Source organism: Rhinoderma darwinii, chromosome 4, assembly GCF_050947455.1.
Source record: "Rhinoderma darwinii isolate aRhiDar2 chromosome 4, aRhiDar2.hap1, whole genome shotgun sequence".
NCBI classification, from domain to species: Eukaryota; Metazoa; Chordata; class Amphibia; order Anura; family Rhinodermatidae; genus Rhinoderma; species Rhinoderma darwinii.
In genome coordinates, this window is record NC_134690.1 from 25171118 (window position 1) to 25232417 (window position 61300).

At 42.8% G+C, this 61300-nt stretch overlaps 1 protein-coding gene across 1 annotated transcript; it reads left to right on the plus strand.

The window, feature by feature from the left end:
• Positions 1 to 24000: 24000 nt before the first annotated feature.
• On the plus strand, positions 24001 to 60628 carry LOC142759082 (cytochrome P450 2K1-like). The gene is made up of 10 exons (XM_075860931.1): positions 24001 to 24072; positions 28832 to 29025; positions 29770 to 29932; positions 31518 to 31667; positions 36864 to 37024; positions 47603 to 47779; positions 49353 to 49494; positions 51763 to 51947; positions 55616 to 55757; positions 60410 to 60628. The coding sequence occupies exons 2-10, from the start codon at positions 28852 to 28854 to the stop codon at positions 60586 to 60588; spliced, it is 1473 nt and encodes a 490-aa protein (XP_075717046.1). The 5' UTR covers positions 24001 to 24072; positions 28832 to 28851; the 3' UTR covers positions 60589 to 60628.
• Positions 60629 to 61300: the final 672 nt, after the last annotated feature.

The following is a 61300-nucleotide window of genomic DNA, read 5'->3' on the forward strand; positions in this document are numbered from 1 at the left end:
CGGGAGTTACGCCACTGGATAGATAGATAGATAGATAGATAGATAGATAGATAGATAGATAGATAGATAGATAGATAGATAGATAGATAGATAGATAGATAGATAGGCATATACAGAGTTAGGCAGCACTGGCAGCGTGTGGGTGCAAGCTCTGAGGAACAGACCAAGTTCCAGGTACATACAAATCGAAAAAATGAGCAGCAACTCCAGAGATCAAGTGAAAAAAATGGGTACTTTATTGCCCGTGCTATCTGTTCTTAGATGTCTGTTGTGTGAGAAGTGTGTCTATCTCTACATGTTGAATCTTGTGGCGATGTTCTTTAAGTAAACGCCGTGGATAACCACGTTTTTTGAATTTGTTGATCAAAGTATCAATAGATTGTTGGGATGTCTCAGTGTCACTTACAATTCTTTTAACTCGCATGAGTTGACTAATTGGTAAACTCCTTACCATTTTTCTGGGGTGGTTGCTGTGAAATTCTAGTAAGTTGTTGCAGTCAGTGGGCTTAGTGTAGAGTTCGGTTATAAAATTCTGCCCTTCCAATGTTATCAGTACATCCAAAAATTGTATTTTGGTGTCAGAGTACACCATGGTGAATTTGACTGTCTCATCTATCTCGTTAATGTATGTGTAGAAATCTTGCAGTTCTGTCAGATCACCTGTCCAAAGTAAAAAGACATCATCAATATAGCGGCACCATGTGAGGACATGTGAAAAATGTGAGGATGTATAGATCAATGTTTCCTCGATGAAACGCATGTACATATTGGCGTAAGTTGGTGCCATATTGGACCCCATCGCTGTCCCCTGTATTTGGTAGTAAAAATTGTCACAGAAAAGAAAATAGTTATGTCTTAGAATGACATTCAATAATTGTAGCACAAATGTTTGACATTCAGAGGTGTAGTCGGAGGTTTTAAGAAAATTCTCCACTACTAAGGCGCCCTTGGTGTGATCAATGACCGTGTATAAGCTGGTAACATCAAAGGATACCAGTGTAATACAGGTATCTGGTGGTAAGGTGACATTGCGTAACTTACAAAGGAAATCGGACGTATCCCTAAAGAATGACTCTGCTTCAAGTGCGTATATTCTAAGTAATTTGTCTAAAAAGATGGCAATGTGACAAAAGATGGAATCTGAACCAGAGACAATTGGTCTGCCTGGTGGATCAGTAAGTGACTTGTGGATCTTAGGGAGTACATAAAGAACAGGGGTTCTTGGCTGGTCAATAACTAAATATTGAGCTAGATCATCATCAATGATACCACCTGTGAGTGCATCCTCAATAATGTGTTTAATTTCTCGGGAGATCTCAAATTTGGGGTCGTAGTTAATCTGTTTATAGGTGGTGTTGTCACTGAGTTGTCTATTGATTTCTTTAAGGTACATGGAAGTATCCATGACTACCACTGCCCCACCCTTATCAGCGGGCTTAATTGTAATATTTTTGTCACGAGAAAGTTCCTCTAGGGCCATCAATTCACTTTTAGTGAGATTGGGATGTGAGAATCCAAAATCACCTGGTGTAGATTTAAGTACTCCAAGGTCATGTTTGACAGCAGAGATAAAGGCGTCAATGACTGGCATATTGGTAGGGGGCATAAATGCACTACTTTTGGAAAGACTATATTTCTTTAAAAACAATTCAGTTTTATATTGTGTCTTACTTGCAGGTTGTCCAGAAAACCACCACTTCAATTTGATAGACCTGAAAAAACAAAACATATCAGTCTCTACTTTAAACCAATCAACATGCGATGAGGGACAAAAAGATAAACCTTTGTTCAAGAGAGAAAGATGACATTCAGATAATATCTTGGATGAAATGTTTACCACTATCGTCTCCTCAGGGACATCGCTCCTCTCACTGCTGAGGGTTTTGATCTGTTCATTCTGTGAGCCTGTATGCCAACGATGGCGTCTTCCCCCTCTTCTGGTGCGCTTCTGGTTGCTGTAGAAGGGCCAGGGGTTGCCCCTAAAAAAGAGGCCGATGTATCATCTGACGTGGTCCTGGCTGATGGACCCATTTTCTTCTTTCTTCTATTGTCTTTAGAGACAGTGTTGTCTCTATATTCGTCAGTGTTTTGCCAGTTGTACACCTGACCTTTCAAATAGTCATTAGAATCTCTATTCCATTTGCTCCTCTTGATCTCCTCCTGTTCGTTTTTAATCCTCGATATCGTGGATGTAAGGTTGTGTGAAAATTTATCATAGTCGTCACTTGAAATAGTGGACTTGAGAGCAGTATCAGTAACCTGTATATTAGATTCATTTTTTCACTTGATCTCTGGAGTTGCTGCTCATTTTTTCGATTTGTAGATAGATAGATAGATAGATAGATAGATAGATAGATAGATAGATAGATAGATAGATAGATAGATAGATAGATAGATAGATAGATAGATAGATAGATAGATAGATAGATAGATAGATAGATAGATAGATCCTTAGATATATACTGTAGCTATAATTCTGCAGATAGCCACAATTAAGACTGCGTTGCATTAAAGCATCTTCCAAACAATTCAGTTTACCTTGTAATAAAGACTGAACTGATTTTACCTTCTACAAAGAAAACTCAGCTTACCTCTCCTTATCAAGATAACGCAATCCTCCCTCCGCCCTGAGAACTGCTGTCACCTGTCACTGCCCTTTACCCTTCCATTTAGTTCTTCTCTTATTTAAAAACATATAATGAAAAACAACTCCTATCTATCTATCTATCTATCTATCTATCTATCTATCTATCTATCTATCTATCTATCTATCTATCATCTATCTATCTATCTATCTATCTATCTATCTATCTATCTATCTATCTATCTATCTATCTATCTATCTATCTATCTATCTATCTATCTTCAATAAATTAGGCAGCCCTCCAGCCATTTCTAAAAGTGAAGAAAAAGTGTTTATTCACCTATCAGTGTGTGACGTTTCAGCCCCAAACATGGGCCTTTCTCAAGCAATATCTAAATGTCTTCATAAGGTTTAAATAGGGAATACAATACACTTAAGTAATTATATCTAATTAATACATAGGGTAAGATTATTGTGCCATTTTCATATATATCATAACTCATATAATAAGCATTAAATAAAACAAAAAGTGAGAAGTGCAGTAAAGTGACTGTGCAATAAAATACATAATATCCAAGTATTAATACATAAAGTAACATATAATTAGTTAGTTCATCTATCCCACCCACATCTGTTGATATTAAAAAACTGACTATCCAGGATCCATGGATCGTCCATTATATTTTGTGTTAAGCGCCATATTACGGCGTCTAGATATCTAGTTTCTTGACAATATGGATCCAGATGTGAAATTCACAGTGGTGTTCTCCAGAGATAGAGTCACATCTTTGGACGTTGAAGTACGGCTTAGAGAGCAGACATTGAGCACCACTTTATTTACAAATCCAACGGATAGAAATAACGTACTCCGTTTTGACAGCAACCATCTAAAACAGATGGTGAAGTCCCTACCTTATAGTCAGTTCTTGAGGGCAAGAAGAATAGTCAGTGAGGAAGATTTTTTGGAGGAAAAAATTAAAACCATTACAAAAAAATTCAAGATAGAGGTTATCTTAATATGATCATAAATGAACATCGTAAGAGGGCGGAAGGTCTGCTACGTACTGATCTTTTAAAAGTGTCTACAATTACTAAAAAAAAAAGCAATAGGATACCATTAGTTTCAACATTTTATGATTTTACAAAAAAAGATGTATCGAGCATCATCCGCAGACATTGGATCATCCTCAGACATTGATCCATTTTGGGCGGGTGTCTGTCACAGGTACCTGAGCTAAAAAACCTCTGTTATTTTCTTATCGACGATCACACAATTTAAGAGATAGGTTGGTTAAGTCCGACTTGGGCTCCGGCAGGAAGGGGTCTCAACTCTGTCTGGCTCCCAAAAAATTGGGATGTTTTTCCTGCCTGCGGTGTGTTAAGTGTCCCTTGATGCTTAAGGTAGAGCGCTTCACACGTTTAAAAACTGATGAGACATTTACTATTAGACATTACCTAACCTGTAACTCAGATCATGGCATCTACTTGTTAGAATGCCCATGTGGTCTTTGGTATGTGGGAGAGACCACATTGGCATTAAAGGCGAGACCTCATCAGCATCGCTATACCATTCCGTCCAAACGTGTGGACTTTCCAGTTTCTAAACAAGTAACTGAGGCCAAACATAATGAGAGACAACTGCGCTTCCGTATTATTGATATGATCCCTCATTGTGACGAGGAGGTGATAGTACACGTCTCCTTAAAAGGAGAGAATTAGAATGGATACATCGTCTAAAAACTCTTAAGCCTGACGGTCTAAATGTAGATTTTAACTTAGGGGTATTGCTTAGGTTATGTGGCTAGCCCATCATCCTATGTAGAGTCAGATCTTTTCGCCATACCTCTGTATAATTAGGTTTATATGGGGTAATTGATTTTATTTAAGCCCTTTACAGAGAATAAGTTACTAATATCTATGTGTTTGTTTTTTCTATAGATCTGAAAACGCTACATGTTTGAATAATCTATGATGTTCTGCAAGACTGAACCTATGAGGGTCCAGGATTCATCTATTGTGTTGTAAAATACTTTATATATTTAGCCATTGGGCTCAATTAAAACATGTCTTGTAGATATAATAGTACGATTCTTCTTCCTTTTTTTCTTCTTTTTTGCTATAATGTATATGCAGCCATTGCAGTATGAAAGGACATATACCTGTATATAACAATTAGAGTACTGATGCTCTTTTTTGATTATTATTAATTGTCTTTTGAAAAAATGATGCAAAAAAAAAACTAATAGACATATGTGGCCAGAATAATCTGGACTTGGCTAAATGAGTATTTAAGTGCGACGTACAGTAAGCACACCCGGGTTCAGGCACTTAAGATACCTGAATCACTTCACCATGGTCTGCTGAGTGCATGTCACGGTTAGAGTAGCGTTATGGTTACCTAGGAGACCGGATTCCCATGATAGGTGACTGGTCGACTAGAGATGGGTGCCCCCTGGGTTGGACCAAGAAGCTTGTGAATTGTCCATTGGCTGGATCGCTGATGTCATTTGATAGAGTCCCTTATATATAAGAATGAAATAGGTTTTCGTCTTGCCCTTTAATATTATGGTCAGTACAGAGAGATTTACATACGTGCGTAATGGGCATGCGCAATAGTAGATGATCAACTACACAGGTACTGCCCTTGACTGCTATGGCTGCATAGGAATTCTTTACCAGTACGCATGCACGAATCAGTTTGACTTGCGAATTGTACAACTCTAGGAAGAATGGTACTAGCTCTGCACGGATATGCGCAATAGAGATATGTTTTTTAATATCAACAGATGTGAGTGGGATAGATGAACTAACTAATTATATGTTTCTTTATGTATTAATACTTGGATATTGTGTATTTTATTGCACAGTCACTTTACTGCACTTGTCACTTTTTGCTTTAAAGCTTATTATATGAGTTATGATATATATATGAAAATGGCACAATATTTTTACACTTTGTATTAATTAGATATAATTACTTAAGTGTATTGTATTCCCTATTTAATCCTTGTGAACACCTTTAGGTATTGCTTGAGAAAGGCCCATGTTTGGGGCTGAAACGTCACACACTGATAGGTGAATAAACACTTTTTTCTTCACTTTGAAAAATGGCTGGAGTGCTGCCTAATTTATTGAAGTATTTGTGAAAGGGCTAGAGGTCTGGGCCCTGAGGCTTGCACCCACATATTTGGTACTATAGTGCTGCTCTTTTTTGGAATTTTATATCTATAGGGGTGGTCAGCATGTTGATGTGTAACGCTGTAAAGACAGCGCAGGGACACAGGCAGTTCAGAGACACGGGAGTTCGGCTCCTGAGTGACTTGGCATGACGACGGCAGGGAGGCACCGTTGTCATGGAGAAACCGCACTTGCGCAGGAGGAGAAGAAATCCTGGTCGGAGGGAGAAGGGGAGGACTGGATGTGACAGAGGGAAGCGCGAAGGAGAGCGGAAGCGGGTGCGGGGAAGGAGGTGCGGTGAGCAGAGCCTGGTGGAGAGAAGGAGAGATCGGAGGAAGCAGTGTGAGGAGGAGGCTGCAGAGGAGAGCGGAAAAAGCAGTGTGTGGAGGACGCTGCAGAGTGGTAGAGATCAGTGGGGGGGAGAGTGGAGACACTGTGGGACCCAAGGAACACGTGGCACAAGAAGTAGCCAGAAGCCTGACCTCAGAGGCAGCACAGACCTGTCACCAGAAGCAGCAGGTAGTCAGATCCCAGAGGTAGCACAGGCCCACTAAGCAAGCCAGCAGTACCAATAATTCCAAGCAACCGGACCCTGGACGTGGCACAGAGGAGGAATCCAATCAGAGGAGGACAGGTACTGGACTGCCCCTTCCTTTCCCTCCCCATGGTCACCTCGTGTCAGGATAAGGAAATGGTATCATAGATCCGTTCTACAAGCCCCATTTCGCCAGAGCCTTCCACCATCCTTAGGAAAACGAATGGACTTTGAGCTGCATCCTTGGAACGCCCTAACCTGCCCGCTAGTTATTGCCTTATGCCCGTGTCCCTCATCTATGAAGATGTATGTTATCTGAAGTTAGGTGCTTTGAGAAGAATACTGGACTGTTAACTATATCAAGTATTTAGAACTAGGAACAAACAGTAGAACTAGCAGAGTGACTGAAATCAGTCTCGGACTAACAGTTGGACATTGAACATAGTTCATATGTCACCTGTAACGGTTTGGTTGCGTCCTAGGCGTGCTATGTAACATAGCCGCCGACTGAGGGTGAGAAAGGGTTTGCCGCGAAAGGTAGCGGACAGCTCCATGAGAACCCGTGGCGGTCCACGAAGGCCGGCAAGTTCACTGACTCACACGATGCAACCCATGGCTGAGAGTGTAGCTCTTACCTGGGGATATGCTGACAATAGTGGGTAGCTCCCATCGTGACTGTCGGAGGAGTGTAGGTACCAAAGTTTGATAACGTGTGGGTTAGGCGCAACATCTCTCAGGGGGACTTCCAGCGGGTTCGACGTCCCCAACCTCAGAGATACTGTCTGCTCCGCTAAGAAGAGTATTCCCTGTTTTGTTGTCTACAGTAATCAGTAGCTGTGTTATATCCATTCTTCCATCACCACGATCACACGCCAACCTACATAATTTGGCGTAGTTGATAGGATCAACAGGTGTAACAAAGGATGAAACCGTCCAGCAGCGGTGGCGCAGCCGCGCCCGCCCCAGTCGTGATACCAATGGGAGCCGTGCTGATGAACATACCTAAATTCGATGGACAGAGTGTACCCAATACAGATTGGGCAGAGAGGGTGTGTACTGCCGTCCGGTTATTCCAGATACCGTTGATACATCAAGCCGACTTAGCGCTTAATTCCCTGGAGGGGGATTCCAGAAGAGCTGTATTGGTCTTACCCGTCGAGCAGCGTGACACACTAGAGGCTATCATTAGTAGGCTAGACTTATTGTACGGGGACGTTACCTCAGCCGCCGACCTACGCAAAAAATTCTACACGCGGGTGCAAAAGAACGGAGAGTCTCTCCAACAATTTGCAGTGGGACTACAAGGCATGTGGAGTCGGTCGGGGAAGAAGGGCCCAGCAGGATGTGCTGCTCTAGCCAAGCCGGACAGGATCGTGAGTGATCAGTTCATCTCCGGCCTAGATAGTCGCACCTTGAGTAGGGCACTGAGAGATTTTGTCAGAGCCACGCCAACGGTGACCATGGGCGAAGTCCTAAAAGAGGTCCTAGAACTCTATCGGGAAGAGTCGGGAGAAGTGAATGTAGCATCACAGTGTTCAGGCCCCACGGAAGCAATGCCAAGCCGTGGGGAAGAACCGGAAGCCAGGTTGATTTTGCCCGGGATGTCCGTGAAGCAATCCGGGAGTTGAAGACGGAGGTTGCCCAGTTGAAGGTTATGGCCGATAGACCAATGCCGCAGCTGCTACTGCCTTGAGCCCCACAAGGAGGTCCTCGTGCTATTGGCGCTGTGATCAACTGGGAAATTTTGCCAGAGACTGCAGGGCGGAGCAGTTCCCCAGACGTGAACAGCCTCCATTAAACTAGGAGCTCCCGCTGCTGAGGGCCAAGCCGCGGGCAATTTACTGTCAGGCCCAAGAGGAAATGTGGAACTTTTGACGGGACGATGCACCGCTGTTGCGGCCGTCTTCGGGGGAGTAAACGTTCCCTCTCTGATGGATACGGGATCCGAGGTTACGACCATAACTTACCAGGTTCCAGAGTTTAGAGACACCCTGGATAGAACTAACGGCAGCCAATAGCCTTCCAATCCCCATTGCAATGTTTACCTGGCCACCACGGGAGTTCCCACGGGCTGGCATAGTGGTGGTCCATAACTGCGCTCGACCTCGGGTGCCTATAATCATCGACATGAACGTCTTACAAGAGATGCATGGACTGATGTTCAACGAAGTTGGGGATAGATATTGGAAGCGACTGGCATCCGATCAGAAGGTACAACAGATCTTATTTCACGTCCATCAGCTGTGTCGACGCCAAGAAAGCTGGAAATCTCTCGTGGGGAAAGTCGGGATGGTTGGCGCTCCAAGCAGGACCGGAAAACGGATGCAACCCCGCCAAGAGGTCGTTATTCCGTTGACAGTCAGGAAACACCAGAGGCTGAAAGGCCATGGTGGAACCCATATCCACTATCGATACTCCGGGCGTGTCGGTGGTGGGAGAAATGATGTGCCGAATCCCAAGGGGCATGGTCACAGTCCGTTTAATGAACCCAATGCAGAATGCCGTTGTAATATCGGCTGGCGCACTACCGGCGGGCATCGAGTTAGTCCGACCAGAGGACGTGACCGCTCCAGCCATTTCTGAGCTCACAAAGAGAAGATCGAGACAAGAAGAATGGGGTCCTACACTCGAACGAGATTTAAGTTACCGGTGTGGAAGCAGTTAGAGTTAGATGGAGTGGCTCCGACATCATACGCTGAGCAGCAGTTGAAGCTCTTGGTGCGACAGTTTGACTGGGTGTTCACACAGTACAAGGAAGACTACGGGTGCACCGCCACCAACGAGCATGAAATCTATACCGGAATCACCCCACCGATCAGGGAACGCTACCACAATATCCCACCGGCATTACATCCAGAGGTGAAAGACCTATTGCAGAAGATGTTGGAAGGTCAAGTAATCCGGGAGAGCCAAAGTCCGTGGGCGGCTCCAATCGTCCTGGTACGCAAGAAAGATGTCTCTCTCCGATTCAGCGTGGATTACCGGAAGCTGAACGCATGTACTCATCGAGATGCATATCCTTTACCCTGAGTGGAGGAGTCGTTAACCGCTATGCAGGAAGCCCGATATTACACGACTCTGGACTTAGCCAGTGGATACTGGCAGGTGCCCATGAAGGAGGACGACAAGGAAAAAACGTCATTCATCACCCCCTCCGGGCTGTTGGAATTTAACCAAATGCCGTTTGGGCTCACCAACGCTCCCAGTACATTCCAACGGTTAATGGAACATTGCATAGGGGACTTGAATTACGAATCTGTGCTGATCTACTTGGATGACATTGTGATTTTCTCCAAGACCTTTGCTGTTCACCTCAAGCACCTCCACGTTGTGCTAGAATGCCTGGGCCAATATGGTCTCAAACTAAAACCGAGTAAGTGTAAATTGGACCGGCAACAGATCAAGTACCTCGATCATCTCGTGAATGCGAAGGGGATCGCCCCGGACCCTGGCAAAGTGAAAGCGGTGAAAGAGTGGCCTGTACCCGAAAATACGACAGAAGTAAGGGCCTATATGGGATTAGTCGGATATTATCACAGATATATACAAGACTTTGCCAAGATCGCGGGCCCTTTGAATAAGCTCCTTTGTGGACAACCCACGCAGAAGAAAGGAAGTCGTAGTCGGAGTATCACTGAACAGTGGCAAGAGCCTCAACAACTGGCGTTCGAAGAGTTAAAGACTAGGCTGGTGACAACCCCTAACCTAGCTTTCGCTGACTTTAATCGACCATTTTCGTTGTATACCGATGGCAGTTTAAAAGGACTAGGAGCCGTACTGGCTCAGCAGCAAGGAGAAGTGGAATGGGTTATTGCGTATGGCAGACGCAGCCTACGACCCACGGAACGTAACCCCGCAAATTATAGCTCGTTCAGACTAGAGCTTCTAGCTATCGTGTGGGCTGTCACAGAATGCTTCGCGGAATATTTGGTTGGCAGCTAGGTGGACATCTACACCGACAACAACCTCCAGACCTACGTCAATACCGCAAAGTTAGGAGCAATAGAACAGAGGTGGGTAGCCCGGTTGGCTCAGTTCGACTATGTTATCCACTACAAACCTGGCAAGGACCACATGAATGGGGACAACCCTGTGAAACCCCTAGTGGAAAGGTGGATGAAGAACAGGAGGAATTCGAGATTCCCCCATTGCAAGTGGCCCCGACGGAGGTCAGGAGGGTCACTAAAGTGACTCAAGCAACTACCACAATGGCCAAAATGTATGACCAAACCGAATGGGCAAGACGTCAACAGTTGGACGAAGACGTCAGCATGGCCGCAAAATGGGTATTGGTAATGGGACAAGGGCCGACCCTGGCCAAGAGGAGCCAGCTGACATCGCGAGCACAGATCCTGAACCCCCAACAGGAGTGGTTGGAGCTGTGGAAGGGAGTCCTGTATCGCAGGGTGTGGGTTCCGATCGGGAACTTTGGCAGTTGGTGCCAAAAACAGACGTGAAAGCGGTATGCAGATGGATGAATGAGAAGGGTGGTCACTTTGCAGTGGACAAAATGGTCCAATTGATCTGTAACCCCTACTTTCCAGGATTGGAGGAAGTAACCAAACACGTATGCGAAGAATGAGCGACATGTGTTGTGCACAAAGCCACCAAACAGTGTGAAGAACCGATGGTCATCAAGACGGAGGAGCCGTTAGAATTGATGTCGGTCGACTTTCTGATCATACAGGAAGTCACGTCGGGTCACAAATATGCATTAGTGTGTGTGTCGACCATTTCTCCAAATTTGCTGTGGTAACAGCCACTGTATTGTGCAAACACGTTCTACGACCGTATGGGTGTCCAAGACGGTTGTTATCCGATCAAGGGCCAAGCTTCGAATCAGAACTCATCCGGGAGCTATGTACGCTACATGGGATCAAGAAATCAAGGACGACGCCTTACCACCTGCAAGGACTGTGAGAGATTTAATCGCACGCTTCTTGGCCTGCTGAGGAAACTCGGATAGGAGAAACAGGAACGATCGCCCAAGTACGTAGATGACCTAGTCTGGGCTTACAATCCCACATTGCACCGCTTGACTGGATACACCCCATATCAGCTGATGTTTGGCCGTCCTTGTCGATTGCCATTGGCGCTCCTGTGGGAGACCCTAGAATCTCACGTGGACAGGATCCCCCGCTGAGTGGTTGCAAGAACACCAGAAGCGTTTGAACAACGTGAAAGGCGGGATGGCGAAGGTTGGCTTGGAAGAGAAGCTCCCGAACCGAGCTAGACGACATGCAGTCTTTCATCCAGGCGATCGAGTACTGTTCCGGAACCGCCGAGCGGCACAAGCGGGTAAGCTGGAACCCCAATGGGAAATAAAACCATACGTGGTGATCAAACGCATCGATCCTGAACTTCCGGTGTATGAGGTATGGCCAGAAAGAGATCGGGATCAGAGTAGAAACCTACATCGAAACCTGTTGCGACCTTGCACCTTTCCAATGCCAGACGTGACCTCATCGCCAAGACCAGAAGAAAGGAAGGACTCGTTATTGACTAGTACAGGGGAGGACTGGTGGCTAGTAATTCCCTCACATGACCCTGATTCTACTTGGGAGCCGCTGGCCACAGAAACATCAGAGCTGACCGGGCCCTTGGAGTCACCGAATTGGATCGTGGATTACGTTATCCTCAGAGATGTAGCCGCAACAGGAACCGGCTTATCTACAGGACTATGAAGTTTAGTGCAGAGGACTGCACTTCAGAACGAGGGGGGAAGTGTAGGGGTGGTCAGCATGTTGATGTGTAACGCTGTAAATAGCGCAGGGACACAGGCAGTTCCGAGACTCGGGAGTTTGGCTCCCGAGTGAGTTGGCATGACGACGGCAGGGAGACGCCGGTTGTCATGCAGAATCCGCGCATGCGCAGGAGAAGAAGAAGTCCTGATCGGAGGGAGAAGGGGAGGACGGGATGTGACGGAGGGGAGCGCGAAGGAGAGCGGAAGCGTGTGCGGGGAAGGAGGCCTGGAGAGCAGCGCGTGGTGGATGGGAGAAGGAGAGAGATCTGAGGAAGCAGTGTGAGGAGGAGGCTGCAAGGGAGAGCGGAAGAAGCAGTGTGTTGAGGAGGTTGCAGAGCGGTAGAGACCGGTGGGGTCGAGAGTAGAGACACTGTGGGACCCAAGGAACACGTAGCACAAGAAGTATCCAGAGGCAGCACAGACCCGGCACCAGAAGCAGCAGGCGGTCAGATCCCAGAGGCAGCACAGGCCCACTAAGCAAGCCAGCAGTACCAAAAGTTCCAAGCAGCCAGACCCTGGACGTCGCACAGATGAGGAATCCAATCAGAGGTGCACAGGTACTGGATTGCCCCTTCCTTTCCCTCCTCATGGTCACCTCGTGTCAGGATAAGGAAACGGGATCATAGATCTGTTCTACAAGCCTTCCACCATCCTCAGTGAAAACAAATGGACTTTGAGCTGCATCCTTGGAACGTCCTAACCTGCCCGCTAGTTATTGCCTTTTGCCCGTGTCCCTGCACTCATCTGCAAAAATGTATGTTATCTGAAGTTAGATGCTTTGAGAAGATTGCTGGACTGTTAACTATATCAAGTATTTGGAACTAGGACAGTAGAACTAGCAGAGTGTCAGAAATCTGTCTGGGACTAACAATTGGACATTGAACATAGTGCATCTGTCACCTGTAATGGTTTGGTTGCGTCCTAGGCGTGCTGTGTAACCTAGCCACCGTCTGAGGGCAAGAGGGAGGGTTTGCAACGAAAGGTAGCGGACAGCTCCGCGAGATACCATGGCAGTGCCAGAAGGCCGGCTAGTCCACTGACTCACATGACGCAACCCAGGGCCGAGAGTGTAGCTCTTACCTGGGGGTATGCTGATAATAGTGGGTAGCTCCCATCGTGACTGTCAGAGGCGTGTAGGTACCAAAGCTTGGTAACGTGTGGGTTAGGCGCGACCTCTCTCAGGGGAATTCCAGTAGGTTTGACGTCCCCAACCTCAGAGATACTGTCTGCTCCGCTAAGAAGAGTATACCCTGTTTTGTTGTCTAGAGTAAACGTTTGAATCAGAAGCTGTGTAGTATCCATTGTTCCATCATCACGATCACACGCCCATTTACATATCTATCTATCTATCTATCTATCTATCTATCTATCTATCTATCTATCTATCTATCTATCTATCTATCTATCTATCTATCTATCTATCTATCTATCTATCTATCTATCTATCTATCTCTCAATCTATCATCTATTTATCTATCTATCATCATCTTTTTAGCTCTGGCCATAAGAGCTTATACTCTACAGGAGAGCGGTCCCTGCCTATAAGAGATTACACTCTACAGGAGAGAGGTTCCTGCCCAAAAGAGCTTACACTGTACAGGAGAGAGAACCCTGACCATAAGAGCTTACACTCTACAGGAGAGTCGTCCCTGCCCATAAGAGCTTGCACTCTACAGGAGAGAGGACCCTGACCATAAGTGCTTACACTCTACAGGAAAGTGTTCCTTGCCCATAAGAGCTTACACTCTACAGGAGAGAGGACCCTGCCCATAAGAGCTTACACTCTAGAGGAGAGAGGTCCCTGCTCATAAGAGCTTACACTCTACAGGAGAGCGGTCCCTGCCCATAAGAACTTACACTCTACAGGAGAGAGTTTCCTGCCCATAAGAGCTCACACTCTACAGGAGAAAGGTCTCTGCTTATTAGAGCTCACACTCTACAGGAGAGAGTACCCTGCCCATAAGAGCTTACACTCTACAGGAGAGCGGTCCCTGCCCATAAGAGCTCACACTCTACAGGAGAGCAGTCCCTGCCCATAAGAGCTTACACTCTACAGGAGAGAGGTCCCTGCCCATAAGAGCTTACACTCTACAGGAGAAAGGTCTCTGCTTATTAGAGCTCTGAATCTAGACGAGAAAGGTTCCTGCCCATTTCATCTTACTCATGTAATCTCTGTAAATCTTTAGCAAACTATGGAATAGCACCACGCAACCGTGAACTCATCTGGTCTAGAGGCAAATTAAAGTGGGGGAGCCTGTTTTTGTGCCGAAGATAGACCCAATATATTAAAGAGAGACGGACATACAGAGCTCTATTCTATAAATAATATTAATACACTGCTATAGAACACACAGCATCCTGCGGGCAGCACGGCATCATTTCACCATTGGAGAACAGCACCTTCTACAAACCTTGTGAAGGGGACCTACATACATTCCCATCAGCCTTCCATGGGTGGTGAGAAGCTCAAAAGTGCTGTATTGATCCATTAATCTCAAGCATATGTTGATTCTGAACATTTATTACCATTTTATTACCAACTGTCTTTGATGCAGGATATAAAACCCTAAAGAATATTAGGCCTCAAACAACAATTGCCTTCCATTGTGGTAAGTGAATGCTACTATTCTATGACAACGGAGGACACATGTAGCTTGCCATAGATCATACATTAGTCCTGTACCGAGAGGGCCCCGTGTTGTGTGATTTTATATTAATTTTACTTTGATACCCTTTTTTGTTTTATTCATGTTTTTATGTTTAAAACACAATTTTGTTAATGCTAGTATCATTATATTCATTGTTCTCGGTAATCATATTTTGCACGACATAAATAATTATATATATTTTTTATTTATTTATCTTTGTCCCATAATGCAAGGTGTCTAGAGGACCGGTACTCTTTTTTACTTTTCTTTCTTATAGTTTCTTAGGGGTATAAGAAGTAACCAGTGCACTCCACACCAAAGTAACTTAAATGTTTTTGTTGATCTGCGCACTATACTTTTTTGTACATGTAAGGGTAGCTGCTGTAGTTGAGGAGAAGATGGAGTGGAGGCATCTGTGACCCAGGCAGGTTGTGTGCTATAGGTGCAGCACGGGAGAAGTCCTAAAGACAGCATTAAAAGCAGAATCAATAAGAACGATATCATTGAGTTATAAATTACAGACAGGATTTTATTACAAGGACAAAATGCCCCTGATTATACTATTTCGCCAACTTTCTAGGTATGCTATTCCTGTAATATTCCTGGTAGTCTTTGTGGGTAATGCTCAGTTTCTCTTGCCGTCGAGGGTGATCAAGTTGTTAATGGTGACTTTTCTATTATCGCGTGTGAGTTCATATCTAATAACCTGGTCAGTCTAGAGTGGTTTAGGTATGCACTGGATAGGGATTGAATCCCATTCAATTCTATAATAAATGTATATGCAGTGAGCTCCCCCTAGTGGCACCAGAAAGATCTGCATCCTTTGTGTCACATACATATAACATGCAGATTGATGTGGACGAGATAATTGCCCGAAGTCAAGTTTTAAGTTTGAATAAACTCTTTTATTCGCAACGCGTTTCAGCGCCGGACTGGCGCTTTCATCAGGCATAGGGATACAGAAAACAAGACACAAGTTTATATAGGGCCAGTTCAGATTAAACAATTAGGTAAAAAACCGCGAAAACATATCGGAGGGTCAAAGGTCACATTGAGCGGTCTGATACATTATAAATAAACGAAAGTTTTAATACATAAGTAAAAGGGTATAATTAATAAGGGACTATACGTCCCATTGGGAGATGATAATGGAACGTAGTAAACTAAAAATAAGTGCAGTGTATAAAAGACAGTTTGTCATTCAAAGTTTTAAAACAATAGTTAAGAGTGGGTGAAAAATGATTTTATTGATTTTATTGATGCATTCATGAATGAAGGAGTAGTGTAGTATGTCAGTTGAAGTGTTTACATGTTGCCACGGAGACCAGATGTGCTACGGAAGCCGAGGTGCTCCATACCGGATGGAACGCATGGTGAACCGCATAGGGTGGAACGCATGATGAACCGCATTACGTCAGGGGTCGTGGATTTGCTCGGACAGTAACGGGACCTGAGGACGACTGTTCCAAAAAAGAAGAAAAGAAGTATAGAAGTATGGGGATCGAGGGAAGGGTGAGTGAGGATGGATTAGTAGATGTAAACTAGGGCCATGATATGGCCCATATGCTAATTTGTCACCTGTCGGTGTTTGCTTGTATAGAACACTGGGCAGTTTTTATGGAATAAGGACAGTAGTGCTGCAGTCTATGTCAATATTCAAAGACCAAAAATATTGTACATTACGCTTTTATTTATTTTAAAAGGAATAAATAAATAAACAAACAAATATGCGATGGGTGATACAAAATAAGGAAGATAATAATAATACTCGGAAAACTGTATGGAGATGAGGTGTGACGGGGTACTGCAACTAATTTATTTAATTAATTTAAGGAAGGTATATGATTTCATAAGGTGTTTCAATGATGATTTTTTAAAACAGATAGTAAATTAATTAGTCCAAAGAGGACTCTGCGATGTCATTTAAACCAAAAGGATGTAGTGTGTTCATTTTAAAGATCCAGTAGTTTTCCCTTTGTTTCAGCTTGCTAAATCTGTTTGGGACATCAACGTTAATGTGTTCTATTGGTGTGATTTTGATTTTGTTAAATTGGCAGTCATGTTTCTGGAGAAAATGTCGGGAAATGCTGTGTTTAAGGTAACCAGTGTTTACATTGAACCGATGGTTGTTAACCCTGGTTCTTAGACATTGGGTTGTTCTTCCAATATACTGCAGTTGGCACGGGCACTCTAATAGATAAATGATGTATGAGCTGCCACAGTTAAGGAAAGTTTGTATAGTGAAGGATTCTTTGGTAACTGTGGAAGTGTAGTTATATTTTTTATGGCTGATGGAATTGCAGCACAGGCAGCGTGAGTGTCCACATTTATGTGACCCTTTTATATCAGAAAGAAAATTAGTATGTGGTATAAGATGCTTCCTTACTCTGCTGGGAGCCAGAATATTTTTTAAAGTCAGGGATCGTCTGAAGGTAATATTCGGTTTGCATGATAATGTATCTTTTAGGTATGGGTCGCTTTTGAGGATGTGCCAATGTTTGGACAGAATATTCCTAATTGTTTTATTGCCTCTATTGTAAGTAGTGATGAAGTTAAGATTAGAGCTATTAGTGCTTAATTTGGAATTCTTAATAGAGGGGTTCAGACATGACACTTGAGTAAGTTCTGAAGCTTTGGATCGTGCACCTTTTATAAGGTTAGTTGGGAAACCTTTGTCTCTGAATCTTTTTTCGAGGATTGAGCATTCTTTGTTAAAATCTTTGTCAGTACTGCAATTTTTTCTGATCCTCCTGAATTGACCAAAAGGTATGTTTTTCAGCCAGGGGCGGTGGTGGGCGCTTCTGAAATCAATATAACTGTTAACGTCAACTTGTTTGAAGTGTGTTCTCGTTGTAAATTTATTATTGACGTTGTCGTAATTGATCGTGAGATCCAAAAAGTCTATAGATGTGGGGGAAAAGGTGTATGTAAATGTTAGTTCGTAATTATTTTTGTTAAGGGTTTCGATGAAGCGCATAGCTTCCTCCTCAGTGCCTTTCCAAATTAGAAACAGGTCATCGATGTAGCGTTTGTATAATAGTATGTTACTTTTATAGGGGTGTTCGCCATAGATGTATGTTTTTTCAAACGCCCCCATGTACAAGTTTGCATAGGATGGTGCAAAACGGCTTCCCATTGCACACCCTTTTATTTGATGGTAGAATTTATTGTCAAAACTGAAGATGTTGTGTTTAAGAATAAAGTCAATACAGTTTGTTAGAAAATCAACCTGGGGTTTGGAGATGGTGTTAATTAGGGAAAGAAATGAATGGGCTACTTCTATGCCCCTATTGTGCGGGATATTGCTATATAGGGTGGTTACATCTGCTGTCAAAAAACAAACTGGGGATGCTGAAGGATCAATTTTTAAATCATTAAGGTCTCTGATTAGTTGTGTAGAGTCTTTGAGATGGGATGGTAGGGTAAGAACTAGGGGTTGAAGATGAAGGTCAATGAAGTGTGAGAGGTTGCTGGTGAGGGAACCTATTCCCGAGATGATGGGACGCCCGGGGGGATCTGTAAGTGATTTGTGAATCTTAGGTAGGTGGTAAATGAAGGGCATGTTTGGAAAGGGAACAGAAAGGAACCGTTTTTCTTTTTTATTTATCAATCCTGATGAGGATGCTGACTCAATCAGATTCTGGTATTCCAGTATGTAAGTAGATAGTGGATTTGTGCTCAATTTGCTATAAAATGTAGTGTCGCTCAGAATCCTCATGGTCTCTTTGAGGTATTTTTCTTTATCCTGAACGACTATGCCCCCTCCTTTATCAGCCGGGCGAATTATGATATCTTGATTTTTTTGGAGGTCCCTCATGGCCTTCCTTTCCTGCGTACTTAAGTTGTCAGGGTAATGGGACGGTAGATCAAGAGTTCTAAACTCATTACTTACCAGGGACGTAAAAGTTTCAATCATAGGGCCTTGGTGGTGGGTTGGGTAAAAACTGGATTTAGGGTGGACTTCTACTGGAATGACCCTGGGTGAGATTGGGTTTTCAGATAATTCTATGATTGGGCTAGATGTGGGGATGAGTTTGGTCAAGGCAAAGTGTCTGGTGAGGGTAAGCTTTCTTGTGAATCTATTGAGGTCCATGAAAAGCTCAAAGTTATTGGTTGACGATGTAGGGCAGAACGAAAGGCCTTTATTCAAGAGACTGCGTTCATCACTGCTCAGAGTATGTAATGACAGATTGAATATTTTTATTTTTATTGCTGGACAAGATTCCTCTTTTTGTTCAGGGATGGATGTTGTTTTGTGTCGTTTTTTACCCCCTCTTCGTCCTCTGGGTCTGTACCTAGTTTCCTTTTGGTAGAGATTTTCTGAATTTTGGGGAAGAAACTGGTGATAGTTTGAGCTTTGGGGCTCATAATGTAAGGGATCAGTGTGTCCTTGCTCATGACAGTGGGAGTTAATGGAGGTCTGACTAGTTGGGAGGGTAATCCTAAAAAAGATGCCGCTGGATATGTAATGTCAAAAACCGAGGTAGCCAAATCAGTGCTGGGGTTATTGGACCCCTGGGTGATATTGCGCTCCTCTGTAGGACTAAAAGAATGATCGTCAGGTGAATTGGGGTTAGAAAAGAAGGGAGTGTCATGGATTGATAATTCGAGGAGAGATGGAAAATGGTTGCCATCCTCCTCGTCAATGGAGTCATTGATCAAACATGTGTGGGAAAGATCAATGGAGGTTGGGGGTACTTCCATTGGTTCAGATACGGAAGGGAGCTTAGATAGGTGTATTGCTAGCTCGGAGGATTTAAATGCGTTCATGGGTATTTTGGGACTAAAGTGACTGCACTTGAAGGGTAGGTTTGGTTGTGAAACGTGATGAAGGGTGGGAGTTGTGACTGTGTTAGCACACAGTAAGCTAGGGACCATGATTGGGGTGTTTGTTCTCAGAGGGTGTTCTTGGATCTCCAAAATATCCTCTCTTCCGTGTGCTATAGTTCTATCATATAGATTGGGTCTAGACTTGGAGCTATTCCTGAAGGACCTGCTGTGGGTTGTGACCCTATTCCGAGGAGTGGTATGAATGGATACCCATGAACGCATTTAAATCCTCCGAGCTAGCAATACACCTATCTAAGCTCCCTTCCGTATCTGAACCAATGGAAGTACCCCCAACCTCCATTGATCTTTCCCACACATGTTTGATCAATGACTCCATTGACGAGGAGGATGGCAACCATTTTCCATCTCTCCTCGAATTATCAATCCATGACACTCCCTTCTTTTCTAACCCCAATTCACCTGACGATCATTCTTTTAGTCCTACAGAGGAGCGCAATATCACCCAGGGGTCCAATAACCCCAGCACTGATTTGGCTACCTCGGTTTTTGACATTACATATCCAGCGGCATCTTTTTTAGGATTACCCTCCCAACTAGTCAGACCTCCATTAACTCCCACTGTCATGAGCAAGGACACACTGATCCCTTACATTATGAGCCCCAAAGCTCAAACTATCACCAGTTTCTTCCCCAAAATTCAGAAAATCTCTACCAAAAGGAAACTAGGTACAGACCCAGAGGACGAAGAGGGGGTAAAAAACGACACAAAACAACATCCATCCCTGAACAAAAAGAGGAATCTTGTCCAGCAATAAAAATAAAAATATTCAATCTGTCATTACATACTCTGAGCAGTGATGAACGCAGTCTCTTGAATAAAGGCCTTTCGTTCTGCCCTACATCGTCAACCAATAACTTTGAGCTTTTCATGGACCTCAATAGATTCACAAGAAAGCTTACCCTCACCAGACACTTTGCCTTGACCAAACTCATCCCCACATCTAGCCCAATCATAGAATTATCTGAAAACCCAATCTCACCGAGGGTCATTCCAGTAGAAGTCCACCCTAAATCCAGTTTTTACCCAACCCACCACCAAGGCCCTATGATTGAAACTTTTACGTCCCTGGTAAGTAATGAGTTTAGAACTCTTGATCTACCGTCCCATTACCCTGACAACTTAAGTACGCAGGAAAGGAAGGCCATGAGGGACCTCCAAAAAAATCAAGATATCATAATTCGCCCGGCTGATAAAGGAGGGGGCATAGTCGTTCAGGATAAAGAAAAATACCTCAAAGAGACCATGAGGATTCTGAGCGACACTACATTTTATAGCAAATTGAGCACAAATCCACTATCTACTTACATACTGGAATACCAGAATCTGATTGAGTCAGCATCCTCATCAGGATTGATAAATAAAAAAGAAAAACGGTTCCTTTCTGTTCCCTTTCCAAACATGCCCTTCATTTACCACCTACCTAAGATTCACAAATCACTTACAGATCCCCCCGGGCGTCCCATCATCTCGGGAATAGGTTCCCTCACCAGCAACCTCTCACACTTCATTGACCTTCATCTTCAACCCCTAGTTCTTACCCTACCATCCCATCTCAAAGACTCTACACAACTAATCAGAGACCTTAATGATTTAAAAATTGATCCTTCAGCATCCCCAGTTTGTTTTTTGACAGCAGATGTAACCACCCTATATAGCAATATCCCGCACAATAGGGGCATAGAAGTAGCCCATTCATTTCTTTCCCTAATTAACACCATCTCCAAACCCCAGGTTGATTTTCTAACAAACTGTATTGACTTTATTCTTAAACACAACATCTTCAGTTTTGACAATAAATTCTACCATCAAATAAAAGGGTGTGCAATGGGAAGCCGTTTTGCACCATCCTATGCAAACTTGTACATGGGGGCGTTTGAAAAAACATACATCTATGGCGAACACCCCTATAAAAGTAACATACTATTATACAAACGCTACATCGATGACCTGTTTCTAATTTGGAAAGGCACTGAGGAGGAAGCTATGCGCTTCATCGAAACCCTTAACAAAAATAATTACGAACTAACATTTACATACACCTTTTCCCCCACATCTATAGACTTTTTGGATCTCACGATCAATTACGACAACGTCAATAATAAATTTACAACGAGAACACACTTCAAACAAGTTGACGTTAACAGTTATATTGATTTCAGAAGCGCCCACCACCGCCCCTGGCTGAAAAACATACCTTTTGGTCAATTCAGGAGGATCAGAAAAAATTGCAGTACTGACAAAGATTTTAACAAAGAATGCTCAATCCTCGAAAAAAGATTCAGAGACAAAGGTTTCCCAACTAACCTTATAAAAGGTGCACGATCCAAAGCTTCAGAACTTACTCAAGTGTCATGTCTGAACCCCTCTATTAAGAATTCCAAATTAAGCACTAATAGCTCTAATCTTAACTTCATCACTACTTACAATAGAGGCAATAAAACAATTAGGAATATTCTGTCCAAACATTGGCACATCCTCAAAAGCGACCCATACCTAAAAGATACATTATCATGCAAACCGAATATTACCTTCAGACGATCCCTGACTTTAAAAAATATTCTGGCTCCCAGCAGAGTAAGGAAGCATCTTATACCACATACTAATTTTCTTTCTGATATAAAAGGGTCACATAAATGTGGACACTCACGCTGCCTGTGCTGCAATTCCATCAGCCATAAAAAATATAAGTACACTTCCACAGTTACCAAAGAATCCTTCACTATACAAACTTTCCTTAACTGTGGCAGCTCATACATCATTTATCTATTAGAGTGCCCGTGCCAATTGCAGTATATTGGAAGAACAACCCAATGTCTAAGAACCAGGGTTAACAACCATCGGTTTAATGTAAACACTGGTTACCTTAAACACAGCATTTCCCGACATTTTCTCCAGAAACATGACTGCCAATTTAACAAAATCAAAATCACACCAATAGAACACATTAACATTGATGTCCCAAACAGATTTAGCAAGCTGAAACAAAGGGAAAACTACTGGATCTTTAAAATGAACACACTACATCCTTTTGGTTTAAATGACATCGCAGAGTCCTCTTTGGACTAATTAATTTACTATCTGTTTTAAAAAATCATCATTGAAACACCTTATGAAATCATATACCTTCCTTAAATTAATTAAATAAATCAGTTGCAGTACCCCGTCACACCTCATCTCCATACAGTTTTCCGAGTATTATTATTATCTTCCTTATTTTGTATCACCCATCGCATATTTGTTTGTTTATTTATTTATTCCTTTTAAAATAAATAAAAGCGTAATGTACAATATTTTTGGTCTTTGAATATTGACATAGACTGCAGCACTACTGTCCTTATTCCATAAAAACTGCCCAGTGTTCTATACAAGCAAACACCGACAGGTGACAAATTAGCATATGGGCCATATCATGGCCCTAGTTTACATCTACTAATCCATCCTCACTCACCCTTCCCTCGATCCCCATACTTCTATACTTCTTTTCTTCTTTTTTGGAACAGTCGTCCTCAGGTCCCGTTACTGTCCGAGCAAATCCACGACCCCTGACGTAATGCGGTTCATCATGCGTTCCACCCTATGCGGTTCACCATGCGTTCCATCCGGTATGGAGCACCTCGGCTTCCGTAGCACATCTGGTCTCCGTGGCAACATGTAAACACTTCAACTGACATACTACACTACTCCTTCATTCATGAATGCATCAATAAAATCATTTTTCACCCACTCTTAACTATTGTTTTAAAACTTTGAATGACAAACTGTCTTTTATACACTGCACTTATTTTTAGTTTACTACGTTCCATTATCATCTCCCAATGGGACGTATAGTCCCTTATTAATTATACCCTTTTACTTATGTATTAAAACTTTCGTTTATTTATAATGTATCAGACCGCTCAATGTGACCTTTGACCCTCCGATATGTTTTCGCGGTTTTTTACCTAATTGTTTAATCTGAACTGGCCCTATATAAACTTGTGTCTTGTTTTCTGTATCCCTATGCCTGATGAAAGCGCCAGTCCGGCGCTGAAACGCGTTGCGAATAAAAGAGTTTATTCAAACTTAAAACTTGACTTCGGGCAATTATCTCGTCCACATCAATCAGCAGCGCCGATATAGATCCGCATGTTTTATTTGCACTCTCTCGTACCCAAGCGGTCACCCTGGTGACCGGCCCGGATCTGGCAGCAGCTACCCTGTGGAATCCAGTGCTGAACTCCTCCAACCTCACGGTGAGAATATATATCCCCTTCCCTATCTCACCTCCAATTTCCTTGATCCACACCTAGTGGCGCCGTGGCTTTTTTCTCCCTATTCTATATAACATGCAGGTCATTGAAACACTATTGAAACCTGTTGATATATTTTTTAGACAGTAGGCGGAACTTTTTTGAAATTTTTATAGGCTGAGGGCAAAGTGTAATTTCATGTCATAATAACTGAGATTACACACAGTCCTAGAGTTTATAAGCAGAGGGCTCACGACCGAGAAGTAAAGGCTCCTTCAGCTCTTTGTGTCGCCTCTACCTTCATGTAAAGAACCAGGTTTTTTCAAATATTTTAATTAACATAGAAATATATTCTATTATTATATTATGATATACAGATGTAGCCATCTTTATCTGGCCTTTTAATGCATTAAATACACAGTGGCAAGATTCTTTATCTTGACTTTTTCAATGGCTTTCGTTGTGTGATATCACGCTGCAGCAAGTTATCAGAATCAAGATAAAGATGGCTACATCCGTAATCCTTGACGGAGATTATAGTCACCTGCACGTTTCCTAGAGCTTCCATAGCTGAGCGGTCAGCTGGGTACATGTGTTTGGAAAAGTAGAGCTATGTTTTTTAGGTATAGCAATGATGGGTGTAGACACAATTGCCCACATTAACTAAAACTGACTCATCTTAGTAATAGTTGAAGTGATTTACGCCAAATTTATTAACCACTTAAGGACCGAACCATTTTTCCTGTTTTCGTTCTCGTTTTTCACTCCTTGCGTTCCAAGAGCCATAATTTGTTTCTTTTTCTGTCAATGGAGCGGTGTGAGGGCTTATTATTCGCGGAAGGAGTTGTAGTTTCTAATTGCACCATTTAAAGTACCATATAATGTACTGGGAAACTGAAAAAAAATTATTTGCGGGCAGAAATTGGAAAAAACTGTGATTGATACATTGTTTTTTTGTTTTTAAGGCTTTCACCGTGCCTTAAAAACGACAACTTAACTTTATTCTGCGGCTCAATACGATTACGGTGATACCAAATTTATAGAGGTTTTTTTATATTTTATTACTTTTTTAAAAACAAAAACAAAACCTTTTTGTTAAAAAAAAATTGTTTTGTTTCACCACATTGAGAGACATAACTTTTATTTTTCCATCGATTGAGCAGTGTGAGGCCTTTATTTTTTGCGGGACAAGCTGTCGTTTATATTGGTACAATTTTTTGGTACGTAAAACTTTTTGATGACTATTTATGACATTTTTTCTGCGAGCAAGGTGACCAAAAACTGCGATTTTGGCGGTTTAATTTTTTTGTTTTTTACGGCGTTCACCATGCTAGTTATATAATGGTATATTGTAATAGTTCAGACTTTTACGGACGCAGCGATATCAATTTTGTTTATATTTTACATTACTTTAGGGGAAAAATAAGAAAAATGTATTAATGTATGTAATGAATTACAGTATATCGTCATTTTCACAGGCCAGAGACACGGCTTACCAGAGTCAGACAAAAGGTAGCCCTGGGAGCCTTCATTAGGCCCCCGGGCTGCAATGACAACAAGCAGCGCCCCCTGATAGTGGTGTGGGGGCGCCGATGAGCTGTTGGTGTGGGGCGCCCCCTCTCCATAACGCTTCAGATGCTGCGATCGCGATTGACCGCAGCATTTGAGGGGTTAAACGGCCCGAAACAGCACGATCGCTGTTCCCTGCCGTTAGTCTCAGCTGTGAAGCACAACTGACACCCGCAGGGTATGGAGGGCGCTCAGCCCGTGAGCTCCCTCCATACTTCCCTATGACACTTATCACGTACATGTAAGTGATAATGCGTCAAGGGGTTAAAAGACGAATAATAATAAATTTAATTTTAATAAATTCGGTGCATTGGTCTGACAGACAAAAAGTTATATTTTTGCCTGCAATAAGCAGGGTAGATTTTTTCATTTAAAATTTAAACTGCATAATAAATGTGGCCAGTATTTTATCTATAGTTTATAAGGATTGGATATACTATACTTGAAATGAGATTTCTCGTTGTGTTGTAGTAAAGTGTTCTGTAGGGTTAGTATTAGTATTGTGCACCCTGTGCTCCATTGCTTACCCACAAAGGACAATTCATTGGAAGCCAGTATGTTTTTGAAGTATGAGAAGACATGGGAGTAACAGAAGGAAAGCTTCAAGAACACGGAGAGAACATACAAGATCTATGCTGATGTAGCCCCTCAATTTTGAGATTTCCTAGGAGCAGGGTCAGACTGGCCCACCAGACAACCAGAGGATCCTCTGGTGGGTCCAGGCTCTAACACAATAATAAGCCTCAAAGGTCCATCAGAAGACAAGCCCATTTGGAGCTCTTTGCAATTGCCACTAGGGTCTATTTCTTCTGGGATGATTCACAATTAACCTATTAGTCCTCATTGATGATATGTCCTGTGTGTACAATGATAACAACAAGGACTGTGATGAAGTAAGTGGACACGTACATGTTCTATATAGATGGAGGGTAGTCCCGTAGAATGATATCCTCTGGGGGGCTCAAAGAACCCCAGTCTGACGAGGAGTAGCTCTTTAATGGGGTTGTCCGCTTTGGTCAACCCCTTTCTGTTTAAAGAGTTCCCCAAAAATATATTGACCACTAGGGTGTTTCATTGCTAGGAACTCGGACGATTAGGCGTCATCTGTAGTAAGTGTTCAGTTATTCTGCAGTGCCACCACAGGTGAAAATGGAGTATTACATGGTATCCATTGAAACCAATGGGCCATCTGTGTGATGCTCAGAAGTGCAGGGTCTGCCACAAAGAGGACTATATATCAGCTCCGGGTAATTATTGGGGGTCCCAAATGAAGGACTCTCCTCTAGGGTAATAGTGGTAATATTTGAAAATTCTGTTTCTTAGCTAGACTACCCCTTTAACCCCTTCCTGTTATCCGCAATATATATACGGGTTGAACCCACTCCATAGAACGGGCGTGTCGGCTGTGTGGAACAGCCGACCGTCCCGTGTAACGAGCGGGAACCAGCTTGTTTAACCCCTTAGATGCTGGGGTCAAAAGCTACCACAGCTTATAAGCAGTTAGAAACGGGTTGGCCCCCTGTGACGTTGAATTGGCCCCCCGCCGCGATCACACGCTGCCAATAGTTGGCATTAGGCCCCCAGGTCTGCCATGTTTGTACCCCAGCAGGGCTTCATGGGAGACTGTCAGTATAATGGTATATTGCAATACATTAGTATATCATGCTGGTTCAAGTCCCCTAGGGGGATTAGTAAGAAAAAGTTCCTCCTTTTCCCTGAGCACAAAAAAATAAAAAAAATCGACATAACTGGTATCGCAGCGTTCATAGAAGTCTAAACTATTACAATATAACATTAATTAACCCGCACAGAGAACACCGTAAAGTAAAAATTAAAATGCCACAATCGCTACATGTTGCTCATCTCATCCCCCACAATAAATGGAATAAAAAGTGATCAAAATGTCTCATGTCCCCCAAATTAGTACCAATAGAAAAGAAAGCTCCTCGCTCAAAACAGAAGCCCTCAAACCGCTCAATCGATGAAAAAAAAGTTATGGCTCTCAGAATATGGCAATAAAACACAAATTTTATTTTTAACAATCAGTTTTTTTCCTTATAAAAGTAGTAAACATAAAAAAATATAAATTTGGTATCCCTGTAATTGTATTGACTTTCAGAATAAAGTTAACATGGCATTTTCACCACACGGTAAACACTGTGAAAATATAACTCCCCCAAAAAATGGAGGAATCCCATTCCACTCCACAAATATTTTTTTTTACAGTTTCCAAGTATATTATAAGGTACAGTAAATGGTGTCATAAAAATCTACAACTCGTCCCACAAAAAACAAGCCCTCATATAGCTATATCAACCAAAAAATAAAAAAGTAATGGCTTTTGGAAGGTGGGGAGGAAAAAACAAAGTTGAAAATCCCAAATATGGTTGCCGCAGGAAGGGGTCAATAATAATAATAATAATAATAATAATAATAATAATAATAATAATAATGATAATAATAATAATAATACTACAAATAATAATAATAATAATAATAATGATAGTAATAATGACTACTATATTATAGGTAATTGTCTTGCCCTCGGTGTTAGGCCTCATGCACACGACCGTATTTTTTCCCACCCGTAAATACTGGCGTAAATACGGGTCCGGTGTCACACGTATTCCACCCGTTTTGCACCAGTATTTACGAACCCGTGCTCGTAAATATGGGTCCGGTGTCACCCGTATTCCACCCGTATTTACAGGCACGTTTTTGGCGGCAAAATAGCGCTGCACTAATCGGCAGCCCCTTCTCTCTATCAGTGCAGGATAGAGAGAAGGGACAGCCCTTTCTGTAATAAAAGTTAAAGAAATTCTTACTTACCGGCCGTTGTCTTGGTGACGCGTCCCTCTCTTCACATCCAGCCCAACATCCCTGGATGACGCGGCAGTCCATGTGACCGCTGCAGCCTGTGATTGACCTGTGATTGGCTGCAGCGGTCACATGGCCTGAAACGTCATCCAGGACGTCGGGCCGGATGTCGAGAGGGACGCGTCACCAAGGCAACGGGCGGGAGACCGGACTGGAGGAAGCAGGAAGTTGTCGGTAAGTATGAAAGTCTTTTATTTTTATTTTTTACAGGTTTATACTGATCGGTAGTCACTGTCCAGGGTGCTGAAAGAGTTACTGCCGATCAGTTAACTCTTTCAGCTCCCTAGACAGTGACTATTTACTGACGTCGCTTAGCAACGCTGCCGTAATGACGGGTGCACACATGTAGCCACCCGTCATTACGAGAGCTCCATAGACTTCTATGGACTGTCCGTGCCGTTATTACGGCCTGAAATAGGACATGTTCTATCTTTTTCAATGGCACGGGCACCTTCCCGTGAGAAAACGGGAAGGCACCCGTCGCCAATAGAAGTCTATGAGCCCGTTATTACGGGTCGTAATTACGACCCGTAATAACGGGAGTTTTTACGGTCGTGTGCATGAGGCCTTACTGTGTGGTGTTGTAATCCTTTCCCTTTAAAATCTTTATTTTCTAGATTTTCAGAAGACGTTTGCCATGGACCCGATCACAATTCTTCTGTCTGTCTTTGTCATATTACTTGTGGTTGTTGCTTCTAAGAAATGGAATCAAGGAATTTCCAAAAACTACCCCCCAGGACCAAAACCCTTACCAATCATTGGAAATATCCTCACAATTAACATGTCAAAACCTTATAAGACATTTGTGGAGGTAATATGGAACTTCTGATCAATGTATCTCTTATACTTAGAGGAATACTTCAGGCAAAAGTGATACACTATGTTATATTTGGTGCAGGGCATAGGGGGTGGTGGGGGGGGAGCGTTACACAGGGATTCTCTCTTTGGTGTTTTTTGAATTCGGAGTCATACACCGCCCCCTCAGGTGCTACATAAGGCAAATCACTGCATGGGCATAGCAAAACTGATCTAAGCTTTCTTAATATTGAAATACAATATATTAAAATTACATTTGCAGAATCGAATTTGTTCCTTAAGTTTTAAGATAACTAAGTAGGTTTATCAACAGTCCCATTACCCAGTCCCATACCAAGTGGCAAAATGCTTAGGTAACGTGGAAGACAACCCCTCTCATGAAGACAACCCCTTTTTCAAAAGAAACGGGTCTCAATGGTCAGCTGCTATCGCCAGGGAGAAGTCACAACCAGCCAAACATTTTCCGTGCAGTGGCCGCTGAAGGGGAAATGTAGCATTACATGCCGGCCAATCAAAAAACTTACATGCCGGGTCCGACAGTTCGGAAGCCACTCTTACAGAGCAGATCTTCATTCTGACACATAGAGGCACCTCCGAGTAAGGGGCCTCCCCTATGATGTACATATTTCCTAATAAAGCATATGGAAATGGCTACTTGTCATGAGCCAACCCTGTAACAATAGTCTAAAGCCCATATAATAATTGATGACTACATTCTCATTAATTCTTCTATTCACAGTTGACTAAAAAGTACGGCACAGTCTTCAGCATCCAGATTGGCATGTCAAAAATGGTTGTCCTATGTGGTTACGATACTATTAAAGATGCTCTAATCAACCATGGGGATAAGTTTTTGGACAGGCCAAAGGCAAACGTGTTTTCTCGAACAACAAAAGATCATGGTAGGTATTTTGCCTCAATATAGAAATTGTAAATCCCACAATAGTTCTTTATTGAAGACTTTATACTTATTTAACCTTTATAGGAAAAATAGGGCAGCGTACAGGGTCGATATGAAAATGGTAATTTATTTTATTTTGGGCAATCAGGGTCTTCATAAGACACTCCCCAGATGTGCATATAAGATCGAGGTACAGAAGAGTCTGGTTTCTCATTACCATGTGTGGTATATTAGTCAACCATTTATTGCCCAATATCCCGTAGATTACAAGGAGGAATGGGATTTCTTTATGACTGGAGCTCCAAGGGAGCCTTTTTGAAATATGTGGTAAGGATGTTTTTGGGGCAATGATTGGTTCTGCAGAGGTTCTTTTTATCAGAGATAGGTAACCTGTCCGCTATGTCACCAACTCTGACACTTTCCACAGGGTCAATAACATATCTATATTTCTCCACTGGTTTACTCTTACTCTCTCTATAAACTTTGCATTATGTGTTACCATGGCAGTCAGGGGCCTGACTAAGTGGAATACTGGCAGGTAATATGATTTTGAAATACCAAGTATTCCAAAGAATTATACAAGTGTTTAAGAGATCGCAGCTTCAAGTCCTCTAGTGGAATAATAAAAAAAAAAGTTCTATAAAAAGTGTAATAAAGAAAAATGTCCAAAATAAAGAGAAAATAACATAAATATAAATGGAAAAGAGTGGGTTATTTAGTAAAAATAGTACACTATAAAAAAATATTTACTTGGTATGGCGGCAATTGTAATGGTCTGCAAAATAAGGATAACATGATATTACTACATCTTAAAAAGCTATATTGGATTCAATATTTTTCCCGATTCCCCCCCAAAAATTTAATAATAACGAATCAAGAAATTATATAGACCCAAATATGGTGCGAATAAAATCTACAAATTGTCCCGCAAAAGAAAACCCATGTACGGTTATGCCGATGGAAAAATAATAAAAATGTAATAGCTATCGGGAAAATTTGGCGACCAAATTTTTTCTTTTATATTTATTTGGTATCGTCGAAATTGTAACAACCCATAGAATAAAGTTTTCGTGTTATATATACATATGCAATAAATTATGTGCATCTTAAAATGGTGGAAAAATAAAATTTGCCCCCTCCCAATAAAAACAAGTCCTCATACAGCTATGTGAATGGGAAAATACAAGAGTTATGTCTCTTGGAATGCAATAATGAAAAAAAACAAAAAAATGCTGCACCCTGAGGGTCTGAAGGTCCTTAAGAGGTTATACAAATTGCACCAAGAAAAATAAAATTACCGATAAATATAAATTCCTTATTCGTCAAAGTTTAGAAAAAATTCTGTGTAGCTGCTAAACTTTATTATAGAAAAATTGGAGAAATGTTGGTGTCAACAATTTTGGCATCGATGGCAATCGTCACCCAGAATTTTTATGGTTCACCACATCTTATGCCTCACTGTGGGACCAGGCAGGCTCATTATTGAAGAGTCTGGAAAACTGGGTGAAAACCTAGCTCTGGTAGTGGCCATATTGCTTGTTATATGTCACACTGGCAGTAGTATAACACGTCTATGTGATATTCAGGCGTCATCCTGGCTAATGGGGAGAACTGGAAAGTGATGAGAAGATTTACTCTGTCAACATTACGAGACTATGGAATGGGGAAAAAGAGTATTGAAGACAAGATTATTGAAGAGGCCGAGTCTCTGGTACAGAAATTTAAAACCTATAAAGGTGAGTGCATGGTTCATAATTTTCTTAAAGGGGTTGTCCAGCTAAAAAAAAACAATTATCAAATCTTATTAGGGAATTCTGAGTTAATAAAAGGGGATCTCCCATTTAGGATCCTCATTTCTCAAACAGAGGGGAGAGGAGTCCATTGATGTCCATGGAGGACATGGTAAAATCCCTCCTCCCCCATTATATATGGACTGTCCAGGACTTTACAATTAATAACTCTGATTTAAAAAACACCTTAAAAAAAAAAAAGGCTCCAAATAAGCTTCAAATTAAAAGAAGCTTAGATTTCTGTTTCAAAAACGCCTTGAAATCAGAAGCTGTTTTCCCTTGAAAACAGCTCCGTAATTTTAAGATACTTCTTCTTCTACATGAGAACATACCCTAACACTTAGTGGTGGTTTGGGACAGTACAGGGTTAATAATTGAACTAGCACCAAAATTCTTTATAAGGGTCAGAGCTTTGCTTTTCTGATACAGAGCTCCAAATTTCCTGCTTTCTTAAACTCCTTAAAGAGGCTCTGTCACCAGATTATAAGTGTCCTGTCTCCTACATAATCTGATCGGCACTGTAATGTAGATAACGAGAGTGGTTTTTATTTTGAAAAACTATCATTTTTTAGCAAGTTATGAGCAATTTTAGATTTATGCTAATTACTTTCTTAACAGACAACTGGGCGTTTTTTTTACTTTTTACCAACTGGGCGTTGTACAGAGGAGTGTATGACGCTGACCAATCAGTGACCAATCAGCATCATACACTTCTCATTGTTCAAGCCCAGCTTCTTTCACTGCACAATCACACTGTAACAATGGGCTGGAACAATGAGAAGTGTATTACGCTGACCAATCAGTGACCAATCAGTGACCAATCAGCATCATACACTTCTCATTGTTCCAGCCCAGCTTCTTTCACTGCACAATCACACTGTAACAATGGGCTGGAACAATGAGAAGTGTATTACGCTGACCAATCAGTGACCAATCAGTGACCAATCAGCATCATACACTTCTCATTGTTCCAGCCCAGCTTCTTTCACTGCACAATCACACTGTAACAATGGGCTGGAACAATGAGAAGTGTATAACGTTGATTGGTCACTGATTGGTCAGCGTCATACACTTCTCTGTACAACGCCCAGTTGGTAAAAAGTAAAAACACGCCCAGTGGTCTGTTAAGAAACGAATTAGCATAAATCTAAAATGGTTCGTAACTTGGTAAAAAATTCTCGTTTTTTAAAATAAAAACCACTGCTGTTATCTACATTACAACGCCGATCAGATTATGTAGGAGATATAGCACTTATAATCTTGTGACAGAGCCTCTTTAAGGGCGTGGCCTTTTTTGGAATTCAGGTTGAGACAACTTTTTTATGTTTTTTGTTTTTTTATAGTTGCATTTAGAGATAAATGAATCATTTCTACACAAAACAAATTCTGTCAAAAGGTTCACAAAAGTTTTGGATTTGGCAAAATCCAAAACTTTTGGGGATCGCCGTGCATAAATAGACCACTGGTCGCCATTTGATACATTAGAAAAAACATCACATTACCTCAGGAGTGCTTCTCCATAAAGCCTTGCAGATAGCCTTCTCAAAATACACAGTAGTTATCCCTCCCTTCAGCACAGCCAATCATGAGGTGTATAGGTGGATGACATCACTAATGCTGGTTTGGCGTTAAAGAGCTTGATAGGGTTTGGATATAGTCCTATAAGACATCAGAGAGTCAGACACAGTTTATCAGGACAATTAGGGCACTTGTGATTCGCAGCAAATTTATTCGGAGTGAATCTAATAGGACAGTCAATTCGACCAGAAAATTATTTTGGAAAATTCCCTCATCTCTATTTGCATTCCATATCAAAGAAATAGTTGTTCTTTTTTTGAATTATCATTTTTATTAGTTTTACAAAGACAGAAAAAGAGAGAAAAAAAATTCAATAAATAAATAAACCTGAGTACATATATGCAGATAACAATCAAGTAACAGTTTCCGATTACTGAACAGAAAGCAATTGGTGCACTTAAAAGACGATTAAAGTCTTGATAAAACCAGCCATCTAATCATGTTATATATTATCTCTAAGGCTGGGTTCACACGACCTATTTTCAGACGTAAACGAGGCGTATTATAACTCGTTTTACGTCTGAAAATAGGACTCCAATACGTCGGCAAACATCTGCCCATTCATTTGAATGGGTTTGCCGACGTACTGTGCAGACAACCTGTCATTTACGCGTCGTCATTTGACAGCTGTCAAACGACGACGCGTAAATTGACTGCCTCGGCAAAGAAGTGCAGGACACTTCTTTGCCACGTAATTTGAGCTGTTCTTCATTGAACCCAATGAAGAGCAGCTCAAGATTTACGAGTGTCACAGACGCCTCGCATAATACGAGGAGGAGCATTTACGTGTGAAACGAGGCAGCTGTTTTCTCTTGAAAACAGTCTGTCTTTTCACACGTAAATGCCTGCTATCGTGTGCACATACCCTAATTCATAGAGTGACAAAAGAAACTACGTAGGAGTGCCAGTCTGATATTGGGACCATGGCGACTAAAGGGCTGTATTTAACCGACCTCCAGGGTGTCTAGCAGAGTACAGCTGTTCCATCTTACAAGAATGGGTCACTTCATTAATCACTTCCCGTTTTGAGGGTGAAATAGACAGTTTCCAATGCCGAGAGATGATTAATCTCGTGGCAAGGATAATATGGCCAATCACTACTACCAGATTTCTTGGGATATATTCCATTCCTAAAAAGCACAAAGCCAAATATGGCTCTGGGAGGATCCCATAGTTGTTTAATTACCGGGCATGTCCACCATATATGAAGATAAGTCCCCTTAAATCCGCATTGCCTCCAACTGGACTCCGATTTAGATTTATCCATTTGAGCTAACCTAACTGGAGTAAAATACCACCGCAGGAAAAGTTTCTGTGCCATCTCCCAGTGGTTAATACCATGTGAGACCCTCCTTACCCAAGAAAGAACATGCTTCCAATCGGGTAAGGAGAATTGGACTTCAAAATCTCTTTCCCAGATAAGCATATGGGAAGATTTATCTAATGATAAATGCTCAAAAAAGGAGTTGTAAAATGTGGATATTCCCCCAACACTCCTAGATGACAATGAGAAAAAAACAAAAGCAACCCTAGGAAAAGTAAGAGCGGTAATATCTACATATTTCAGAGTGTGCCTTATCCTAAGAAACTTATAGAAATCTGTCGCTGGAAGGCTGAATTATTCTGTAGCCCTTCAAATGTAGCCAGCTTCCCATCTTTACATAAATCTCCAATTTTCCCAACACCCAAATTTTCCCACTTAGCTAAATCTATCTGTGGAATAAATGTATATAAGTATCGTAGTGGGAGGACCGAAATCGACACGGCCCCCAGAGAATCAGATGCCCTTACCGAGTTGATAGGACCACGCACGAACTGCCGCTTTAATGCCAGCTACCTGAGGTATCAAACATTCATGGGGAACGGTTTGATGATGTAAAAGGGAGATTAAGGGAGCCCCTAACAGCGCTGTCCCTATAGAGGCTTCTCCGAATTTGAAGACCACCAAAATTTGAGTTGGTCCAGAAAAGCTGCATAGTAATATTTTTTAACATCAGGGGCTCCCATACCCCCCAGGTCGGTTGGTTTAGATAGGGTGGAAAATTTTATTCGAGCCTGTGCCCCGTTCCAGATGTATTTATTCAATATAGATTGTAACTTATTAAGAAAAGACACCGGAGCAGGGATTGGTAAGGTTCTAAATATATATAAGATGCGTGGAAGGATCATCATTTTAAGTACTGCCATACGCCCAGCCCAAGAAATGAAAGGTTTACGAAAGCCAAACAGTATCTTAAGGATTGAACACATTAAAGGGGTGTAGTTTCTAGCAAACGTAGCGGAACTAGGGCTAGCCAGGGATATGCCAGGTACGGAATACTAGAGTCACTCCATTGAAAAGGGAAGGAGGCTGCTATAAGGGACTTAGTTCATCATCTAGTCCAATATTAAGTAGTAAAGACTTTGACCTGTTAATCTTATAATAAGAGAGCCGCCCAGGTCCATTTAAGAGATTCAGAACACATGGTAAAGTGACAGACGGATTTGCCACTGCCAGGATCACATCATCGGCATAAAGGCCAATCTTATGTTCCTGCATGCCCACCTTTATTCCCTCAATCCCAGGGGACCTTCTGACTCGCTCCGGCAGGGGTTCCATCATAAGTGCAAAAATTATAGGAGATAGGGGGCACCCCTGTCTAGTCCCTTTATAAATACGAAAAGGTCCCAAAAGGCATCTAGAAGTAAACACCCTGGCGGAAGGAGACGAATATAAAGCCAACACGGTAGATTTAATAGGCCCTATAAAACCAAATTTTGTCAATGTTGCCTCCAAAAATTCCCAATGAATGCGGTCAAACGCCTTCTCCGCATCCAAGGCTAGAAGCAGAGAAGGTGTCCGAGCTAATTCAGTGGCTCTGATGAAGTTTAAAAATTGTCTCGTGCCGTAGGGAGCCTGTCTATGCGTTACAAAGCCTACCTGGTCAGGATGAATCAGGTCAGGCAAAATCTCAACCAGACGGCCAGCCAAAATTTTAGCATATAACTTGACATCCGTGTTCAACAGGGAGATCAGCCGGAAATTCGCAGGGGTGGTCGGTTCCTTACCAGGTTTAGGCAAAGTAATTAACCATCGCCAAGTTGAACACGGACGTCAGGTACGGGGCCAATAATGGGGCATATTTCTTATAGTACCCATTAGAAAACCCATCTGGGCCAGGAGACTTAAAGACCTTTAAGGACGCAATAGCACGCATAACCTCTTCCACAGAGATGGGAAACGACAGGGAAGCAACCTGATCTTTAGATAGATGTGGAAGGGGGATTGTGTCTAAAAACTCAGAGATGTCGGCTTCTTTCGGTATATAGGTATCCTGATCCTTCTTAAGGCTAAAAAGATAATTGTAGTAAATTGTAAACTGGTCCATAATTTTTTGAGGATGTGATTTTTTTTTACCTTGCGAGTCTAGTAAAAAAAATATTTTTTGTTTAGATCTAATAGTTTTTATTTGTTTAGCCAATAAAGCTCCCGGACGATTGTCATGGGCATAAACGTTCATTTGGGTCTTAGTTGTTCCTTTTATCCCATTTTATCTTGTAAAACCTCTTTGTTTCTATTTTCAGGGAAACCTTTCAATAACTTGAAAAATGTAAATGCAGCCGTAGCCAATATAATAGTGGCCATACTGCTCAGCCATAGATATGATTATGAGGACCCAACCATATTGAAGCTCATGGCCTTAATTAATGAAAATATAAGACTCTTTGGGAGTCCTCTGCTCAGGGTAAGTTAGTCTTCAGTTTTTCTTAATAAAATATAATACTAATTACAGTAGATTTGTAGCCAATTAACAAAAAAACAAAACACTATTTAACCCCTTTGGGACGAAGCCATTTTTTGCTTTTTCGTTTTTTACTCTCCGCCTTCCAAGAGCAATGACGTTTTCAATAGAGCGGTGTGAGGGCTTATTTTTTGCAGAAAGAGTTCTGGCTGCTATTGGGACTATTTAAAGTACCAAATAATGTACTGGGAAACTGAAAAAAAAATCTTTGTGGGGTGGAATAGCAAAAAAAAACTAAGATTCCTCCATTGTTTTTTGGGTTTCATTATTACGGTGTTCACCATGCAGGAATAACAACAACATTTTTATTTTTTCGGCGATTGAGCGCTGTGGGGGCTTATTTTCTTGCGGGACAAGCTGTAGTTTTTATTGCTACCATTTTTTGGTACATACAACTTTTTGATAATTTTCAGAGCAAACGCTAAACAAAAAAACTGCGATTTTTCAACAGCGTTTACCGTGTGAGTTAAATAATGTTATATTGTAATAGTTCGGACTTTAACGGACGTGTCGATACCAATTTTGTTTATTTGTTTTATTTTTCACATTACTTTAGAGGAAAAATTGGAAAAGGTTGTTTCCTATACTCTTAATATTTTTTTATTTTTTTTTACTACTGAAAACTTTATTAAATAGTCCCCTTAGTGGATTATGTACTCAGATATGATCGATAACAGCTCGATCCTGCGTGTCAGAGACATGCAGGACCCACTGTCACTGAACCCTTTAGTGCCGCTGACCTGTCGGATACAGGTTTTAACACAAGATACAGCTGCTCTGTAAAGGATCTGCGAGGCACAGCTTCTGTGTCAACGCCCACAGGTAATCAGTCTGCACCTGCTTCTATGTCTGTGAGACTGACTCCATCTTCCACCACTCAGGATGGCAGGCTTAGGAGTGGGAGAGCCTATCACAGCCTGGCCAGATGGAGCTAGCTCCCGCCCTCTGTCTATTTATACCTGCCTTTCCTGTTCCTCCTTGCTTGTGATTCTTCTCGTTTGGTTTCCTGGCCCTGCTGCAGCTACTTGAACTATTTGTCCCTGCTTCCTATTGACCCTGGCTTACTGACTACTCTCCTGCTCTGCGTTTGGTACCTCGTACACTCCTGGTTTGACTCGGCTTGTTCACTACTCTCCTGCTCTGCGTTTGGTACCTCGTACACTCCTGGTTTGACTCGGCTTGTTCACCACTCTTGTTGCTCACGGTGTTGCCGTGGGCAACTGCCCCATTTCCCTTAGCTTCTGTGTACCCTTGTCTCTTTGTCTGTCATGCACTTATTGAGTGTAGGGACCGTCGCCCAGTTGTACCCCGTCGCCTAGGGGTGCAAGTAGGCAGGGACTGAGTGGTGGGTAGATTAGGGCTCACCTGTCTGTTTCCCTACCCCCATCATTACATAATCACAAGCCCATATACCTAGTCTACCCTGGTCCCTGACACTACTATGGACCCCCTTGATACCCTGGCTCAGCAAATGCAGGGTCTCCCTACAGGTCCAGGCCCTGGCTCAGAGGGTCAACCAGCCTGATGCTACCATGGTAGTGCCCCTCACTTCACCTCTTGAACCCCACCTCAAGTTGCCTGACCGGTTCTCAGGGGACCGGAAGACTTTTGTCTCCTTTCGGGAGAGTTGTAGGCTCTATTTTCGCTTAAAGCCCCACTCCTCAGGTTCTGAGAGCCAGCGGGTGGGTATAATTATGTCCCGGCTCCAGGAAGGGCCCCAAGAATGGGCCTTCTCCTTGGCTCCTGACGCCCCTGAACTTTCCTCCGTTGATCTTTTATTTTCTGCTCTCGGACTCATTTATGACGAGACTGACAAGACTGCCTTTGCCAAGAGTCAGCTGGTGACCTAACGTCAGGGTAAGAGACCTGTTGAGGAGTATTGTTCTGACTTTAGGAAGTGGTGCGTAGCTTCTCGGTGGAATGACCCTGCCTTAAGGTGCCAGTTTAGGTTGGGTCTGTCGAACGCCCTGAAAGACCTGCTAGTTAGCTATCTCTCTTCTGACTCCCTAGACCAGGTTATGGCTTTAGCGGTACGACTTGACCGACGTCTCAGGGAACGACAACTTGAACGTTTTTGTGTTTACTCCTCTGACTCCCCCATGATGCCTCCCGAGGTTCCGTTGCTTCGTTCTTCCACGGAAGACTCGGAGGTACCTATGCAACTCGGGGCCTCCGTGTCCCCCCAACAACGTATAGAGTTCCGCAGGAAGAATGGTCTCTGCTTCTATTGTGGGGATGACAAGCATCAAGTGAACACCTGTCCTAGGCACAAGAATAAGCAGCCGGAAAACTTCCGCGCCTAAGTGATCATCGGGGAGGTCACTTGGGCGCACAGGTATTTCCCGTAAATATGAAACGTAATAAAATCTTGCTTCCCTTTCAGGTCTCTTTTGGTGGTAGGTCTACTATCGGCAGTGCCTTCGTGGATTCAGGGTCTTCTGCTAATATCATGTCTGTGGAATTTGCTATGTCTCTAGCTATGCCTTTGATTGATTTGCCTAAACCTGTCCTGGTAGTGGGTATCGACTCCACTCCTCTTGCTAATGGTTATTTTACACAGCATACCCCTGTTTTTGAACTCCTTGTTGGCTCCATGCATTTGGAGCAGTGTAGAAAAGTAATGGGTGAGATCCAGCGCACAAATATAGAGTATAATCCAATGGTAGTTTAAAAATGGAATCTGGTTCCAATTTTATTTGAATGAATATAAAACCGGGAGTCAAGCTTCCCACAACGGGTACGGTGGATGTAGAAAAGAAGAAATAGGTGTGTAGCCTACGCGTTTCAGACGAAGTGCTCGTCCTTAGTCATGGCTGAAAGAATGAAAAGTTTGACAGTCGGGGTTGGAGTTATATCCGGTTCTATGCAGGTGAATTTGATTGCGGTTCAGAGGAATAAATATATGAAACGCAACAGTATAATTGGTGTTTAGACAATTAACATGTTTTTTTGGGGCTTCCGAGTATCGTGATGAAAAACTCGGCACAATTTTTGTGTAATGAATGAAAAACTAACAAATGGAGCTGAACTCATAAGCCCCTTGCTGTAACGCCATTCATTTAAGACGCACTACAGATGAGGTGAGCAGCATCGCGATCTACGTCTGGTAAGATATTATTTTATCAGCGTAATTTCTATAATATGAATGTTCTAATGCCGAATTATAATAACAGAGGAAAATATGTGTTATTGAACTGAAGTAGTGATATTTAATTACATTTGAACCGGAGATAAAGCCTGCTTGAATTGAGATACCCCGACATATCATACAAATTGTAATGGAATGAAAAGATGGTGTGAATACAGTGCATAAAAAAGTGCTAAAATAGATTAAAAGTGACAAACATTGATATATATAACTATAGATCGATATTAGACTGCTGTTTAGATATAACATATCTCATATCATATAGCAAAAAACCCCTGGATGTATATCATTTGATTAATTTCAGGGCAGCTAAAAACCTAGTTTGCCGTGAAAATAATAGTTATTCGTTACAGGGCATAGACGATAAATATAGATGTAAATTCGTTCGTGTATCAATGACGTGGCCATGAATGTGATATGTCGCAATGTGTATTGGACTATGGAGTCGTAGACCGATAGCCGTTGATTGTGGTTTCCTAGGAAACCAAATCCTTAGAATCGTGGTCAATGGTATAACGATCTAAATATAGCGTAAATAGATAGCAACAGAATAAATCCCATAAATACTATTGTTATGGAAAGGTGCCAAAAAATAGGTATACTTATTGTGTGATCATGTGTATCCTTCGAAGATCTGGAACATGAGCTTCTCGATTTACGTTTTAATCTCATATCGACTTAATGTATTTAATATTTATGTATATTATATGAAACAGTGTTTATAGTTCGTGGAAATACTCAGAGGCAAACAATATTTATCCATCAGACATTGAAATGTGGGCAAACTGCTTCTATTGCTGATGGACAGATAAAAATGAGGAAAGAAATGGAAGGAGCTGACATTAATATATTGAAAAAATATATAAATCTTATTGTTTTAGTTGATGATGAAAACCCATGATTTACATATTTCTCATGTGTTAGTAATAAAATTAGTGTAATTCTAATTATGGGCTAGTTATCAAATTAAATATTTGGATTTTGGTGTGTAATGCATTTAGCTCTTTTTATTTATTCTATACCTATCAAGTATGAACTACAGTGATGTATTGTGTATAAAAGCCGTTTTAATAGTGAAACATAAGTTCCTTTCTCAAATTCAAACCATGAGGATGTCTTGTATTGAGACGAAAAATCCAAAAAGCTTCCCTTCCCAAAATTTTGTGCTTTAAATTTCCTCCCCGTTTGGGTGAATTAACCTTTTCAATGGCATAACATTTCAGGGAATCAGTAGATCTATTATGATATTTAATAAAATGATTGGCTGCATTGGAGATATTCAAGATGTTGGGGTTCCTAATATAACCTAGATGTTCCAAAAATATCACTTTGAACTTGCGATTGGTGCAGCCAATATATTTCAAATTGCATGTTATGCATTCAAGAATATAGATCACTGATTCGCTGTTGCAATTGATATAGTTCTTTATGGGGAAACTGTGGGTGTCTGAGGAATCCAAAAAATTTTTTGTCGTAGAGGCATAGGTACATGTTTTACATGGATGTGCACCGCATCTGAAAAATCCCTTGTGTTCTATCCACATACTGGTGCGTGTTTCTGGTCTCAACATGGAAGGGGCTAAAGCATTTCCTATGGTGGAAGCTTTGCGGGCGACTATTTTGCAGCCTTCTTTCAGAATGGCATCTAGTGTTGGATCTTCCTTGAGAATAGGTATGTGTTACAGCACAAAATTTTGGGAAGGGAAGCTTTTTGGATTTTTCGTCTCAATACAAGACATCCTCATGGTTTGAATTTGAGAAAGGAACTTATGTTTCACTATTAAAACGGCTTTTATACACAATACATCACTGTAGTTCATACTTGATAGGTATAGAATAAATAAAAAGAGCTAAATGCATTACACACCAAAATCCAAATATTTAATTTGATAACTAGCCCATAATTAGAATTACACTAATTTTATTACTAACACATGAGAAATATGTAAATCATGGGTTTTCATCATCAACTAAAACAATAAGATTTATATATTTTTTCAATATATTAATGTCAGCTCCTTCCATTTCTTTCCTCATTTTTATCTGTCCATCAGCAATAGAAGCAGTTTGCCCACATTTCAATGTCTGATGGATAAATATTGTTTGCCTCTGAGTATTTCCACGAACTATAAACACTGTTTCATATAATATACATAAATATTAAATACATTAAGTCGATATGAGATTAAAACGTAAATCGAGAAGCTCATGTTCCAGATCTTCGAAGGATACACATGATCACACAATAAGTATACCTATTTTTTGGCACCTTTCCATAACAATAGTATTTATGGGATTTATTCTGTTGCTATCTATTTACGCTATATTTAGATCGTTATACCATTGACCACGATTCTAAGGATTTGGTTTCCTAGGAAACCACAATCAACGGCTATCGGTCTACGACTCCATAGTCCAATACACATTGCGACATATCACATTCATGGCCACGTCATTGATACACGAACGAATTTACATCTATATTTATCGTCTATGCCCTGTAACGAATAACTATTATTTTCACGGCAAACTAGGTTTTTAGCTGCCCTGAAATTAATCAAATGATATACATCCAGGGGTTTTTTGCTATATGATATGAGATATGTTATATCTAAACAGCAGTCTAATATCGATCTATAGTTATATATATCAATGTTTGTCACTTTTAATCTATTTTAGCACTTTTTTATGCACTGTATTCACACCATCTTTTCATTCCATTACAATTTGTATGATATGTCGGGGTATCTCAATTCAAGCAGGCTTTATCTCCGGTTCAAATGTAATTAAATATCACTACTTCAGTTCAATAACACATATTTTCCTCTGTTATTATAATTCGGCATTAGAACATTCATATTATAGAAATTACGCTGATAAAATAATATCTTACCAGACGTAGATCGCGATGCTGCTCACCTCATCTGTAGTGCGTCTTAAATGAATGGCGTTACAGCAAGGGGCTTATGAGTTCAGCTCCATTTGTTAGTTTTTCATTCATTACACAAAAATTGTGCCGAGTTTTTCATCACGATACTCGGAAGCCCCAAAAAAACATGTTAATTGTCTAAACACCAATTATACTGTTGCGTTTCATATATTTATTCCTCTGAACTACAATCAAATTCACCTGCATAGAACCGGATATAACTCCAACCCCGACTGTCAAACTTTTCATTCTTTCAGCCATGACTAAGGACGAGCACTTCGTCTGAAACGCGTAGGCTACACACCTATTTCTTCTTTTCTACATCCACCGTACCCGTTGTGGGAAGCTTGACTCCCGGTTTTATATTCATTCAAATAAAATTGGAACCAGATTCCATTTTTAAACTACCATTGGATTATACTCTATATTTGTGCGCTGGATCTCACCCATTACTTTTCTACACTTCCATCAACGTGTGCCGACACGAGGATCCGTGCGCAGGAGGCAGTGGAAATTTATCTGCCCTAAGGTGAGCTGGAGGCTTCCTCCCATACATTTTCTATTTGGAGCAGTGCTCTGTACTGTTGATGCAGGGATTATTGCCCGATTTGGTTTTAGGCCTTCCCTGGTTGCATTTGCATAATCCCACGTTTGACTGGAATACTGGGGATCTTACCAAATGGGGTAATGAATGCTTGACGTCATGTTTTTCTGTTAATTCTATTTCTCCCCATGAGGAGGTGAACACGCTACCTGAGTTTGTTCAGGACTTCGCTGATGTTTTCTCTAAGGAGGCCTCCGAAGTGTTACCTCCTCATAGAGAATACGATTGCGCTATCGATTTGGTACCAGGAGCTAAGCTCCCTAAGGGTAGGATATTTAATCTCTCTTGTCCCGAATGTGAAGCCATGAGAGAGTATATCCAGGATTGTCTGGCCAAGGGTTACATTCGCCCCTCTACTTCTCCGGTAGGTGCTGGCTTCTTCTTCATAGGGAAGAAGGATGGTGGTCTTAGGCCATGCATTGACTACCGTAACTTGAATAAGGTCACTGTAAGGAACCAGTATTCCCTTCCTTTGATTCCTGATCTCTTTAATCAGGTTCAGGGGGCCCAATGGTTCTCTAAGTTTGATCTACGTGGGGCGTATAACCTTATCCGCATCAAAGAGGGGGATGAGTGGAAGACTGCGTTTAACACGCCCGAAGGTCATTTCGAATACCTCGTCATGCCCTTTGGGTTGTGTAATGCTCCCGCGGTCTTCCAGAATTTCATAAATGAGATTTTAAGAGATTACCTGGGGGTATTTCTTGTAGTGTACATTGATGACATACTTGTGTTTTCCAAGGACTGGTCCTCCCACATTGAGCATGTCAGGAAGGTGCTCAAGGTCCTTCGGGAAAACAAACTGTTTGCGAAGACCGAAAAATGTGTGTTTGGGGTGCAGGAGATACCATTTTTGGGTCAAATCCTCACTCCTCATGAATTCCGCATGGACCCCGCCAAGGTCCAGGCTGTGGCGGAATGTGTCTAACCTGCCTCCCTGAAGGCGTTACAGTGCTTCCTGGGGTTCGCTAATTATTACAGCAGATTTATTGCTAACTTCTCGGTCATCGCTAAGCCTCTTACGGATCTCACTCGCAAAGGTGCTGATCTCCTCCACTGGCCTCCTGAGGCTGTCCAGGCTTTTGAGGTCCTTATGAAGTGCTTTATCTAGGCCCCAGTGCTGGTTCAGCCCATCCAAATGGAGCCATTTATCGTGGAGGTTGACGCGTCCGAGGTGGGAGTGGGGGCTGTCTTGTCCCAGGGTACCAGGTCCCTCACCCATCTCCGTCCCTGTGCCTACTTCTCCAGGAAGCTTTCGCCCACTGAGAGTAACTATGATATTGGCAACCGCGAACTCTTAGCCATTAAATGGGCATTTGAAGAGTGGCGCCACTTCCTGGAGGGGGCTAGGCACCAGGTAACGGTCCTTACCGACCACAAGAATCTGGTTTTCCCAGAATCTGCCCGGAGGCTAAACCCGAGACAAGCTCGATGGGCGTTATTTTTTACCAGATTCAACTTTTTGGTTACCTATAGGGCTGGGTCTAAAAATATTAAGGCTGATGCACTGTCGCGTAGCTTCATAGCCAGCCCTCCTTCGGAGAAAGATCCTGCTTGTATTTTGCCTCCAGGTATAATCATTTCCTCTATTGATTCTGATTTAGTCTCTGAAATTGCGGCTGATCAAGGTTCAGCTCCCGGGAACCTTCCTGAGAACAAGCTGTTTATTCCCCTGCAATTCCGGCTAAGGGTACTTAGGGAAAATCATGACTCCACACTATCTGGTCATCCAGGCATCCTGGGTACCAAGCACCTTATTGCCAGAAACTATTGGTGGCCTGGGTTTCCTAAAGACGTTAAGGCCTACGTGGCCGCTTGTGAAGTTTGTGCTAGGTCCAAGACTCCCAGGTCCCGACCAGCGGGCTTACTACGTTCTTTGCCCATTCCCCAGAGACCTTGGACCCATATCTCCATGGATTTTTTCACCGATTTTCCTCCGTCTCAAGGCAAGTCGGTGGTGTGGGTTGTAGTAGACCGCTTCAGTAAGATGTGTCACTTTGTGCCCCTCAAGAAACTACCCAATGCTAAGACGTTAGCTACCTTGTTTGTCAAACACATCCTGCGTCTCCATGGGGTCCCTGTCAATATTGTTTCTGACAGAGGGGTACAATTTGTTTCATTGTTTTGGAGAGCCTTCTGTAAAAAGTTGGCGATTGATCTGTCCTTCTCCTCTGCCTTCCATCCTGAAACTAATGGCCAAACTGAGAGGACTAATCAGTCTCTAGAACAATATTTAAAGTGTTTTATCTCTGACTGTCAATATTATTGGGTCTCATTCATTCCCCTCGCCGAATTTTCCCTTAATAACCGGGTCAGTAACTCGTCAGGGGTCTCCCCCTTTTTCTGCAATTTTGGGTTTAATCCACGGTTCTCCTCCGTTTCACCTGGTAGTTCCAACAATCCCGAGGTAGAGGTCGTTCATAGGGAACTGTGCACAGTCTGGCCCAGGTTCAGAAGAACCTAGAGGCGTCCCAGAGCATACAAAAAACTCAGGCAGATAGAAGACGTTCTGCTAACCCCTTGTTTAAGGGATCTGGTGTGGCTATCGTCAAAGAACTTGCGCCTTAAAGTCCCGTCCAAGAAGTTTTCTCCCCGGTTTATAGGGCCGTACAAGGTCATTGAAGTCCTCAATCCTGTCTCCTTCTGACTGGAGTTGCCCCCATCTTTTCGAGTACACGACATGTTTCATGCTTCCCTCCTTAAACGCTGCTCCACGTCCTTGGCTCCCTCGAGGAAACCTCCGGTCCCCGTTCTCACCCCTGAGGGGGTAGAATTCGAGGTGGCCAAGATTGTGGACAGCAAGATGGTCCAAGGCTCCCTCCAGTACCTGGTCCATTGGAGAGGATACGGGCCTGAGGAGAGGACTTGGTTACCCGCCCGGGATGTTCACGCTGGGGTATTGGTCAGGAGGTTCCACCTTTGTTTCCCCAATAAACCAGGTCCACCTAGAAAGGGTCCGGTGGCCCCTCATAAAAGGGGGGGTACTGTAAAGGATCTGCCAGGCACAGCTTCTGTGTCAACGCCCACAGGTAATCCGTCTGCACCTGCTTCTATGTCTGTGAGACTGACTCCATCTTCCACCACTCAGGATGGCAGGCTTAGGAGTGGGAGAGCCTATCACAGCCTGGCCAGACGGAGCTAGCTCCCGCCCTCTGTCTATTTATACCTGCCTTTCCTGTTCCTCCTTGCTTGTGATTCTTCTCGTTTGGTTTCCTGGCCCTGCTGCAGCTACTTGAACTATTTGTCCCTGCTTCATATTGACCCTGGCTTACTGACTGCTCTCCTGCTCTGCGTTTGGTACCTCGTACACTCCTGGTTTGACTCGGCTTGTTCACTACTCTCCTGCTCTGCGTTTGGTACCTCGTACACTCCTGGTTTGACTCGGCTCGTTCACCACTCTTGTTGCTCACGGTGTTGCCGTGAGCAACTGCCCCATTTCCCTTAGCTTCTGTGTACCCTTGTCTGTTTGTCTGTCGTGCACTTATTGAGCGTAGGGACCGTCGCCCAGTTGTACCCAGTCGCCTAGGGCGGGTCGTTGCAAGTAGGCAGGGACTGAGTGGCGGGTAGATTAGGGCTCACCTGTCTGTTTCCCTACCCCCATCATTACATGCTCTGTATACAGGATACAAAGCAGCTGTATCTGAAAAATATTTTTTTTTTTAATAAAAAGTAAATACAAAGTTGTACCAATCATACTGATAGACATTTTTACTAAAAATAAAAATAATAATAATTAGTTTTCAAAGGTGTACATAGCCTGAAGTACATGATCTTTTTTGTTTCATATGTTCTAATTATTTATTTATTTATTAATTAATATATTTGTATTATTATCTTTAGCTATACAACAGTTTTCCATTGCTGATTCACTGGTTGCCGGGACCTCACAGGAAAATTTTTGCAAACATCAGAGAGTTTCACAGTTTTTTAGAGTCAACATTTACTAAACAGAGAAAAGAACTGGATGTGGATGACCAGCGAAATCTAATTGATGCCTTCCTTGTCAAGCAACAAGAGGTATTTCTATTTTAACAGTCATGATCAGCTATGGATAAAGAAATTGATGTACCAAAAAAATTGTTAAATGGCTTTTCTGTACCTGTGTACAATCCTAAACATAGAGAGCACATGTAGAGCTCCAACATTCACATATTGACTACAGAAGGTTGAGGGTATAGAGGGTTGCTCTATGGGCACTATGGGGGAGATTTATTAATACTGGCACACTGTGCAAGTAATTCAGCAGTGTATGCCCTGATAGTCCAACCTAAAGTTATTTATAGCTTACACTATGTGTTGTTTTCTGCCAATTTTTAAATTAAGAATGAGACAAAAAAATGTAGGTAATGAGTCATGCCTGGTGAGACTGTGAGCCCCACAAACTTTTCTGACATTCCTATTTGTGGGAAAAGGGGCCAGAGGGGCTCATATGTATGGGTTTTGGTCCGAATAACAGTTTTAAAATATATTTATGTAAGAAAACATGATAAAATCTGACCCGACATTTCCAGTGGGGCTATAAAGTTTATAAACCTTTAACTTTTTTGAAATTTCTGACATGTCAGAAGTTTTGATCAGTGGGGGTCTCAGACTGCCACTGATCGCTAAAACGAAGTTCAGTTACCCGTTAAAGTATATAGAAAAGTATTTTCTGAGCTGGTTTTACAGAAAATGGGGCTCTCCACTCACCATTTTTAGACAGTTGTTTACATAATTTCCAAATATATATATATATACTGTATACTGTATAGATGAAACACAGATATATGCGCGCCTTTTACCCAAGTGTTGATACCCAAATACTGCCACAAAATGCCAAATAATATTTCTATACAATGTCCATACTATAAAACCATTCAGCGCCCAAAAATACCACCATACAATGCCTAAATAATACTGCCGTATAGTATACAAAAAATACTACCATAAAGTGGTAGGGGGCCCAGTTCTAGACATAGGTGTGTGCCCCAGAGGTGGAATCCGCATCTATTGAACATTTATTCCCATCTTGTACATTTCTGGCATATCCAGGACATGGATATGCCAGAAATTTACAAGATGGGAATACCCCTTTAAATGCCCAAATACAACTCCCATTCAAAGTCCCTGGTGGTCTGGGGCAGTGAAGGAGTTAATGGTAATGTTCCTAATAATTCAGGACAGCGTAGGTTTACATGCTTCACTCTCATATTGCTCCCGAGGGTTTAATCCCCTAGCAATTACCTAGTTTGTCCCATATTAAAACTAGCCCTGGCTATTTTGTAATTACCGTGATTGCAAGCTCACTGGTCCTATATCCCTATGATGACACTGAACTGCCCGAGCACAAAGGCAGGAAGTGTTACCATTGGGCCATTGAATAGAAGATTTACTCATAGGTAATCTGGACCTTCAACCTCTGATTATAAAACACAATAATCGGCTATTTAAAAAACATTTATCACATTTTCTATACCCGTTAAAGGAACTGTAATTTAGATATTAAAGTAATTCTACTTGAAAATCTCAAATTATGAAAAATAGATGTTTCGAAAATTCCTGACATGTTACAAAGCTGCATTGCTTGATAAAATCCAATTTATATTTGAAGGGAAAGCCGGAATCCACTCAGTACTTCCACAATGAGAACCTGATTGCTCTGGTGGCAGATCTGTTCATTGCTGGAATGGAGACCACGTCAACCACATTGAGATGGGGTCTTCTGCTCATGATGAAATATCCAGAAATTCAAAGTAAGACATAGGAATTACCAAGTCAAAAAGTCACCGGTTTCAATCTGTCAAACTGCTTTCAATGTTTTTGGTTATACTTGCTCAATAAGAGATGATTTAAGGGGCATTGAGGCCTTTAACCCTTTAACGACCCAGCCATTTTTCGTTTTTAGGTTTTAGACCAAAAAATAGCGATCTTGGCATTTTAAATTCTTTATTTTTTTTACGCCGTTCACTATACGAGTTAAATAAAGGTATATTGTAATAGTTCAGACTTTTATGGACGCAGCGTTGCCACTTTTGTGTATTTTTTTTAAACATTTCTTACATTACTTTAGAGAATAAATGGGAAAAGGGTTTTTGGTACCATTTTTTGGTAAATTTTTTTTATCACTTTTTATTTAATTTTTTTAGCGCTAAGGTGACCAAAAAACAATGATTCGGGTGTTTTAATATTTTGTTTTACGCCGCTCACCGTGTGAGTTAAATAATGGTATATTGTAATAGTTCTGACTTTTACGGATGCGGGGATACCAATTTTTTTTATTTTTTACATTGTGCTTGGGGAAAAATGGGAAAAGGTTTTCTTTTTTAACTTTTACATTTTTATATTTTTGTATTTGTTTTTATACTTTTTGAAAATGTATTTAACTTTTTTTTACACATTTTATTGGTCTCCCTAGGAGACTTGAACCAGCAATCGTAAGATCGCTGGTACAATACACTGTATTACAAATGTATTGCAGTATATTGTCATTAGTACAGGCTTCTGCTAAGCCATGCCAGAGGCTTGGCTTATCAGAGGCAGACAGAAGCAAGACATGGGGGCCTTATGTCACGATCTGTGGGTATGTGGACCCACTGGGCCGTACCGCCGTAGCTGTATAGCAGCTGGCCAAACAGGGTACAAAGTCAATGTCTATAGTTCGGATAAAGGTACCTGTGGCAACTCAGACAGTAGCGATGGTTTAGGCTCGAATGGAACTCTGGCAGCAGGCAGACAACCGATGTGGTGAAACACAGCGGGTGTAGCAGGCGACACAACACGACTCCAACTCTGTACAGCACAGGAACGCGGTAGCACGGGATACAGGATACAGGTAGCAGGAACGGGAACACTGGGAACTGGAGAACACTCAAGGGACCTTTTGCAAAGACTGACATGGGAAGGTACAAACTACACTCAGGCAATGAAGGAAAGAGCAGGGCTCTTCTTATAGTCCAGGGTGATTTGGGAGCAATCAGCTCAATCTCACACATGTGTGCGCTCTAGCTCTTTAAGGCTGGACTGAGCTTGCGCGCACCCTAGCGGTCGCATGTGCTGGCTTCTCTGGAGAGGAAGGTGTTGGCAGGATGAGAGGAGTTTGTGGTCAGTGACCTTTATTAGGCCCCCGGGCTGCCATGGGAACCATTGCCGCCCCCCAATCACGCTGCAGGGGGGTTCTTTGGGCTGTCTAAGTGGGCCGCCCCCTCCTCCTAATGGTTTGAATGCCACAGTCGCCATTGATTGCGGCATTAAACAAGTTAAACGGCTGGGAACCGCTGTTCCTGGCCTTTAGAGCAGTGTGTCAGCAGTAATACACAGCTGACAGCTGCGGTGTATGAAGCAGGCTCAGAGTGTGAGCCCGCCGGTCCATGACATGTATTTTTTATATTTTTGAAGATGTTTTCAGGGTTGTCAATATTGTCTTTTTGAGTTTTGAGTGCCCTACTCTTTTGTAAAGCGGTTTATAGCCATTGTCATGCACCTATTATGTGGGACTTAGGTTCTTTGAGCCCATCAGAGGAGATGATACTGGGACCTACCCTCCATCTACCCAGAACATGTCCTGGTCCACTTATTATTACATTATAATCATTGTTGTTTTCAGTGCAGACACAGTACATGTCATCTATAATCTCCAATAGGTTATTTGTGAATCATCCCATAAGAAATGGACCCTCGTGGTAAGTAATTGGCTCCAAAGTCACCTCCAAATGGGGTTGTCTTCTGCAGGAACTTTGTGGCTCATTATTGTGTCAGAGCTTGGATCCTTTAGTACTCTGGTGGACCAGTCCGACCCTGGGTCCTATGGTAATAGTGCCTCATTCTTTTCAGCTCGTGGGCTAAAGCCCAGGCTTTTTACGTGTGATATCATAATTTTTCTTGGATTTGTGCAATCTGCTTCTGTAGGAAGTTCCACAAATGTGTACGGATGCTTTGTCAATGTTTCTCTTGAGTAGTACCTTTATATTTTCAACAATTTAATAAAGAAATAATTACTGAGTTTACTGAAATATCTCTTCTAGAAAAAGTCCAAAATGAAATTGAAAAAGTGATTGGATCAGCTCAACCTCAGGTAGAACATAGGAAACAAATGCCCTATACAGACGCCGTCATTCATGAGATTCAGAGATTTGGTGACATTGTACCGGGTAATGTCCCTCATGTAGCTTCTCAAGATGTCACGTTTAGAGGGTATTTTATACCGAAGGTAAGAATTGGATTTTTGGGTCATTATGAGATGTTTCAATTTATGACCATTGAGCTTTGACTTTCTAAGGCTCGGAATAAATATGCGTTCAAGTCCGCAGCATGCTCATTCCTGTCCAGAAATGTCAAATACTTGCACTTCCAATTTTGTCCTTTCAATGCCTAGGATGAAATCCGTGGTGAATCCGCAGCACAAGAATCCGCAGATTTGTGACTAAATTCACGCCAGAAAAAGTCTGAATAGACTCACCTTATGTGTCTATTTGGGATCCTGTCATTCAGAACCCCAATGGACACATAAGGTCAGTTCAGATGTGGCAGTCCAGAGGTGATGGGCTTTTTGGTTGTTGAGTTCGCCTCAAATCTACAGTGATTCTGTGTCAAAATTTTGCCGTGGATTGTGCTGTGGATTCATTCTGGATTTCACTCTTTGCATTGAAAGGGTAAAATCTGCATGCTCATATTTCCGTACAGAATTTTTCCACTACATGTGATGAAATTTTGAAAGTACAAGTATTGTGCTGTATATTGTCATGGATTTGTGGTGTGAAATCCCCAAATCTACAGCAATTCTGCCATATCTGAATGGCCTTAACATCTATGCTGGACTGGCCTTAGGATAGATGGAGCCCCGTGCAAAATTATCTTTCGGCACCCCACCCTCACCATAAAAAAATGCCCCATAAAAAAGTATAATGCCCCCCACAGTATAATGCCCTATATAGTGCCCCCCACAGTATAATAATAATATTTGATAATATAATATATTATAACCCCTTCAAGGACACAGTATTTTGTCCTCTAATTGTGCCCACACAGTATTATGCCCACTAAGTGCCACACACAGTATATTGCCCCCTGTAATGCCCCTACACAGCATAATGTCTGCTTAGTGGCCTCCACACAGTATAATGCCCCCCTTCCCTGGCTGCCACGCACAGCCCCCCCCTTGTAGATCGTGCCTCCCTGTAGATTGTGCCATACAGCCTCCCCGTAGACAGTGCCATAATCCCCCACCTCCTCCTTGAAGACAGTGCCATACAGCCCCCACGTCCCTCATGTAGACAGTGCCATACATCCCCCACCTCCACTTGTACATCGTGCCATACAGCCCGCACCTCCCCCTTGTAGACAACAAAAAAATTGCACTCACCTAGACCCGTTCCCACAACGAACTGAGCTGCTTCACAACGGGATCCTTGTGTTGGCCGGCGTGGTCCTGTAGCCTAGTACAGAGTTTCCCAAACTTTTCGGACTCGAAACACCCCTGGAAATAAACATTTTCCTCAGGGCACCCATACCAAAAACTGTTTCGAGAAAGACAGACAGAAAGTGGCTAAACACAACCGCTATATTTTTAGGGTATGTTCACACACCATTTTTTGTTAGGCAGAAAAAATCTGCCTCAAAATTTTGAGACAGATTTTGAATTGGCAGCGTTATTTGAAGTTTTTTTTTTTGCATTTTTTTTTTAAGCAGTTGAGGCTAATGCAAAAGACGCAGGCAAAAAACAACTCCAAACTAGAACTGCAGGTATTTTCTGCCTCCTAATAATTTCAATTGGAGGTCAGAGGTGTAAACCATCAGCCCCCCCACTCACAGTAAAATGACCATCAGCCCCCCCCCCCCCCCGCTCACAGTAAAATTACCATCAGCCCACCACTCCCTGTAAAAGGACCATCAGCCCACCACTCACAGATTCTCCCTTTAGATAGAGCCACACAACCCATTGTAGGTAGTGCGACACAGCCCCTTGTAAGTAGTGCCACACAGCCCATTGTAGGAAGTGCCACACAGCCCCTTGTAGGTAGTGCCACACAGCCTCCTTGTAAGTAGTGCCAAACAGCCCCTTGTAGTTAGTGCCAAACAGCCCCTTGTAGGTAGTGCCACACAGCACCCTTGTAGGTAGTGCCACACAGACCCATTGTAGGTAGTGCCACACAGCCCCCTATAGGTAGTGCCACACAGCCCCCTTGTAGGTAGTGCCACACAGCCCCCTTGTAGGTAGTGCCACACAGCCCCCTTGTAGGTAGTGCCACACAGCCCCCTTGTAGGTAGTGCCACACAGCCCCCATGAAGAAGCGGAATCCCGGAGCGCTTGATATCTCTGTCCATATATGGACAGTGACATCAGGGGCAACTCCTGAATGGGAATCCCGTCCACAGCGTTACCGCCGCTGTGACCGGGGATTCCACTGTAGGAAAAGCCCCTGACGTCTCTGTCCATATATGGCCACACAGGGATTCTGCTCCTTCAGGGAGCTACAGTGGCGCTAATAGATTGCAAAGCAGGGAGATACATCCGTGCTCTGCTATAGTGTTCAATAGTATCTGTGTCCCAAGGATGCAGACACTATTGAATGTGGCGTCGCTACCCCTGTAGAAGCCGCCGCAGCTGCTAGCAGCGGTGCCGCCGGCCATGGGGGGCACGTCCCGACAGGAAGCACGGGATTCCTCATGCCCGGTGTCGCTATGGCTGCTACAGCGGTAGTGACGAGACTGAGAGAACAAGCGCCTGGACTGAAAGGCAGCTGCTGTGTCGCCGGGCCTGGGCGCTTCTGAAACAAGCATGGGAAGGGAGCCAGAGCAGCGCCCCTTCTATCTGCTGGCTGGGGTGATGCGCTCTGTGTAATAAATAAAGTCGCACACCCCTAAGGTCGGCCCTGCATCTATGAGTCCATCAGTGAACATTTGGATTTGTCATACGATGGATCTATCTCATGGCATAGAAGTCAGGATACTATTGGGAACATAGCCTAAAACTGGTTTCATATGGCCATAATACGGTCGCATTTTAGCACAAATCCTAAACTAAATATAAAATTCCACAAGGTTCTATAGAGATCTAAGTTTGGTTAGAAAAAACTAGATGTCATGGTGGTGATGCCGCAAAATGGATGCTAATATGTAGCTATTTGCTTGCAGGTTTGCCAACCGTACGTAAATTCCTCGATAGTCCATAAAAATAAGGGTCTCTTTTCCAGTGCCCGTAAAAAAAAACAATTTGATGCGTCCGTGATTTTTTTTTAAGTTGAATGAGTTTGTGCCAATTTTTGGGATTGTAATTATCATTGGTTTAGACGTCACAGTAAATGCTGCTTGCGGATGTAGCCATCTTTATCTTGACTCTGATAACTTGCTGCAGCGTGATATCACACAACAAAAGCCATCGAAAAAGTCAAGATAATGGATCTTGCCATTGTGTATTTAATGCGATAAGAGTCAAGATAGAGACGGTTACATCTGTATGTGTTCATATCACTATTCTAAGCTATAGACATATGTTACTAATAATCTTTTATGATTCATTGTGGTTTTCCAAAATGTCCGTAATTTTTTTTTGCTGTCCATGATTTTTGGATTAGTTGTCCTGAACGAGGAAACATATTGGTTGGCAACTTTGATTTTATGGCCATGGGTATCCGGCCTAAAATACATAAATATATATACATTAGTCCCTGTAAACTGTCAATGAATTTCATGGCATGCATGTGATACCTTGGGTAAAAAATCCTGCCCTCTTGTTCATCTGCTTTATCTGGTGATGCAACGCATTCAAGAACTTTCTTGAACTCCCACAAGCACTGTAAGATAGGCCTTTGACCGATATTTCACATGATCCTCTTGTGATTATACTATTGACTAATATTTGCCATTTTTTTCCCATAGGGCACTGTTGTTATCCCATTACTGCACTCTGTACTGAAAGATGCAACTTACTTTAAGAAACCTGATGAGTTTTATCCAGAACACTTTCTTGACTCTAGTGGAAATTTTAAAAAGAACGAGGCCTTCATACCATTCTCATTAGGTAATGGTAAACTGGGGGCTGGTGCATAGATAGATTTATATTCAATTTAAGGATTTTTGTTTTGTTTTGTTTTGCTGTTCCTATTGAAGACCCATGGTTATGAATTTAAAGGAAATGTCTCATGTATCCAATTTTAGTATCATTAATTAGATGTTAGTCTGTAAAAGAAAATGAGTTTGTAGATATAAATTTTTTCATTTTTAAAAACTTCCCTGCGAGCGACCATATTGAAGACACATACACTTCCTTCATGTATTTTCTGTATAGACAGCACAGCAAGGTGTTATTGCTTTATGGCAGCTGCAATGAATATGTAATGGCAGGAAGGAGGTGAAGGGAAAGTGAGCCCTAATCTACCCACCGCCCTGTCCCTGCCTACTTGCAACGACCCGCCCTAGGCGACGAGGTACAACTGGGCGGCGGTCCCTACGCTGGCTAAGTGCACAGGAAGACAAACAGGGAACACGCAAGGGAAGGGGCAGTAGCCACGGAACGCCACGAGGAAACGGGGCGGCGAACGAACAGTCAGGACCAGGACGAAGTGAGTACACCCGAGCAGGCACGGGGACAGAAGCAAGCCAGGGCAAGCAAGCAGGTCAAGCAGAACTGCAGCAAGGCAGAAGCACGGCAGAAGCAGGCTGGAGCAAGCAGCAATGGGGCCAGGAATCCAAAAGAATTACAAGCACTGAGGGAGAGCACAGGGCAGGTAATAAAGGGCAGGGGGCGGAGCTAACTCCGAGAGACCAGGCCGTGATAGGCTCTCCCACTCCTGAGCCTGCCACCCTGGTTGGTGGGAGATGGTGTCAGTCGAGCAGGTCTGGCCTCAGGTGTGGATTGATTAATCCCAGGAGTATAGCTAGATGAAGTACCTGGCAGATCCCTAACAGTACTCCCCCTTTTATGAGGGGCCACCGGACCCTTACTAAGGGGACCCGGTTTAGTGGGGAAGAGGAGGTGGAACCTCCTGATCAATACCCCAGCGTGAACATCACGGGCAGGTACCCAAGTCCTCTCCTCCGGCCCGTATCCTCTCCAATGGACCAGGTACTGGAGGGAGCCCTGGACCATCCTACTGTCCATAATCTTGGCCACCTCGAATTCCACCCCCTCAGGGGTGAGAACGGGAACAGGAGGTATCCTCGAGGGGGACCAGGACGGGGAGCAGCGTTTAAGGAGGGAGGCATGGAAGACGTCATGTATGCGAAAGGATGGGGGGAGCTCCAGACGGAAGGATACAGGGTTGAGGACTTCAATCCTTACTACAGGGATGGGATAAGGTAAATCAATACAAGGCATCTTTAGAGACATAGCAAAATCCACAGACATGATATTAGCAGATGAGCCAGAATCCACGAAAGCACTGCCCGTGGCAGACCGGCCAGCAAACGAGACCTGAAAGGGAAGCAAAATTTTATTGCGTTTCACATTAACGGGAAATACCTGTGCGCCCAAGTGACCTCCCCGATGATCACTTAGGCGCGGAAGTTTTCCGGCTTCTTATTCTTGCGCCTGGGACAGGTGTTCAGTAGATGCTTGTCGTCCCCACAGTAGAAGCAGAGACCATTCATTCTGCGAAACTCTCTACGTTGTCGAGGGGACATGGAGGCCCCGAGTTGCATAGGTACCTCCGAGTCCTCCGTGGAGGGGAGAGGAGACGGGACCTCGGGGGGAATCGCAGAAAAGTCAGAGGGGAGCACACTGAAGCGTTCTAGCTGACGTTCCCTGAGACGTCGGTCAAGTCGTACTGCTAGGGCCATAACCTGGTCAAGGGAGTCAGGCGAGGGGTAGCTAACCAGCAGATCCTTCAGGGCGTCAGATAATCCTAACCTAAACTGGCACCTTAGGGCCGGATCTTTCCACTGAGAAGCTACGCACCACTTCCTAAAATCAGAACAGTATTCCTCAACCGGTCTCCTACCCTGACGTAAGGTCACCAGCTGACTCTCGGCTAAAGCAGTCCTGTCAGTCTCGTCGTAAATGAGTCCGAGGGCAGAGAAAAAACGATCAACAGAGGAAAGTTCAGGGGCGTCAGGAGCCAAGGAGAAGGCCCACTCTTGGGGCCCTTCCTGGAGTCGGGATATGATGATACCCACCCGCTGGTTCTCGGAACCTGAGGAGTGGGGCTTTAGGCGGAAATACAGTCTGCAACTCTCCCGGAAGGAGAGAAACGTCTTACGGTCCCCTGAAAACCGGTCAGGTAACTTGAGGTCGGGTTCTAGAGGTGAGGTGAGGGGTACTACTAAAGCAGCGTCACCCTGATTGACCCTTTGGGCCAGGGCCTGGACCTGTAGGGAGAGGCCCTGCATCTGCTGGGTCAGGGTCTCAAGGGGGTCCATGATAGCGTCAGCGTAGGAGAAATGGTAGACTAGGTAGGGGCTTGTAATTATGTAATGGCAGGAAGGAGGTGAAGGGAAAGTGAGCCCTAATCTACCCACCGCCCTGTCCCTGCCTACTTGCAACGACCCGCCCTAGGCGACGAGGTACAACTGGGCGGCGGTCCCTACGCTGGCTAAGTGCACAGGAAGACAAACAGGGAACACGCAAGAGAAGGGGCAGTAGCCACGGAACGCCACGAGGAAACGGGGCGGCGAACGAACAGTCAGGACCAGGACGAAGTGAGTACACCCGAGCAGGCACGGAGACAGAAGCAAGCCAGGGCAAGCAAGCAGGTCAAGCAGAACTGCAGCAAGGCAGAAGCACGGCAGAAGCAGGCTGGAGCAAGCAGCAGTGGGGCCAGGAATCCAAAAGAATTACAAGCACTGAGGGAGAGCACAGGGCAGGTAATAAAGGGCAGGGGGCGGAGCTAACTCCGAGAGACCAGGCCGCGATAGGCTCTCCCACTCCTGAGCCTGCCACCCTGGTTGGTGGGAGATGGTGTCAGTCGAGCAGGTCTGGCCTCAGGTGTGGATTGATTAATCCCAGGAGTATAGCTAGATGAAGTACCTGGCAGATCCCTAACAGAATAGAAGTTTATTGCCGAGACATTTCATAGGCTATTACAATCTCCAGGAAATGATGGAGTACAGGCTCTCCCCCAGAGATCAGGGAGTGACAGGGGAGCCTTCATACATAACCTTATCTTTGTGAATAGTGTATAGTTTTACTACCCTGCCTTTTCTAGGCCTCTAGCAGTACAATAGAGTGGTCATTAAATCCTCACTCTAAGGCCCTTTTCACACAGAATTTTTTGCAGGCAGAAAATTATGCACGCCGCTTACCGCGTTTTTGCCCATTGAGCGCCATGGGCAAAAATGCAGCGAGAAACGCTTTCTCTGCCTCCCATTGATGTCAATGGGAGGTGAGAGATGTAAACGTACGAAGATAGGGCATGTCGCTTCTTTTTCCCACGAGCCGGTTTTCTCACGACGCCTCCGCCTCCCATTGATATCAATGGGAGGCGTTTTCCGACGTAAAAAATTACTATAAAAACATGTAAAAAAAACTTAGTGTGAGCAGAGCCTAATAATAATAGGACAACTCTGCTTATTCTGACCCAGTCTATACAGCAAAGCTGACAAGTGGGCTGCATAAAAAACAGTTAGCATATTGTGTGTAATTGTTTTTTTTTTTTTTTTTGCTGCTCATCTCGCGCCACACATCTCAGGACATGAGGAGATAAGAGGAAAGATAAGGAAGGACTCATCTGTGTAATGATACAAAAAATGGAAACCAGTGACTTAGAAAAGAAATAGTGTCTTTTGATGTCAAAATCTAGGGACATTTGCAATGTGTAAAATATTATGTTAGAACAGTAATGGAAAAAATTAGCTTACTTAAAAAAATTCAAAAATGCCAAACAAATTACGCTAGATTTTGAGCTTTCCAACAGAAGGAAGATAACTGTCCTTCTAGTGCCTCCTTTATGGCACTGTGAAACATGACTCGGATTATCAGGAGCATTTACCTATACTCCCCACCGGCTTGCTCTCAGCGAGTAGAATCAGTACTTTCTAAAAGCTAGGTTTTGAGGGCTCTCAACCACTTACAATATATGGGCAGAAGTATGTAGATACCCCTCCTAATTATTGAGTTCACGTATTTCAAACTACACCGAATTGCAAACAAGTGCCAAAAAAATCATGCACACAGACATGCAATCTATATAGGAAAACATTGGTATTAGTTTGGGTCATACTGAAGAGTTCAGTGGGGATGCCACCTTTGCCACAAGTCAGAATTTCTGAACTGCTAAGCCTACCCTGTTTACTGTAATTGCTCTAATTCCTGTTCCTGTGCCCCTGTGTACACAGCGGGCTTCATAAAGATATGAAGTGAGGAGTTTGGTGTGAAGGAGTATGAGTGGCTGCACAGAGTCCTGACCTTAACCTCATCCAACACCTTTGGGATGAATTGGAAAGGCGATTGCAAGCCAGACCTTTTCCCCAAACATCAGTGTCTGACCTCACAAATGCTTTTTTGGCTGAAGGGGCAAAAATTCAGACAGAGACACTCCAAAATCTTGTGGAAAGCCTTCCCAGAAGAGTGGAAACTTATAACCACAAAAGGGGGCCAACTTAATATTAACGCCTATGATTTTGGAATGGGATGTCTTAGCTCATATAAGTGTGATGGTCAGGAGTCCACATTCTTTTTGCCATATAGTGTATCTCTATTTTAAAAACAGTTAACATTTCCCATTCTTTATTTCCTAGGAAAAAGAAGTTGTGCTGGGGAAACCTTGGCTAAAATGGAGCTGTTCCTATTCTTCACAACATTATTACAAAACCTCACATTCCAGGCCCCTCCTGGGGCAAAATTGGACCTCACTGCTGGACAGGGGTCTACAAATGCTCCCAAAACCTATGAAATCTGTGCCATAGCTCGCAGATAGACTATGATCATGATTAAAGCTATTTTGAAGATTAAAAGCAGTAAATAGGCAGCACTCACAAAAGCTTATGGTGAAAAAAGTGGGTGCTTTATTGACCCCAAAAGTGCGACATTTCGGCTCACACAACCTGAGCTTTTCTCAAGCTTGAGAGATACAGGCTTGAGAAAGGCTCAAGTTGTGTGAGCCGAAACGTCACACTTTTGGGGTCAATAAAGCACCCACTTTTTTCACCATAAGCCTTTGTGAGTGCTGCCTATTTACTGCTTTTTGTCTAGAGGGACAGTGGTCAGTTCCCTAAGGCTTGCACCCCCTTTCATTTAAGCCTGTGCTGCTGTGATTCTATTTTTGTATTTTGAACATTATCTAGATCATTCTGAAACTTCCAAAAACCTAGAAAGTTCTAAGGCTGCATCGAAACTGAAAAGGGAAACAAAATTTCAACTTACTAACACTACACACCACTGCTGGCAATATATTTGAAAGATGTTTTCTGGCAAACCACATTGATGACCTACCCTATGGATAAGTCATCAATGTGTGAACCGTGGGGGTCCGACGCCCACCCATCAGAAGAATGAAGGGGTCAGGCCACTTTAATGTTTATCGAGTCATGTCTGCGCATTCATACCTAGTGTTGAGCTGCAGTTGCCGTCACAATCATTGGGCCTGGATAAACATTGAAGGGGCCTCTTGAGCTTCTGATACTGAAGGA

Coding starts and splice junctions, on each gene's coding strand:
- LOC142759082 (XM_075860931.1), top strand. CDS start 28,852: ATGGACCCGATCACAATTCTTCTGTCTGTCTTTGTCATATTACTTGTG. Junction 29,933..31,517: donor TCGAACAACAAAAGATCATG/GTAGGTATTTTG, acceptor TGTGATATTCAG/GCGTCATCCTGGCTAATGGG. Junction 31,668..36,863: donor GAAATTTAAAACCTATAAAG/GTGAGTGCATGG, acceptor TTCTATTTTCAG/GGAAACCTTTCAATAACTTG.